The following is a 72,089-nucleotide window of genomic DNA, read 5'->3' as shown; positions in this document are numbered from 1 at the left end:
TCCAATATTCTTACCATTCCCCGCTTTAGGGGATCTTCCCAACCCAGGGATTGAACCTGTGTCTCTTACATCTACCTGCACTGGCGGACGGGTTCTTTACCACTAGCGCCACCTGAGAAGACTTGTCCTATACTTTTCTACTAAAAGGTATTTTTTTGTCACGAGTGAGGAGGTTGTATATACTGTTATAAATTATTTTGAAAATTTATAACATTACTACATACACAGTGCAGAAAAAAGCCATTCAAGAATATAAATATTAACATCTTCATTTATTATATTAATGATATAATTTTATTTCAGTTAATCATATATTTATTAATTTTAATCAATTAGCTACAATTGTTATATAATTAAAACTACTAATTAGTTCTGTGTTACTCTTCTAGACCAGTTATGTTGTGTACATACATATATACTAAAGCTATGCATCCAATTGTATGTGTGTATTCTATTTTATTAAATTAGATTGCACTAAGCAGTGCATTGCCATAAGCGCTCCAGAAATTCACAGTCTTAAAACAGTAGTTTGGTTTTCTTATTCAGATGACACGTCCAAGATGGGTTGGGAGAAGTCTCCCCTTTGTAGCCACAGAAACCCAAACTCATAGAGACAGTACCATGTGGGACCCTGCCATTCACAGTACCAGAAAGATAGAATTCTTAATGTCTCAAGCCAGCAATTAAATTCTTCTTCCAAGAAGTGACCCAAGTCACTTCCATTTACAACTCATTGTCTAGAGCTAGTCATCTGTTTCCACTTAACTGTGAAAGGCCAGGAACTGCAATCATACTGAGTCTAGAAGATGGAAATTAAGAAATATTTGAAGAGTTCTAGTGATGACCACTTTCCTTCATTTACTTTTTTGGTTCAAGAATATGCCATAAACATTCTCATTTTTTACACATGCATACTTACTTTTATCATTTAAGTTTTCTTAATCTATTAAATCACAGTTATGTAAATATAACATTAAAGGTAGTCACTTCTGTTATTCTTGTTGCATTTATTAAGGATGACCTATCTAAAAGAACTGTGTAATTCTGAAAGCTTAGAGACTTATTTAAAATAGACAAACAATTATTTGGTTGTTATGTTGAAGAGACCCCACCCTGAAATCTGGGAGGGAGAGTTTCTTCAAATTAAACTGACTTTGAATACCATTTTAAGAATATAGTGATACTAACAAACTAGATTCTCATTCAGATGCATATTAAGCTGTCAGCTTGATCAGGTGTTATCACTTAAGTATGGGTGGACAAATTCAGTCTGAGGTATTAAAGGGAAGATCTTCAACTTAGAAAACACAGAATTTATACACTAAGAATTCATCATTGTTTTATCTCCTAATGTAAAACTGTCAGTGAAGTATTTACAAATGGTTTACAGATTCATCTTGCTCATACATGAGTGATTTTAATGGATATACAAGTCGTCCCTTGTATTCAACAACTATTCATTGTATGCGTACTTTATTGCTTCATTTATGTCTGACTCTTTGTGACATGAACAAAGAGTCAGACATGCATGCTATGCACTGTAGCCCACCAGGTTCCTCCATCCATGGGATTCTTCAGGCAAGAATACTGGAGTGGGTTGCCCTGCCTTTCTCCAGGGAATCTTCCCAACCCTAAGGATCTAACCCTCATCTCCTACGTCTCTTGCATTGGCAGGTGGGTTCTTTTTACCAGTAGTGCCACATTGGTACCTACTATATGCTAGGCATTGCTCTAGTCACTGGGATACAGTGGCAAGTAAATAAAACATATACCCATTACTTTTACTTTTACCAAAGATACTAAACTTTGAAATACTTAGTAGTATTGTTCATCTTTTGGTGCAGCAACAGCAACCCCAGTACCATAGTTTCATATACCAATATGTGTTTATTTCTTATTTATGTCATTGGCTGCATGAAGTCTTTGATTCTGTTTAGATTTTTTGAGCTTCATATATTGGTTCTGGCTACTCTAGAACCCATGGTAATAGCAACTACTGATTATCTCATGATAAGAAATTCAACACAAGATCACATAACTACCTTTCAGGCTTTTGCCCAGGTGCAGCAGTAGTCACATCCACTCACATTTCTTTGACTAAAGCAAGTCACAGCAAACCTGAGATTGATGGGGCAGGTAATTTGCCTATGGGGAAGCGTGGGAGGGGTGCAGAAAGCAAAAAATTGTGAACAATTTAATTTGTTTATTATTTAATATAATTCACCAAGGTAGTAAACATTTTTCTAGTAGCCTCTGCTTTTTGTTCCATTTAGTGTCACTATTTTAGCACCAGTACACATTCACAAAAACATAGGAATTTATTTCCACAAATATTTCTCATTACTTTTTAAGAGATTTTAAAAAGTGAGGACACTGATAGTAAACAAAAGTATAGGACCAGATGAATTCACAAAGGAATTCTACCAAACATCAAAAGGAGAGTTGATATCTATCCTTCTCACACTATTTCCAAAATTATAGAGGATGGAACATCCTGATTTGATTCTTTGTGACTACCATTACCTTGATACCAAAACCAGGCAAAGATACTTCAAAAAGGAGAAAATTACATGCCAGTATCTCTGAGAATATAGAGGAAAAAATCCTCACCAAAATATTACCAAACCAAATTCAACAATATATAAAAAGAATCATATACCATGACCAAGTGGGATTTATTCCAGGAATGCAAGGATGGTTCAGTATCTGCAAATCAATCAATGTGATACACAACACTAACAAAAGGAAGGATAAAAATCACATGATCATTTCATAGGACATAGAAAAAGCATTTGACAGAATTCAGCATCTATTCATGATTAAAAAAAAAAAACTCATCAAAGTTGGTATACAGGGAACATGTCTCAACATCAAAAAGGCCTTTTATGACAAATGCATAGCTAACGTCTTACTCAAGAGTGGAAAATTATAAGCCTTTTATCTAAAATCAGGAAAAATATGAGGATGCCAACCCTCACTACTTCTCTTTAACATAGTACTGGAAGTCCCATCCATAGCAATCAGATTTCAAAAAAGAAATAAAATGAGTACAAAGTGTAAGGGAAGGATTATCACTGACAATGTATTTGTGTGTTTGTTGTTATTCAGTCACTAAATCGTGTCTGATTCTTTGCAACCCCAAGGACTACAACATGCCAGGTCCTCCTGTGCTTCACTATCTCCCAGAGTTTGCTCAAACTCTTGTCCATTGAGTTGGTGATGCTATCTAATAATCTCATCCTCTGCTGCCTGCTTCTCCTTTTGCCTTCAATCTTTCCCAGTATTAGAGTCTTCTCCAGTGAGTCACCTCTTCACTTCAGGAAGCCAAAGTATTAGAGCTTCAACTTCAGCATCAGTCCTTCAGTGAATATTCAGGGTTTATTTCCTTTAGGATTGACTGGCTGTATCTTCTTGCAGTCCATGGGACTCTTAAGAGTCTTATCCAGCACCACAAATAAAAAATATCAATTCTTTGCCACTCAGCTTTCTCTAACTCTCACATCTGTACATGACTATTGGAAAAACCTTAGCTTTGACTATGTGGACCTTTGTCGGCAAAGTGATGTCTGCTTTCTAATATGCCATCTAGGTTTGTCATAACTTTCCTTACAAGTAGGTGTCTTTTAATTTCATGGTTGCACTCACTGTCCATAGTGATATTGGAGTCCAAGAAAATAAATATTACTGCTTCCACTTTTTCCCCTTCTATTTGCATGAAGTGATGGGACCAGATCCCATGATCTTAGTTTTTTTGAATGTTGAGTTTCAAGCCAACTTTTTCACTCCCTATTTTACCCTCATTAAAAGGCTCTATAATTCCTCTTCACTTTCTGCCATCAGAGTGGTATCATGTGCATATCTGAGACTGTTGATATCTCTTCTGGCATTGTTGATTCCAACTTGTGATTTATCCAGCTCAACATTTCACATGATGTACTCTGCATAGAAGTTAAATAAGCAGCATGGTGATATACAGCCTTGTTGTAATCCTTTCCCAATTTTGAACAAATCAGTTGTTCCATGTAAGGTTCTAACTGTTTCTTCCTGAGCCACATACAGATTTCTTAAGATTCAGGTAAGGTTGTCTGGTATTCCTGTCTCTAAGAATTTTCCAGTTTGTTGTGATCCACATAGTCAAAGGCTTTAGCATGGTCGATGAAGCAGACGTAGGTGTTTTTCTGGAATTCCCTTGCTTTTTCTATGATCCCACAAATGTTGGCAATTTGATCTCCGCCTTTTCTAAACCCAGCTTTCACATCAGTTCACATACTGAAGCCTAGCTTGAAGGATTTTGAGCATAACCTGGCTAGCATATGAAATGTGCACAATTATACCATAGTTTGAACATTCATTGGCATTGCCCTTCTTTGGAATTGAAATGAAAACTAACCTTTTCCTATTGTAGATTTTATGGATGATGTGATTCTATGCATCATTTCCAATTGTATTCTGATTCCTTTTTCATAACTACAAATGTTTAACCTATAGTAAAATATTAAAACATATTTGGAGGCCAAATCTGAAGGGTTAGAAAATATGGACCATGTAGATCTCAGAATTTTCTCTCACAAGATTGAATTAGAAAATTCTACTGTCCTGTATTTTAAGAGTAATAGAATAGTGTGACTTGGTATATTTGCTTCTTTTGATGTGGTCACTATACAAATGGCTTTTTCTTTGTTTTGAAGGTAAGTCTGTCTGTATGAATCACTAACCAGATAATGAACACTCATAGGTAATTAAAATAATGCATTTCCTGAGTCATGCAAAGGTTTATTTTTCCGGTAAATGGAATTAATAAGTAATTTCCATGGCATCAGTGTATTAAGATCAGTAAATCCATACTTATTTTCTTAAAAGGACCGTGGTTCTCATTTTGTTAATTTATACCTATGTTTTCAAATAGCACATTTTAATGAAATTTTTATTTTACAGATATAATTAAAATGTTGAGTAATTTAAGTTAATAAACAGTAATTTAATTTAATAATTTTATTATTTAATTTAGTAATTAAGTTTAATTATTAATATTCATAAACATTAATACATGTTAAGTAATTTAATTTAATGAAACAGAGTAAAAATTCTGTTTCATTACATGAAAACTTAAGGCTTTAATAATATCTTGTGAGTGTTTACTGAAGTGTGAAGTTAGACCATATAGTTGTCAGGGTGAAATTTTCCAGCTGCATTTTTTCCTCCATTTCAAGATATTTTTCTCTTAATTCCCAAGAGAACTTGTTAGACAAAATGCACGTTTGTTGCTTGTTGCAAAAATAGCTCCACAGTGTCTAAGGATATACTCTTCAGCATTCTGGCTAATAAGTCATTATATGAAACATTTCTTTCTCAATAAAATAGATGTTCTTTTACTATGCAAATATGTACAGTTCTTATTGTATTAGAAGTATTTTACTTTATTTGTGGTTGACAAAAATGAATGTATTTAAGTGGTGTAAATGGGAGACTGTGATTTTAAAATTATTAGTGCTGTGAGGTTGATACAGTAAGGGCTATTGAGATCTGGAGGACAAGCTTCTAGACAGATATTTCTTAAATGTAGTTATCTAGTTCACTTAATTTTTCTGTGCTAAAGCTCAGTTTACAAAAATGGTAAACCCATGGTTCTCTTAAAAATATAAAGTGAACACATTAAAATTTTTATTTGATTCTCTAATTAGTGAGGGAACGAATAAGATATTAAAACCAGTTAGGAAAAAAAATTGAAGAACTGATTTATGTGTGATTTTGTCTGTGTGTTCATGCACATGCAGGAATGTAAAAATGAATGGAAAAATGCTAAGAAATGTAAAACTGGATAACATCATATAGGACAATAAAACAGCATTATGTTGATCTATTTTACAAGGCATAAACAATTGATTCTCTACTTGATGATATTCATTTGAATTTTAATGGATAATTTGAATTCCTGTCAGAATTCTTCAAGTTATCTTCTGCCACTAGAGAGCTATTATTATAAAATAACCCACTCAATAAAAACTCAGGCAAAGTTGTTCAGCTAATGCTGCTGCTGCTGCTAAGTCGCTTCAGTTGCGTTTGACTCTGTGCGACCCCAGAGACGGCAGCCCACCAGGCTCCCCTGTCCCTGGGATTCTCCAGGCGAGAACACCGGAGTGGGTTGCCATTTCCTCCTCCAATGCATGAAAATGAAAAGTGAAATTGAAGTCACTCAGTCGTGTCTGACTCTTCGCGACTCCATGGACTTCAGCCTACAAGGCTCCTCCGTCCATGGGATTTTCCAGGCATGAGTACTGGAGTGGGTTGCCATTGTTTTCTCCCTGTTAAGCTAATAGAATCAAATGATTCCCAGAGGGCATACTGGAAAATATGGAGCATATTACTTAAAGAGACCCAGTAATCTCTCACAAACTTCCAAGTTTTGGACAGTTTTTCCTGATATTTGTTATTTAACTGTACTTTGAAGGAACAAAGTCTGAATGACCTAGTTTTCTAGATTTGCTTCTTAAAGTTGAACTATAAAAATGGATGAGGGGACAATATTTTTTAAAAAGCCATTAAATCCATATTCAAATCTTTGGTCAATAGCAAGGAATTCTTAGTTAAATATCCCCATTATTTTAAGAATCATGTGATGCAATACAAATGCAACAGGATGCTTGATGGTCTTGATCAACCAAATTGTATTTCTGGTTTGAGGGGCTGTGTTCTGAATTCTTAACCCAGACACATTGGTTTTGCTGAGCAATTGCTAAGAATTAAGTTAAATGTATGTGTGCACATGTGTGGTGGGAAGGTAACGCTCATCTGGTGTAGAAAATGACACAGGTTTTATTGATACTGACCCTCAACTTTGGTCACTTTGTGTATTTTTCAATGTGATAGATTTCACAGCCAGTTTATTTCCATGTTTCTAATTACTAGACTAACAAAACTATTATTACTACAGTGTAATTTGTAGAATCTTCCCCTTCTGATGTACACCTTTCAGAAGATGGGAAGTGTGCAGTCCAAAGAAAAGAAAATCTATTAATTTTCAAGATTTATCACTTATCTTTGTTCAGTTTCTTAATATAGCTAAAAATGTCCATGTATCATTATAGCAGTCTTATCTGAGAGTAAGCAGTGCATTTACCTTTTACCTTAAAATTAGGCCTCTTATCTAGTGCAAAATTCTTTAGGATTTTGTGCATTAGTTTTTGCCTTTCTGTGCATCCACTTTATTTAAGAGCCCTTGTGTTAAAAGCACACTATTTGCTCCTCCATCTCTGAACAAAAATAAAATGAAGCATCGACAAAAAACCTGCCCTTATGTTTATCATTGCTTTTAGCTGCCTCTACATTGTCACTCTCTTCCATCCCTCTGGAATTTCTAGGTCAAGTAACATATAATTATTCTTCCCAAATCATCACCTCATGCCTACTCTTCAGCCAGCTGACACCTGGCTTGTATTTCTACTTGTATTCCTTATACTCTGGCTTGTATTTCTACTCAGAAAGTCTTGCAAAGTCCAGGGACTTTTCTAATTGCTAAATCCTATGACCTATTTTAGTTTGTTCTTAGACCTTTCTTCAATTTTTCTTGACCATGTCCTTCTTCCTTTCTTCCTTGATGTAATCTTGTCTTGGCTTCCAGAAAATTGTTCTACCTCATCATTAGCCACTCTCCTACTTCTGTACGCTTAGATTTCCTCTAAAATTTGACCCTCTCTCACTTTCCTTCACTTATTAGACTTTGACGTTCTCTGAGAGTTTATCCTTGATTCTCTGCCTTTTCTTCCTCTTCTCCTGGGGTGCTAACATTTGTTCTCAAGATTTCATGTACCATCTAGAGCAATTTACTTCCAACTTCATGTCTTCTGGACCTGATCTTTCTCCTGAGATCCTCTTCTGTATTTGTAACAGAATCTTTGCATTTCCAAAAAGTGTTTCTTAGGGAATTCAAGCTTGAAATGTCCAAAATAGAATTCACTTTCTTAATATTAGGTTCTTACTTTTATTTCCTGTCTTGGGTAATGACATTACTATTGACTTTAAATCTTTGCAGGAAAGACTGGTGTCATTCTTAACTTCTGCCTTTCCCTCATTTCCCAATGTAATAAATTCTAAAGTTTATTGATTAGTCCCCTTAACGTTTTCTCTATCGTAACTGTTCAAACTGCTATTTCTTGTGTTATCAATTAAAAAAATATCAAAATTTTCTAACAAATTCATCTTGAGCTCTATTCACTGCCTCATGTTTTGTATTCTGTGCTCCTATAACACTGAACTTTTCACAGTTCTTTGAGTTTTAGAACTCCAGTCCTTTTTCCAGTCTGTGCTCTTTCCATAGATTGTCTTCTTATATTTTCTCAGTATTGAAAGCTTATTCCTCAAGACAGGTTGAAATATCACTTGTTCTATAGACATTCTCTTGGCACTCCCAGGTAGATCAGGCATCTTCCTCTGAGCATGGTTGTGCTATAGGACTGTTTGATTTGTATATGTGCCTGGCTTCCCCACTGTGTGAGATTAACCAATGTGGCTTATTTATCCTTGTATTCTCAGCTCCTTTTGCATGTTTTAGCCCATACATTCTAACAAATGCCTTTTGACTAGGACTATGAAACACTGGCTTAGAGTGAAGATTTGCTGTTATTGAGGGATTGTGGAATAACTTCTCAGTGTATACTTCATCTCACTCTTACTCTTAGAATGGGTCACTAAGATATTTTCAAATGAATGAATGTGTGTTTGCCATGCAGGAGCATGAAACTAGTCAAAACTGACTCCTAAGGGTTTGTTCTCCTGCAGAAACGACAGAATTTTCTTTAGTGCCTGGGAACTTTATAAACATAAATAGTTTGAAAGCTTTAGGCCACATGTCCTTTGTGTTTCTGCATCAAGTTCCTCTTCGTGAACCAACACTTGTGTTTTGCTTTGTTTGCTACTTATTTTGAATTTCGAAAAAAAGCACAAATGGCACAGGGTTTCTAAATTTTAATTTTGACTCATCAAATGGTTTCATTAAAATTTTTTTGGCAAATATCATATACCTGAGGAAAGTGATTTTAATGACTTTTGACAAAAAGTATGCAGATGAGAAAGATGACTTGCTTCTCTGTGAAATTCTGATACATATACTGTAACAATTATAGCTTAAATGTTTTCTTGTGTCCAACATGATCACCTGGTCCACAGGAATGGTTGACCATTTGGCAAAACTGACTTCTCAGCAGGAGACATGATATTTAATAAAATAATCTTATGATCCAAGGTCAGTGAGCAATTGATGAGCTATGTGCAAGTTTAGATCTCTTTTTATCTTGTAGCTACACGTCAGTAACACATTTTTGTGACTTATAATTTTTCATGCAGGAAGATATTCCATGTGGCAACTTCAAAGACAACCTGCTGAGAAACCAAGAGAATATTTAATAATGTTCATGAGTGATGAGGCATGAATGATCAAATGAAGGTCTTCCTAGTTAGCTATTGATTATTCTATCATGGCAAGTAACTTCAAAACCATGCACAATCTTTTGAACATTACATTTATCTCCTAACATCTCTCTGTATCACTAGAAGAAAATTACTTTTCTTGACCTTCCATACCAGGTAAATATATTTTGTATTATTTATTGATCTTATAATATTCTAGGGAGGGTAAATAAGACTTCATAGGTTCAAATGAGTTATAACTGTAGGAAACTTAAAGATAACTTTATAATCTTCCTATATTTCATGCAGAAAAAAAATTCACTTCTCAAAGAAGGGACTTTTAGAACAGTATCAGAACTTAAAGTTTAAATTGAAAATGAAGTTTTATTTTATACTCTTTAACATCATAAGGGTAAGTGTGCCTTTTGGCAAATATACCTTGATATCTGGGAAACTAGTAAATGGTAGCTATATTTCACCTTATTTTACCAGTCCTCATGGTTACATCCATTTCCTAAATCACAAAAGAATTCTAAAAATTAGTTTTGAAACAGTTATGTTTGGAAAGCAAACATAATCTATAAATGCTCTATAGGTATAATAATCATCTTCGAAAAAGGCAGTAGCCATAAAGGCAATAAATAAAACAGTGAGTTTGAAATTAGAAGCAACAGCAAAAGCACATTCTGCTGCTGCTGCTGCTAAGTCGCTTCAGTCATGTCCGACTCTGTGTGACCCCTGAGATGGCAGCCCACCAGGCTCCCCCGTCCTTGGGATTCTCCAGGCAAGAACACTGGAGTGTGTTGCCATTTCCTTCTCTAATGCATGAAAGTGAAAAGTGAAAGTGAAGTCGCTCAGTAGTGTCCAACTCTTCTCGACCCCATAGACTGCAGCCCACGAGGCTCTTCCGCCCATGGGATTTTGCAGGCAAGAGTACTGGAGTGGGGTGCCATTGCCTTCTCCGAAAAGCACAATCTACTATCTTTCTAATCCTGGTGGGAAATCATTCCACTGACTGACTGTAGCTATTATATATACACTGAATGAAACGAATTTAAAATTATTTAATTTGATAAGGAAAATTTCTATATAAGCCCAAAATAATGAACATGTAATTAAAAATACATTACAAAAAGATGAGGATATTGCTGTTTCATTCATTCAGAAAACAAAGATCATGGCATCTGTTCCCATCACTTTATGGCAAATAGAAGGGGAAACAATGGAAACAGTGACAGACTTTATTTTTTGGGGCTCCAAAATCATTGCAGATGGTGATTGCAGCCATGAAGTTAAAAGGTGCTTACTCCTTGAAAGAAAAGCTATGACCAACCTAGACAGCATATTAAAAAGCAAAGACATTACTTTGTCAACAAATGTCTGTCTAGTGAAAGCTATGGTTTTTCCAGTAGTTATGTATGGATATGAGAGTTGAACCATAAAGAAACCTGAGTGCTGAAGAATTGATGCTTTTGAACTGTGGTGTTGGAGAAGACTCTTAAGAGTCCCTTGGACAGCAAGGAGATCCAACCAGTCCATCCTAAAGGAAATCAGTCCTGAATATTTATTGGAAGGACTACTGCTGAAACTGAAACTCCAGTACTTTGGCTACCTGATGCGAAGAACTGACTCATTTGAAAAGACCCTGATGCTGGGAAAGATTCAAAGAGGAAGGAGAAGGGGATGGCAGAAGATGAGATGCTTGGGTGGCACCGCTGCCTCAATGGACATGATTTTGAGTGAACTCCAGGAGTTGGTGATGACGGGTAAGGTGACGTGCTGCAGTCCATGGGGTGGCAAAGAGTCAGACACGACTGAGCGGCTGAACTGAACTGATTGCTGTTGTTCCTTGGTGTTCATTTTCCATGTGGGAAATCTGATGATAGCCTGGAGCCCTTTATCATTCTGCAAATTCTGGTCAATAAACATTTAATGCAATACTCTTACAAGTGTTTGATACCTTGTCTCCCACTACAGTTGCTTTGTTGAGTTCACAGATCTGTACTTATCTCTTTTCACATCATAAGGCAACAGAAGCAAAGGTTGCTTTAAAAGATAAAATGAGTTCATTTTCATAGTTCACATTTTAATTAATGTGTCTTTTTTATTGCTTCTTGGGTTTTAAAGAAAGAGCTGAGTGCTATAGTAGAAAATAAAGGGAACATCCCTTACAAGGCTGAGATTGTACAAGAGAACCCATATACATGTGTAAATGAATTGCTGTTATATTGGTTCAAAGGGCTTATGATTTATGATATACTCATTTATAAAATAATAAATCAGTATATAGAAGTTCTTGTATTTGCTTTGATTCATTGCAACAATGTATTTTTTTCACAGCACTTACAAAACACAACCTGGGTGAGAGGTATAATAATCAACATTTCTCTTTTTGTAGTACCTCTCTAAGATTTATCAATTTTAAAAAGTTAATAAAAATAACCTTTTCTTACATGTATGCAGTGCCCTTCTAAAAGCTTCATGATTCACCATTGTGTTCATTTCTATGGCAACCATGTAACTCAGGTTTCTCAAAACTAAATATTATAAAATAAAATAGAAAATCTAGATGAAGATTTGAATTTTTGCTTACCTGGGAAAATTACTTATGTCTGACGTGTTCCAGAGGTCAGAACACTAATGGAACTCTTTAAACCAAAGAGACAATTAATGTATGTTTTTAGCTTTCTCAAGAAAAATTATATCTATCTTTCAAAAAGCTAAGATTTGAGAAAAACAACAGTTTCTTGACCCTTCCCTAGCCTCTCCCTCCTCACCAATAGCTCTTTAGTCATGGGAAATATTTATAAATGTTTGTAGATTCAAGATACGTTCAGAATTTCTTAGTTCAAACAGATAAATGAAATTGGGAAATTAATGAATGTTTATTCATTCTACATATATTTGTTGAGTGCCTCTCATGTTCTGTTCTTGTAACTGAAGATGAAACAATGAACAGGAAAGATAGATTTTCTGTTTTCATTGTGGTTTTAGCAGGGAAGAGAAACAAATTTAAAAATCACAGTGATAAGACCTATAAAGAAAGTGGTACCAGGTGATCTGATTTGAAGAAAAAAGATGAGCATTTGATATTAAGAGAACATGGCATTTCAGAGATATTGAATATAAACTGCAGTAAAAATTTTCCTAGTGCTTCATGAATTGCTGGCACTATAAACAACACCCATAAGTCACAATAAACTGTCTCACCCCTGGGCAACCACTTACCTATTTTCTGTCTCTATAAATTTGTCTAATTTGAATTTTTGTAATGAGGTATAACTGGCATGTAACATTATATTAATTCCAAGTGTACAGCATAATAATTTGTTATTTGTATACATTATGAAATGATCACTATAGTAAGTATAGTTAACATTTATCATCATATGTAGTTTGTAGTTACAGAAATATTTTTCCTTGTGATCAACACTTTTAAGATTTACTCTCCTAACAGCTTTCAAATGTGCAGTGCATTATTATTAACTATTGACAACATGCTGTATGTTATAACCCTGTTATTTATTTTATAACTGTGAGTTTGTACTTTTTGACACTCTTTACTCGTATTACCTCCTCACCAACCCACCCCTTCCCCTGGAAACCATCTGCATTTAGCAACCATCAATATGTTCTCTGTATCTATGAGCAAGACTTTATTTTTCTGTCTGACATTTCACTCAGCATAATATTCTTCAGGTCCATCCTTTTCTTGCAAAAGCAAGATTTCCTTCTTTTATGGCTGAATAATATTTCATTTTATATATAATTAATATTTTATATCCCTTCATCCTTTGATGGTCACTCAGGTTGTTTCCATATCTTAACTATTATAAAAATGCTGAAGTGAATATGATGAGGGTATATAAATGTTTTTGACTTAGTGTTTTCATTTACTGCTGCTACACTTTAGTCGTGTCCGATTCTGTGCGACCCCATAGACGGCAGCCCACTAGGCTCCTCTGTCCCTGGGAGTCTCCAGGCAAGAACACTGGAGTGGGTTGCCATTTCCTTCTCCATTGCATGAAAGTGAAAAGTGAAAGTGAAGTCGCTCAGTCGTGTCCAACTCCTAGCGACCCCAAGGACTGCAGCCTACCAGGCTCCTCCGTCCATGGGATTTTCTAGGCAAAAGTACTGGAGTGGGGTGCCATTGCCTTTCATTTACTATGGATGAATACTCAGAAGTGAAGTTGCTGGATCATATGGAAATTCTATTTTTAGATTTATTCTTGAGGAACGGGCATACTGTTTTCCATAGTTAAGTTGAGTTCAGTCGCTCAGCCATGTCCGACTCTTTGCGACCCCATGAACCGCAGCACGCCAGGCCTCCCTGTCCATCACCCAAACTCATCTCATGTCCATTGAGTTGGTGATGCCATCCAACCATCTCATCTCCTGTCGTCCCCTTCTCTTCTTGCCCTCAATCTTTCCCAGCATCAGGGTCTTTTCAAATGAGTCATCTCTTCGTATCAGGTGGCCAAAGTATTGGAGTTTCACCAGGACTGATCTCCTTTGGGATGGACGGGTTGGATCTCCTTGCAATCCAAGGGACTCTCAAGACTCTTCTCCAACACCACAGTTCAAAAGCATCAATTCTTCAGCACTCAGCTTTCTTCACAGTCCAACTCTCACATCACATACATGACCACTGGAAAAACCATAGCCTTGACTAGATGGACCTTTGTTGACAAAGTAATGTCTCTGCTTTTTAATATGCTGTCTAGGTTGGTCGTAACTTTTCTTCCAAGGAGTAAGCGTCTTTTAATTTCATGGCTGTAGTCACCATCTGCAGTGATTTTGGAGCCCAAAAAAATAGTCAGCCACTGTTTCCACTGTTTGTCATGAAGTGATGGGACCAGATGCCGTGATCTTAGTTTTCTGAATGTTGAGCTTTAAGCCAACTTTTTCACCCTCCTCTTTCACTTTCATCAAGAGGCTCTTTAGTTCTTCTTCACATTTGCCATAAGGATGGTGTCATCTGCGTATCTGAGGTTATTGATATTTTTCCCGGCAATCTTGATTCCAGCTTGTGCTTCTTCCAGCCCAGCATTTCTCATGATGTACTCTGCATATAAGTTAAATAAGCAGGGTGACAATATACAACCTTGATGTACTCCTTTTCCTATTTGGAACCAGTCTGTTTTTCCATGTGCAGAAAGAATGAAGAGATGGAGCTGAAGCAAAAACAACGCCCAGTGTTGGATGGCACTGGTGATAGAAGCAAGGTCTGATGCTGTAAAGCGCAGTATTGCATAGGAACCTGGAATGTTAGGCCCATGAATCAAGCCAACTTGGAAGTGGTCAAACAGGAGATGGCAAGAGTGAACATCAGCATTCTAGGAATCAGTGAACTAAAATGGACTGGAATGGGTGAATTTAACTCAAATGACCATTATATGGAGTTGCCATCATAGTCAACAAAAGAGTCTGAAATGCAGTACTTGGACGCATCTCAAAAATGACAGGATGATCTCTGTTCATTTCCAAGGCAAACCATTCCATATCACGGTAATCCAAGTCTATGCCCTGGCCACTAATGCTGAAGAAGCTGAAGTTGAACAGTTCTATGAAGACCTACAAGACCTTTTAGAACTAACACCCAAAAAAGATGTCCTTTTCATCATAGGGGACTGGAATGCAAAAATAGGAAGTCAAGAAACACCTGGAGTAACAGGCAAATTTGGCCTTGGAGTACAGAATGAAGCAGGGCAAAGGCTAATAGAGTTTTGCCAAGAGAACGCACTGCTCATAGCAAACACCCTCTTCGATCAACACAAAAGAAGACTCTACACGTGGTCTCAACAGATGGTCAACACCAAATCAGACTGATTATATTCTTTGCAGCCAAAGATGGAGAAGCTCTATACAGTCAGCAAAAACAAGACCAGGAGCTGACTGTGACTCAGATCATGAACTCCTTATTGTCAAATTCAGACTTAAATTGAAAAAAGTGGGGGGAAACCACTATACCATTCAGGTATGACCTAAGTCAAATCCCTTATGATTATACAGTGGAGGTAAGAAAGAGATTTAAAGGACTAGATCTGATAGATAGTGTTCCTGATGAACTATGGACGGAGGTTTGTGACATTGTACAGGAGACAGGGATCCAGATCATCCCCCAAAAAAGGAAATGCAAAAAAGCAAACTGGCTGTCTGAGGAGGCCTTACAAATAGCTATGAAAAAAGAGAAGCAAAAAGCAAAGGAGAAAAGGAAAGATATACCCATTTGAATGCAGAATTCTGAAGAATAGCAAGGAGAGATAAGAAAGCATTCCTCAGTGATTAATGCAAAGAAACAGAGGAAAACAATAGAATGGGAAATACTAGAGATCTCTTCAGGAAAATTAGAGATACCAAGGGAACATTTCATGCAAAGATGGGCACAATAAAGGACAGAAATGATATGGACTTAACAGAAGCAGAAGATATTAAGAACAGGTGACAAGAATACAGAGAAGTGTACAAAAAAGATCTTCACAATCCAAATAGTCATGATGGTATGATCACTCACTTAGAACCAGACATCCTGGAATGTGAAGTTAAGTGGACCTTAGGAAGCATCACTATGTACAAAGCTAGTGGAGATGATGGAATTCCAGTTGAGCTATTTCAAATCCTAAAAGATGATGCTGTGAAAGTGCTGCATTCAATATGCCAGCAAATTTGGAAAACTCAGCAGTGGCCACAGGACTGGAAAAGGGCAGTTTTCATTCCAATCCCAAAGAAAGGCAATGCCAAAGAATGCTCAAACTACTGGCACAATTGCACTCATCTCACATGCTAGTAAAGTAATGCTCAAAATTCTCCAAGCCAGGCTTCACCAATACATGAACTGTGAACTTCCAGATGTTCAAGCTGGTTTTGGAAAAGGCAGAGAAACCAGAGATCAAATTGCTAACATCCGCTGGATCATAGAAAAGGCAAGTTAGTTCCAGAAAAATATCTATTTCTACTTTATTGACTATGCCAAAGTCTTTGACTGTGTGGCTCACAATAAACTGTGGAAAATTCTGAAAGAGATGGGAATACCAGACCACCTAACCTGCCTCTTTTCCACAGTGGATGTACCTATTTACATTCCCACCAAGAGTGCAGAAGTTTCCCTTTTCTCCACATCCTTGCCAATCCTTGTTATCTCTTATCTCTTTGATAGCCATTCTGATAGGTATGAGGTGATATCTTGTGGTTTGGCTTACATTTCCCTGTTGATTACTGATGCTGTGAACCTTTTTCATGAGAATTTAAATGATATTTTCAAAATGCTTTTCTCCAGTTTCCCTTAGGAGCAGATCTGGGTGGAATTTTTCCCTTTTATATTTGGTAGTGGGAATTAAGGTCACTATTTAAAATGATTATCTGGCCCAACATGGCTTACATACACATTAATGTGCTGAGGGATTTATGTACTTTATTTTCTAGGGTTTGGTCCTGAGGTTCTATTGATTTGGATGAATTCAACGAGATGAGAAAGCTTTAGTAGTAGCAGCATGTTTACTCAACTCTTTGGCTAATGATTTCAATATATGTTCTTCAAACTTCTTTACTCATTTTGATGTTCTATTTTGCATAACACTGACCAGATTTTCAGTCTGCTTGGGTTTCCCAATAATAATATGACCCTGGAATGCCTGTGGATAGCCATTTTTTATTGACATATACCTCTCCTGAAGGTATCATCATTCTGATGTTTCAGCATGATGATAAAAACAGTTGTTTGAAGGAGGTACCTAGACCTCTAAGTTTAGGATACACTGGTCTATATTCACTTCCCAGGTGGCTGCAGTGGTAAAGAATCTACCTGCTGCTACAGGAGACACAGGTTCAATTCATGGGTCAGGAAAATCCCCTGGAGAAGGAAATGGCAACTCACTCCACTATTCTTGCCTGGGAAATTCCTTGAACAGAGGAGCCTGGAGGGCTGCAGTCCCTGGGGTCACACAGACTCAGACAAGAGAGAGGACACACACACTTGCACTTGGGGGTAGCACTCAATGGCATCTTGTAGGCTGGGCATTTCTGAAAGATATCAACCATTATTTTGCTATTTTTGACCATCGGCTATTATCTGTCCCCAAATATGTTACCGGAATTTTCAAATATACAGAATAGTTGGAAGAATATTAAATGATCATATGTATAATTAAATCTAGAGTTAGTGATGATCGTTATTTGTTAAGGGCTTCCATGATAGCTTAGATGATAAAGAAGCCACCTGCAATGCAGAGACCCTGGTTTGATTCCTGGGTTGGGAAGATCAGCTGAGAAGGGATAGGCTACCCACTCCAATATTCTTAGGCTTCCCTTGTGACTCAGCTGGTAAAGGATCTGCCTGCAATGCAGGAAACCTGGATTTGATCCCTGGGTTGGGAAGATCCCCTGGAGAAGGGAAAACCTACCCACTCCAGTATTCTGGCCTAGAGAATTCCATGGACTGTTTAGTTACTGTGATGGTTAAACAAATGTTCTGACATATTTGCTTTGTATCTCTCACTTGCTGAATCTTTAAAAAGTAGGTTGAATATTAATAGTTATTTCTCTTTAAATTCTTTAGTATCTTCTAACATGTTACTAGATCCTTATCTTATATCTTATAAGATATCCTTATATCTTTATCCTTATATCTTATATCCTTATCCTTATAGCTTGTGCTGATACCTTTAGTATTTCTTTCAAAAAGAAAACTTCCATGTCCACATGCATTTCATTTTCTGAGAAAGTGGAATCCTTAGAGATTTTGTAGCAAATACAGCACTTTGGATCCTCAGGTGTAATTTGAAAGCTCTGATTTATTTGTTGTTGTTCAGTCACTAAATTGAGTCTATCTCTTTGCAACCCCATCAACTACAGCACACCAGGCTTCCCCGTCCTTATGATGTATGCACTTGTTGAAAATTTAAGATAGTAGTAAAGTACATATATATATGTATATGCAGGAAATATGTGTATACACATAATACATTATGTGTATGTGTGCGTATATGTGTATGAAATGCATGTCTATAGGATGTATATATTAATATGTCTGTAGGAATTAGGACAGTTTCCAAATAAACTCACACAACAATTGATAGACATGATTTAGATTTTTTTAAAGTATTCGATTAATGAAAAATTAAAATAATGAAATAAACTATTGTTTTTAACAGTGAACACATTTTAAATGTTAACCAATCATGTATTTTAACAATGAAGTTAATAAGTTAATTTAATTCAAGATACAGTGAAACTTTTATTAGTTTAGTTTGAAAATTACATTTTCCCCTAAGTGAATTCAAATGAGCTTCGTTGGCTGTTAAACCGTTAATTAAGCTTTTATTTGTATTTGGAGAATATTTGGCATCATTCAGGTAACCTTTCTGTAAATTATGTAGTTTCTGCATTTGTGCTTTTTCTGTTTTAGCTAATGAAGGCCAACATTCATGAACAGTGAATTTGAGAGTGACCTACTGTTTTTTCCTAATGAGTTAATATTTGATTTCTCAACATTAATTTTTCTTTAAGCCTCAGGTAATTATGGTTAATGGAAAAAATCATATTTTTTCTTTGTGGACCATAAAAACAATTCCTGTCACTGTCAGTGATATGACTGCTGCTTGCTTTCTGCAATCTGGATTTCGAAGACATGGTTCACTTTTATCTGTGGAGTGAGATGTGTGAAGTTGTAGATAATAAGTGCTTAAGATGGCTTTGAATAAAGATGCAAACATAGAAAGACATGAAACTTTATGATTTGTCCTTTAATTTTATAGTTTTTTTAATGGTCCTTTAACTAATAATTTTGATTTTACTATTTCCACAAAGGAAAGGTTGTTAACAATCTCAACAGGAAGAAAAAGTGACTAGGGAGACACAATTGCAGTATTTATTTTAGGAAATATCCCAAGGAACTTGTTATCCTGCTTTTATTAATTCTTTTTGAGCTGAGAATTACCTTGTTATCACTTTATTTTGTCAGTCAAGGAGTGGCTTTTGTAGAAATCATTCCCCGTCAGTGCCAGTTACCACCCGCATGCTGGTCATCCTCTCACCTTCTCCCTGTGATGCCTCAACGAGTGGTACCCGCACTAGGAGGAAGACTAACTCCATCGGTTAAACTGAATGTGCCTCAAGATTCTAGTTGTCTTTGCGTGTAATTCAGTAGGTGGCAGTCTTTTCATTCTGACTAAAGCTAGGATCTGTTTTTTGAACAGGTGCTCACATTACCTGGTCAATTAGTTGTTCGTCTGAAAGGGTCTTTTAAAAACGGTTTTATTCATTAGAACCATTGGGAATGTTTTGTATCAGAAAAGGATATGTCAGCTATGTTTGTGTATAGAAATGGAGCTTGCAGTGGGGTGGACTGGGGAATAGAAGATTTGGGATTCAGGGTCCTTGGGTAAGGATACCAAGGGATGGTGAAAGGAGGGAATGGAAAGAGGAAAGGATCTACATTTTCAGGCTTCCTCACACTCACATTGCCTGAAGCTGTACCTAAGAAGACCCGATCTGCTCATGTTTGGGAAGAATGATTTTTCTTTTAATTATCTGTTTGATGTGTAACCTTAAGAAGGAGCTGTCATACCTTCTAATCCTTAGTATACATTTAACAAGCAAAGTTTGCTCTTCAACTCAAATATTTATAAATGGTATTAAACTATACTATCTTCCTAAATCACATTTCTGGATTTGTATATTAATAAAGTAACAACTTAGTCTTCCATAGTTGTTGCAAAAGTATTGTAAAACGTTTTCTTGGATGTAATATTTTTTGTTGCTTAACTTTTAGTCACACACACACCCAGCTACCCAGACTCATCCAACCAACAATAAGAGTATAGCTAAAGCAATTGCCAACATCTGCTGGATCATTGAAAAAGCAAGAGAGTTCCAGAAAAACATCTATTTCTGCTTTATTGACTATGCCAAAGCCTTTGACTGTGTGGATCACAATAAACTGTGGAAAATTCTGAAAGAGATGGGAATACCAGACCACCTGACCTGCCTCTTGAGAAACCTATATGCAGGTCAGGAAGCAACAGTTAGAACTGGACATGGAACAACAGACTGGTTCCAAGTAGGAAAAGGAGTACATCAAGGCTGTATATTGTCACCCTGCTTATTTAACTTCAATGCAGAGTACATCATGAGAAATGCTGGGCTGGAGGAGGCATAACCTGGAATCAAGGTTTCTGGGAGAAATATCAATAACCTCAGATATGCAGATGACACCACCCTTATGGCAGAAGGTGAAGAGAAACTAAAAAGCCTCTTGATGAAAGTGAAAGTGGAGAGTGAAAAAGTTGGCTTAAAGCTCAACATTCAGAAAACTAAGATCATGGCATCTGGTCCCATCACTTCATGGGAAATGGGGAAACAGTGGAAACAATGGTTGACTTTATATTTCTGGGCTCCAAAATCACTGCAGATGGTGACTGCAGCCATGAAATTAAAAGACGCTTACTCCTTGGAAGGAAAGTTATGAGCAACCTAGACAGCATATTAAAAAGCAGAGATGTTACTTTGTCAACAAAGGTCCGTCTAGTCAAGGCTATGGTTTCTCCAGTGGTCATGTATGCATGTGAGAGTTGGACCATAAAGAAAGCTGAGTGGCGAAGAATTGATGCTTTTGAAGTGTGGTGTTGGAGAAGACTCTTGAGAGTCCCTTGGACTGCAAGGAGATCCAACCAGTCCATCCTAAAGGAGATCAGTCCTGGGTGTTCATTGGAAGGACTGATGTTGAAGCTGAAACTCCAGTACTTTGGCCACCTGATGTGAAGAGCTGACTCATTTGAAAAGACCCTGATGCTGGGAAAGATTGAGGGCAGGAGGAGAAGGGGACGACAGAGGATGAGATGGTTGGATGGCATCACCAACTCGATGGACATGGGTTTGGGTGGACTCTGGGAGTTGGTGATGGACAGGGAGGCCTGGCGTGCTGCAGTTCATGAGGTCACAAAGAGTCGGCTACGACTGAGCGACTGAACTGAACTGAGCTAAAGCCTGACTATGTAGTACATTGAAATGAAGTGATGTTTTTTGAGCACGGAAATGATTCTAGGTATTGTTTATGAATATTAGAACATCAAATAAAATAATTGAATATAAAATATTTTGAACTCTTGTGTTGTAGCTTACAGATTATGTTTCACATTCATGCTTTTGATAGAAAAGCTTTTGAAAAATATTAGAGAGAAATTCTCTAATGGAAAAAACAAAGGTTTTAAATTCCAACCATTTAAGCAGCTGGAAATATATATTTCCATCTGGACATCATAAGAATTATGACCAAATACCTGGCTGCAATCCAGTTATGTTGTCCATTCATCCATCCATTCATCCATGCACCCATCTGTCTGTCCAGTTATTCATCAACATTCATCTAAAGACTAGTAGGTACACAGAGTGATGAACATGACAGATATGACCCCAGTTTTTGACTATGGCTGATATTCTACTGGAAAAAAAAAAAAAAAACTACATGTAAATAAATAAAGCAGATATATTCCATGGTTTCAAAGTGATATATACCTGGATGTATATAGACATATATCTGAATGTATGGCTCACATCTATGTTGGTATTTTTGAAAGGGCAGTCAGGGAATTATCCTTGTGGAGAAAATAATAAAGGTGAGGTCCAGTTGTTGAAAAAGAGCTACTTTTTAATTTGAAAGGAATAGGTACATACATTATATATATATATATATATATATGTATGTATATTTATATATGAATAACTTCGTTGTACACCTGAAATTAATATAATATTGTTAATCACTATGATCCCAAATAAAATTAAAAAAAAAGTTTAAAGAGCCCCTTTTTTTAAAAATGGGAAAACATTCTAGGTAGATGAACATCATACGTAAAAATGTTGAGGCAGAAAAAAGCTACAAATCTGTCTATTCATTTGCTCAGCAAATATCTATTGCATGCTCTGATGTGCTGGACACCCCCATTCTGGGTGACTCTACGCTTTTCCAACAGCATTTCAATTGTGTCTTTTTCTAACAAAAGCAGATCTAAAGTGCACACTGTAGAATCATGCCACTCAAGTTCAGGTTCTGATTGCCAATTGTTACTTATATGAATTTGGAAAAGATACTGAATCTACCTGAGTCTCAGTTGCCCCTCTGTAAAATGAGGATACTAATAATCACTAACTCATAGCATATCCTATGGTTAAGTGAGTCAATTTTTATATAGACTATAGTTAGAATAGTTCCTAGCATATAAGTCCTCGGTAATTTTCAGGTACCCTTGTGTGACTATTTTGGTGACCCACTGATTTACTTTTAAAATGCCTATAAAGTTTCTGTGTACCAAATTACTTAGACACATGGTTTCAAGTCAGATTTGAAAGTAAGTATTTTCCTCTGAAAATAATCAGAACACTGGACTATGTTCAGGTCATTCTAAATTCTCCATGATTCCCCAAACAGCACCAGTAACATTCAGTTAAGTTCAGTCGCTCAGTCGTGTCCGACTCTTTGCAACCCCATGGGCTGCTGCACGCCAGTCTTCCCTGTCCATCACCAACTCCAGGAGTTTACACAAACTCAAGTCCATAGAGGTGGTGATGGCATCCAACCATCTCATCCTCTGCCATCCCCTTCTTTTGCCTTCAGTCTTTCCCAGCATCAGGGTCTTTACCAAGGAGTCAGTTTTTCACATCAGTTGGCCAAAGTATTGGAGCTTCAGCTTCACATCAGTCCTTCCAATGGATATTCAGGACTGATTTCCTTTAGGATGGACTGATTGAATCTCCTTGCAATATAAGGGACTCTCAAGAGTCTCTTCAACACCACAGTTCGAAAGCATCCATTCTTCAGCACTCAGCTTTCATTATAGTCCAACTCTCACATGCATATATGACTACTGGAAAATCCATAGCCTTGACTAGATGGACCTTTGCTGACAAAGTAATGTCTCTGCTTTTTAATATGCTGTCTAGGTTGGGCATAGCTTTTCTTCCAAGGAGCAAGCATCTTTTAATTTCATGGCTGCAGTCATCATCTGCAGTGATTTTGGAGCCCCCCAAAGTAAAGTCTGTCATTGTTTGTATTTCCCCATCTATTTGCCATAAAGTGATGGGACTGGATGCCATGATCTTAGTTTTCTGAATGTTGAGCTTTAAACCAGCTTTTTCACTCACCTCTTTCACTTTCATCAAGAGGCTCTTTAGTTCTTCCTCACTTTCTGCCATAAGGGTGGTGTCATCTGCATATCTGAAGTTATTGATATTTATCCCGGCAATCTTGGTTCCAGCTTGTGCTTCATCCAGCCTAGCATTTTGCATGATGTTTTCTGCATATAAGTTAAATAAGCAGGATGACAACATACAGCCTTGATATACTCCTTTTCCCTGTTTGGAACCAGCCTATTGTTCCATGGACAGGGAGGCCTGGTGTGCTGCAATTCATGGGGTCGCAAAGAGTCGGACACGACTGAGCGACTGAACTGAACTGAACTGATTGTTCCATGTCCAGTTCTAACTGTTGCTTCTTGACCTGCATACAGATTTCTCAGGAGACAAGCCATGTGGTCTGATATTCCCAACTCTTATAGAATTTTCCACAGTTTATTGTGATCCACACAGTCAAAGACTTTGGCATAGTCAATAAAGCAGAAGTGGATATTTCTCTTGAACTCTCTTGTGTTTTTGATGATCCAACGAATGTTGGCAATTTGATCTCTAGTTCCTCTGCCTTTTCTACCAGCTTGAACATCTGGAAGTTCATGGTTCACATACTGTTGAAGCCTGGCTTGGAGAATTTTGAGCATTACTTTACTAGCGTGTGAGATGGGTGCAATTGTGCAGTAGTTTGAGCATTCTTTGGCATTGCCTTTCTTTGGGATTAGAATGAAAATGGAACTTTTCCAGTCCTGTGGCCACTGCTGAGTTTTCCCAATTTGCTGGCATATTGAGTGCAGCACTTTCACAGCATCATCTTTTAGCATTTGAAATAACTCAACTAGAATTCCATCACCTCCACTAGCTTTTTTTGTAGTAATGCTTCTTAAGGCCCACTTGACTTCCCATTTAATGATGTCTGGCTCTAGGTGAGTGATCACACCATCGTGGTTATCTGGGTGTTGAAGATGTTTTTTGTATAGTTCTTCTGTGTATTCTTGCCTCTTCTTCTTAATATAAGGCTTCCCTGGTCAAGTCCATACCATTTTTGTCCTTTAATGTGCCTATCTTTGTATGAAATATTCCCTTGGTATCTCTAATTTTCTTGGAGAGATCTCTTGTCTTTCCCATTCTATTGTTTTCCTCTCTTTCTTTGTATTGATCACCATGGAGGGTTTCTTGTCATTCCTTGCTATTCTTTGGAACTCTGCATTCTAGTGAGTATATCTTTTCTTTTTCCTTTTGCTTTAACTTCTCTTCTTTTTTCAGCTATTTGCAAATAAGCTTACCCATATTTAAAAGCAATTTCTTTGTTCCTGAAAAATCAAACCACTTAAAAGCAGCTTTCTTTTCACCTTTCCTTACTTCAGTTAATTTTTTTGTGATGCTTCTGTAATTCAATTGCTGCTCACAGTGACACAGAGCTGAATATTTCTACTTTCTTTGACATTCAGGAATCATACCATACCTGCCTTACTTTTTTGGGGAAGTGAAATCATTGGATAATGACATAGACTTTTGCTGACACATAGAAAACATGTTAGCTATTGTTATTTTGTCTAAATGTAGTGGTTCCATATCCTTCTTTTTCTTATTTGTAATTTAAGTATTCCTATTTGTATTTGCTTTTTTTTTTTTTTTTGTGGGACCTGTTTGTTTGCTTTTTGATATTGTGACAAAATTTTGCGTATTTTTCTTAGTGACTTTCTTGTGCTTTTTCTTCTTCTTTGCCTTTGTTGCCGTTGTTTTCACACCTAAAACCATGTTTTGGAACATGGTAGAGAAGAATATTTTGAATGGATGAATGAATGAAACGTTTTGCATCTTACTTTAAATCCTCAATTCATTTGTGAGACCTCGCTATGCTACTCCTGCTAAGTTGCTGCAGTCGTGTCCAACTTTGTGCAACTCCATAGACGGCAGGCCACCAGGCTCCCCCGTCCCTGGGATTCTCCAGGCAAGAATACTTGAGTGAGTTGCCATTTCCTTCTCCAATACGTGCATGAATGCTAAGTTGTTTCAGTCGTGTCTGACTCTGTGCAACCCCATGGACAGCAGCCCACCAGGTTCCTCTGCCCACGGGATTCTCTAGGCAAGACTACTGGAGTGGGTTGCCATTTCCTTCTCTGAGACCTCTCTGTAGTCTTGTTAATTTGATTAGCTGCTTTTTCCTTTCAGGAATCATTTATCTAGTGCCCGGAATAGAGTTGGAATATGGTGTGTGGTCAATATTTGTTAAGGAATAAATAAATATGCCATGGCAGTTTTGAAATTTAGTTTTGAATGGTTTAGTTCAATTTATGAGCTGTACTTATAAGAGAAAATGCATAAAATATTTCAACTTCAGAATTTCTATTTATCTTAAACTGATGACTTTTGGACAGTAACAGAAAAAGAGTGTGTCTAGTGGAGATATGACCATTTATATAAATGTAAATATCATATGGTTTATAGTCCTCTTTGATGCTGATTTTTTTAAAAAGAAACCAGAGCTATATGTATTGGGTCATTTCAAAAATGCTATCCAGTGGGCTAGCTAGGCTTTTTCTTCTTTACAAATTATTTAATTCAGGGAAGTAAATTTATTAAATTTTAGTGAAACAAATATTTATGTGACTCTGGAGTCATATACTCCTCCTTTAAATTCTAGCTTTGACATTTACTAGCTGTATGACCTTGAGTAATTGGCTTAATTTCTTTGTATGTTGATTTCTTTTTTTATAAAATGGTAATGATATTAGCACAGTCTTATTGGTTTGCTATGTGAATTAAATGAATCAATGAATGTCATGCACTGAGAACAATGTTTGTATATATTTAGCAATACTCAAGAGTTTATCAAAAGGATTACTAGTATTTCTGTTAATAGTGTATGCTAAACACTATGGTAGGTTCTGAATTCAAGAGATGCTTAGGGCAAATATGCAGGACAGAGGGAACTCTGCTTAGTGCTCTGTGCTGACCTAACCAGGGAGACCCCCAAAAGAGGGGATACATGTATATGTATAGCTAATTCACTTTGCTGTACAGTAGAAACTAACACAATATTGTAAAGCAACTATATTTCAATAAAATTTTTTAAAAAATCTATGCAAGAAGCAGGAAGAAAGCTGTGCTCTGATTAGCAAAGGTTCCCATTCCAATCAGCTGACAAAGAGACATAATTTTTCTGTGATTCTGCTTTGTTTATATTAGGTGTGAAAACTAAAAAATGACAGTCCTGCTGAGCTTAGGGAGATATTTGTGATACCTGAAGTTCATATGTTCATATGTTGGCTTTCATATATGATAAAAAGAATTGAATATTAATGTTTATCTAAAATTCAGATTCCATTTTTTATTGGAATTCTACAATTCTTCAAAGCAATCTCAAATTTTTAGGTAAGTACAAATAACTTTTTGTCACTATAGCTTTTCAGAGATAGTGATCTGACCTAACATCTCCTGATTTAGTGTGTGTATACTGTATTTTTAATATATTATTTTAGAATTCTTCCTATGATATCTGTGGTTTTGAAATTTGTCTTTTATCCTTTTGAATCAACCAGAACATTGGCCTACATGCAGTAAATTCCCAATTGTCTTATATCGCCATGCTAAACTGCCAAAATTAGGAAATAGAGATAGATAACATCACCATCATTTAATCCTGTTCAAATTATACCAGTTGTCCTTATATCTTTTATAGAAAAATAATCAAATTCAGAAACTTTCATAAATTTTGTTGTTATGGATCTTTTTTTAATTTTTTTGGACTAGTGATTCTTTTCAAGTATACATGTTTCAATGCCATCTTTATTCTCCTGAATCTTGGAAGATTTTGTTTTACAATTTTGTTCTTGATATTCAAGACCTTGACCCATTTAAAGATGAGACTAGTTATTTTTTCAAAGTTCTTCAATTTGTGTTTATCTTTTGCTTACTCATGATTATATTAAAATCTGCCTTTTAGGAGGCATATGGTAGAAGTGATTGTCTTTCGCCCATGCATCCTGTCAAGTGGCACACAATTTTTATCTGTTGTGTTACTAATGGTGTTTGCTTTGATTACTTAATTAAGCTGATATCTACCATTCACTGTTTTCTCTTTTTGAAATTAATAAATATCTTGTGGGACCTTACTTTTTAACCATTACTTATCATATTATGGACTTATGGTTTCCTGTTTTTATCAGTGCTTTATGATTCATTGCCTTGACTGCTTGTTTTGATACTCAAGTTTACAAGAGCCCCTCCAAGCTGTTCTTTATGTCCCTTTGTGATCTCACCACTTCTTGAATACTTATTTGCTTTGCATATGTGCTGAGTTGCTTTGGTTATGTCTGATGCTTTGTAACCCCAGGGACTGCAGACCCCCAGGCTCCTCCATCCATGGGTTTCTCCAGGCAAGAATACTGGGGTGGCATTAGGCACCCCCCAGAATGTCTCTTGCTTATTCTGTTTTCCCTGCCTCAGCTCAGGAAACAGTCATTTTTACAGAGTCCTACTTCCTTTTGGTGAAAAATGATATTTGGTGAAGAGCTGGGCTTTACATATACTTATGGCTAGGGTATCATTTGTCCTAGACTATCTCTGTGAACAGTGCACACGTAGGTGTTCATACACTTTCATATTTATTTGTATTTCTATCTGTATATGTTGAAAACCATTTATACCATACTCCCAATTTCAATCTGCCACCACATGGGCCATAATAGAGTTCTCCTGTTGTATGTTTGCAACTCCATTTTCTGACAGGAAGACCAGGTTACATCATCTTTATTTACTCATTTGACCAATGCCCTCTCTACAGCCAACATTCTGTTGCCATTTCCACTCTTTTATGTGATGACACCCCTTCACTCTGCTTGGCTCCGGCTCCCAGGCCTAGATGCCTGCTCACACTATGGAGACACCCTTCTTCTCACCCTCTGTGGCCTCCTGCTGTGCTGGGCCACACCCTCCTGAGGAAGCTTTCCTTTCCTCTCCTCAAGCAGTGCCACCAGCTCCTGATTATGCCTTCCTCCACTTTGTGGGTGGCCTTCCCATCCCATGTGATCCTGTGTAGACTCCGTCACTCCACACCAGGTTGCCTCTCTTCAGATTTACCTTTCTTGTCCTGCACATACTCTGATGCTCTGCTTGTGTGTATTGTTAGTGGCTCAGTCATATCTGACTCTGTGTGACACCATGGACTGTAGCCCACAGGCTCCTCTGTCCACAGAATTTTCCAGGCAAAAATACTATAATGGGTTGCTATTCCCTTCTCCAGGCATCTTCCCCACCCAGGGATCAAACCTGGGTCTCCTGCATTGCAGGCAGTTTCTTTACCATCTGAAACACCAGGGAAGCCCTACTCCGCTTGGGGGTCCCCCATTTACAGCGACTTCTCAGGACCAACACATGTGTGAATGTGTGAATACCTGCTTTGCTTTGCTGTACTTAATGATGTAAGAATTAATTATTAAGGAAGCTAAGAAAATGGAAGAGAAGACAAGGCAAAGGATAGAAAGAGAAGGAAAATAACAAGCCAGATTATGTTTAGAAATAATAATAAAAACTAATGAGTCCTTTTAGAAGGATTAAAAAGAAACATTGCTCGTCGCTGCCAATAAAAGGTGAATTAATCTGTCTTCATTCTTAATAGCATTGATTGGTTTACTAGCATGCATATCCCCCATTCCCATACCCCTAATTCTCCATTCTCTGATGAATTTTGTGTTATCTAGCAAGAGAACTAGTTAGGCGAGTATTTTAGTATTCTGGTATGTCTTTTGGGGTCTCAGTATAGGGTGCATATAGCTTAGTATAGAAAAAGAAGACTTTAAATAGGAATCAGGAGATCAGGGTTGCCCCTGAACAGGCTGATAATTTGTGAGGCCTCATTGAAAACTAGGATTATATTAATAAGTAAGTGCACAATGTAGTAATTCAATAAATACTTATTGTATGACACTGAAATTGTTTATTCAATAAATACATTTTATTGCTTGTTTGATTCAATTTATGCAAATGTTCAGATAAGAAAGACCAAAGAAATAGAAAATAGATTAGTGGTTTTTAGGGCCCACCTTCAGGGAGGAGACAGAGGGAATAACTGCTAATGTGTATGGGGTTCCTTTTGAGGATGATGGTAATATTCTGAAATTAGATCATGGTAATAGTTATACAACTTTGTAAAATATACTAAAACCCCCAAATTGTGAACTTTAAAAGGGTGAAATTTTATGATATGTGAAGTATATTTCAGTAAATGTGTCATTTATTAATAACATGTCCTACTATATATATATATATACACATATAAAAGCATCTTTCATTAGAAATATGTGGGATGAACAATTATATGTTAGTTACTAAAAAAAAAAAAGCAAAAATGCCTGCAATTAGAATTGAGCCAGTTATAAGACTTATGCAATTTTGGAGAAGATATAACCAAAGGAAATGTAGTTCACATGGCCAGAAAGACCATCACAGTTGAGGAATATCACCATCAATTTTGATAGTGAACATCAGAAAGAGCCCAGGTATTGGACCCTGAAGACTTGATTGTGTTATATTGAGTGCTGAAATGCTAAGCGGCCTTAGAGACTGGGAAGCATGACATTGATATGGGAGAAAATTTAGGACTGTAAACATATTTTGAATAAAAAGCAATATAAAATGGATGAAAAATAGCATTTGTAATAGCCACAATTTAATTCTTCAAATATGTTAAGACACATAAAATGAAAATGTTAGGATTGGTATCCTTTAAAATGTTAATATGCTGATATCCTTTCTTTTTGGTGTAGTGAGATTATGCATAATTTAAAAAATATATGGGCCTTAAATATTTTCCAAGTGATAACGTAAATAGCTTTTATGCTTAGAGAGATAAAAGTAAATGTTTTTGGGGAAAATGGGATTCTGATAGTGTGATATGCATAATAAAAAAATGAAATATTAACTGCAATGCTTCATTTATCAACATGCATAGAAAGTAATCTTGTCATTTCTCTTTATAGATATTTAGTATTGTTGGCCTTCCTGCAAAATGCTAATAGCATAGTCACTAATTATTATGACAGTCCTATTTGAAAATAGCTAGTTTAGGTAGCCAGATGTATTCATGGATATTTTTATTCTCATTTTCCTTCTACCATCACAGACTTTCTTCTTGGATCATTTCCTTCTTTTTAAAGAATACTAATAGAAATTTATACAGTGAAGTTCTGTAAAACTGATCACATTTTTTGTTTATCCAAAACCGTTTTTATTTTACCCTTGTACTTGAAAGCTAAATTTGTGGGAAATAAAGTTTTAAGATGACTTCCCCACTCCTTCCCCTCCTCAGCTGTTTGGACATATGCCGTTGTATTCTTGTTTTCATTTTTGCTCCTTAACATTCTGCTGTTACTCTACTTCTGCTCCTGCTCAGTTAATCTTTTTTTTCTGCTTAAGTTTAATAGAATATGTTTTTTTGTGCTCTTTACTATCAGTAAGACTAATTTGGGGTTTCATTTAATTTATATTGCTCAGTATATAATTCACTTTTATGTCTTTCTTCAGTTCTAAAAAGTTGCTAGCCATTATTTTTCAACCTATCCTTCCCTCCACTCTCTATTCTTTCTTGATGGATTGTGTATGTTCGACCTTATTTTGTCCTATATAATCTCTTAACAAATCTTTCATATTTCCTACCTTGTCTCACAATGCTTTATTTTGATTGGTTTATTTTGATACATATTTTGTGCAATAATTTTCTCTAGTTGGTTTCTAGTCTATTCTTTGTCTGCTGATTGTTTTTGTTGTTTATTTGTTTCAATAATTATTTAAGTGATAGAAATTTCTTTTGAAATTTTTAGATATGACTGGCCATTCTTAATAATCTCCTATTGCTTGTTATTTGATTTTCTAAAATTTGTTTCCATATTTTTGATTATATATTTAGTTTCACAGTTCTAAAATCTTAAATACTGGGAGCATGTGGCTCTTTTATTTTTTGGTTTTGATGTCAATCTCATGCAAAGACTTGTTTTCTTGTACATTATTATTTATTTATTTATTTATTTTTTTGTACATTATTTTTTAATGTTAGGTTATATATTGAGTTTAATATGTGAGAATTCCAAGTGTCTAAATGAGGGGCAATTTTTATTTTCAGAGAGGATTTGTTCTTCTGTTTTTCAGGAACTTGTAATACCCTAGATCCACTGTAATTTTCTTAATGGGAGACTCTGGTTCTAGAACTTTGTCTTGTTGAAACTTAATGCTTGGTTTTCTTATATTTGTCCAGGAATTGGCATTGCCCCACACGGGATCTTGTATTATTTGTGGCTCTCAGGCATCAACATTCTCTTCCTCTCTTTTCCTCTTGATGTGGAAATGCCTTTACTTTTTTTCAAGAGTCTAGTTATATGTTAGATTCAAACCAATTCATGAAATCTCCTCCCTCAACAAATTGAGATCAGAAAGCCCCTCATACCTTCATGATGGGAGAAGCTTCTATTTACCTTCCATGTTAGTAATTAGAAATTTTGTATCTTAAATCTTCCTCTTTTTGTTTGAAATCTAGATTCTAAATCTATTGTGGTATATAGTTAGCTTTTCCAACTAGTCCTTATCTCATCCCATTCCCTTTTTACATATTTGAATTCAAGAAAGTTTTTTTAGATGAATATACTGCTGCTTAAAAGGATTTCTGTCATTTCCCATAAGTCAAATTTTGCAGGTATGATTACGAGTGGATCATGACTCCCTTTTTCTAACCATGCTCAATTAATTTGTTATACATGTTTTATTCTGCTGTGGTTTAAAAAAAAAAAAAAAAAACTGCTCTATTTTTCCCAGTTGATTTGTGAAGAAAATCAGTATTAAAGAAATGGAGTTCTAATACCTGAAACGTAGAATAAATGTGGGAAAGTGGAGATTAGCTGGAGTGCAATGATACTTTACTTAGATTTATTTAGGTGAGTGTGGTAATATTGATTTGAATTGGTGTCCTTAAGTATTATTTATGAGAAGAAAGCAAGTGCTGGAAAGGTTAAGATTAAATGATTAAGTTGATTATAATATCTCCAGCATATGGATAATTCCACTTTAGCTTGTGATGAAATTGCTCTGAAATGTTTAAAGCAAGATATCTGCTCAAAGTAATTTGCTTCCATCGCATCTTTCTCCTAGCTGTGAAAATACACATTAATCTCTGAGCATTTTGCTTTTCATCTAACGCTTTTATATGTTAAAAAACAAAAAACAGCATGCCTAGATTTCATCCTTGCCTTCAGCTATGACCTCCTAAGAGTGTATATCAATGCCATAGGAAGCCTCAATTCTCTTTGGAATGAAGGTAAAAATAGGTTTTCACATAAGAAAGAAAAAAGGTGGATAGGGTTTAGAAAGGAGACACAAAAATCATAACTGTTAAACTTGACTATCCAGTCCTAGAAACATCCTTTGAAGTGTGAAGGAGGTAGATTTTAGAGAAACAAATGGAAATTTTATTTCGTGAGGCAAATGGCTGATCCTCTGATTTTATTTGTACCCATTTCATCTCCTGTATTAGACTGGGAGATCTTGTGGGCAGGGGTCTGTTCCTTCACGTCTTATCATTCACATCTGCCAAAATACAAACACTGTCAGTAGAGCTGAGATGAAGTGAGATTGGTTTTTCCAGAAGGTTAACTGGGGGAAATGAAGAATTGAGAGCTTTTCCCCAAAAAAGTTATTTGCGGTATCTCTTTAGTAGAGGGCTAATATAAGCCAGGGACTGCTTTTGGGGAGTCCTATGCTGGTCAAACTTTGGGTAGTTACCTCTTGTCTATTAAAGTAAGCATCCTAGTTGGTCTGTTTGCTTCCAGTCGTAATCTGACACAATTCATTTTACACAGAGCAGCCAGAGCTGTAATATTTTAACAAGTGAAAGTGAAAGTCACTTAGTCATGTACGGTTCTTTGCAAACCAGTGGAATGTAGCCTACCAGGCTCCTCTGTCCATGGAATTCTCCAGGCAAGAATAATGACTGGAGTGGGTTGCCATTCCCTTCTCCAGGGGATCTTCCCAACCTAGGGATTGAACCTGGGTCTCCTGCATTGCAGGCAGATTCTTTAGTGTCTGAGCCACCAGGGAAGCCCAACGTATGTCAAATCATCCTGTTTCAAAATACTCCATTGCTTTCTCTTACCACAGTCTGCAGGGCCTTGCACTGTCCTCCCCGTGCAGTTACTGCTTGAGGCCACTCTGGCTCTCTTTCCAAAACAATATGCCCCAGCCACACAGGCTCCTCTCTGTTTTTTGTTTTTGCTGTTGTCTTAATTAATTAGTTTTTATTGGAGTATAATTGCTTTACAGTGTTGTGTTAGTCTCTGCTGTACAACAGCATGAATCAGTTATATGCATACATATATCCCTTCCTCTGGAGCCTCCCATTCACTTTCCATCCCGCCCCTCTAGGTCATCACAAAGCACTGAGATGAGTTCCTTGTACGATACGCAGCTTGCCACTAGCTATTTAGTTTACACATGATAGTGTATGTATGTCAAGTCCAGTCTCCCAAGCCATCCCACCCTCCTCTCCTGCTTTGTGTCCACAGGTCTTTTTTCTACATTTGTGTCTCTGTTTTTGCCCTGGTTCGTCTGTGCCATTTTTCTAGCTTCCACATATATGCGTTACTAAACAATACTTGTTTTTCTTTTTCTGACTAATTTCACTCTTCTAGTTCTATTCATCCTCTCTGTTCTTTGAACATTTTTTTGGATCTACTTTTCCTTCTTTCTGTCAAGCTCTCTCCTAGACTTTTTCACATGTTAATAAGAGAATATATGTTCATCTTTTAACTCCTTCAACTTCAGATCCAAATGTAATCTGAGGGAGACTTTTCCTATTCTAAAGTAGGCCTAACCCAGATTCTTTTAATCTATTATTTCTATCATAAATTAGCACATCACCCTGATTTATGTGCTGTGTAATTTGTCACAATTTTAGTATTCTTAGTCTTATTACATTTTACTTGTATTGACTTCTTTGTCTCTTGTTACTAGCCTAATGTTCATGAAAACAGAGGTTTTACTCTTTGGTTCTTTTGTGTATCTCCAGTACCTACTAAAGTTACCAGAATGTATAGATACTCATTAAATTTTGTGAAGGACTCAATAGATGAATAGTATATGTAACTCTTAACTTGATAACTTTAATGGCATAGGGAATTTCCCCTTGGTTACAATTATGTATGATGCCTTTTACCATCCTATTGGAGCAGCTATTTAGAAGAGATATGGATCCTCTTTATATAGTCTTGAAGTCAGGGGCAGATTGTGAAACTCACACATGACTAAATGGATGCAGTGAAATGATAATGCTAAGTAATGTGGAATTTAGGGCCTAAAGGACCTTTTTGCTATAGAATGTCATTGCCTCTAAGCGTTTTCAGAAAATAGAGGTAGGAAATATATGTGTGAATACCAACCTGTGTGTGTGTATATATACATATATATATATAATTTTATGTATTTTATATAAAATTATATAACTGCATTCACAGGTTGATATATATATGTGTATGTATGTATATATGTGTGTGTATATATATATATAAATATATAATTATGTATAATGCACTGTCCATCTGTATCAATGTTAAGCTAAACATGAATTTGTGCTAATGTTTCTGACATTTATCCAGTAGCACATGGATTACTCTAGTCTTCCTCCCTTCAGTACAGTTCAGTTCAGTTCAGTTCAATTCAGTTGCGTACGACTTTTCGTGACCCCATGAATCACAGCATGCCAGGCCTCCCTGTCCATCACCATCTCCTGGAGTTCACTCAGACTCATGTCCATCGAGTCAGTGATGCGATTCGGCCATCTCATCCTCTGTTGTCCCCTTCCCCTCCTGCCCCCAAATCCCTCCCAGCATCAGGGTCTTTTCCAGTGAGTCACCTGTTCGCATGAGGTGGCCAAAGTATTGGAGTTTCAGCCTCAGCATCAGTCCTTCCAATGAACCCTGGGACTTGTCTCCTTTAGGATGGACTGGATGGATCTCCTTGCAGTCCAAGGGACTCACAAGAGTCTTCTCCAACACCACAGTTCAAAAGCATCAATTCTTCAGCACTCAGCTTTCTTCACAGTCCAACTCTAACATCCATACATGACCACTGGAAAAACCATAGCCTTGACAAGATGGACCTTTGTTGGCAAAGTAATGTCTCTGCTTTTTAATATGCTATCCAGGTTGGTCATAACTTTCCTTCCAAGGAGTAAGCGTCTTTTAATTTCATGGCTGCAATCACCATCTGCAGTAATTTTGGAGCCCAGAAAAATAAAGTCAGCCACTGTTTCCACTGTTTCCCCATCTATTTCCCATGAAGTGATGGGACCAGATGTCATAATCTTAGTTTTCTGAATGTTGAGCTTTAAGCCAACCTTTTCACTCTCCTCTTTCACTTTCATCAAGAGGCTTTTTAGTTCCTCTTCACTTTCTGCCATAAGGGTGGTGTCATCTGCATATCTGAGGTTCTTGATATTTCTCCCAGCAATCTTGATTTCAGCTTGTACTTCTTCCAGCCCAGCATTTCTTATGCTGTACTCTGCATATAAGTTAAATAAGCAGAGTGACAATACACAACCTTGACGTACTCCTTTTCCTATTTGGAACCAGTCTGTTGTTCCATGTCCAGTTCTAACTGTTACTTCCTGACCTGCATATAGGTTCTCCCTTACTTATCTGTAATCTTTCACTCCAACAGTGAGAAACCTGGCTTCTACCATCTGATATCCATTTACTTATTTGTTCAATCCCAGTACATATATCCTGTGATTTTAGAATTATTAACCCATATCCCTATGGGAAACCACTTTAGCAACTACTGTGCATAAAGTGCTGACCTACAGTTCTTTTGGTCTTTAGAGTTATAGCCCAGCATCGTTTCCCATGTTACTCAGGGCAGCACTTTTCCTGCTACACAGTTAGATACTTTTGCCAGTGTCTGCATTGCATCTTGGGCTCTCAATCTCCTAGTTGATTGTTCTATTTATATATATTAAGGTTAATTTTTTTGTGTTGTAAGAATGTATGAATATTGATGAATATATAGCATCATGTATCTAACATTGCATTGCTATACAGAATAATTTCACAGACCTAAAAAATCTCCTTTCTTCATCTATTGAAATACCTGTCAAATACTGATCTTTTTCATCATCTGTATAGTTTTGCTTTTTCCAGAATGCCATACAAATGGAAATGTACAGAAGGTAGCCTTTTCAGATGGACTTGTTTCATTTAGCAGCATGTATGTGAGATTCATTATTGTCTTTGCATGGTTGATGAGCTCATTGCTTATTATTGCTGAGTAGCATTTCATTGTATGCACACATCAGGTTTGTCTATCCCTTCATCTTTTGAAGGACTTCTTGCTTGCTTTCTGTTTTTGATGATAATGAATAAAGCTGCTTAAACCTTCATTTGAAGGTTTTGTGTGGACATAAATTTCAACTCATTTGGTTAAGTCCTAAAACCTTGATTACTAGGGTATATGGCAATGATTTACTTAGGTTTGTAAGAAACTGTTAAGCTTCCAAAGTTAATATACCATTTGCTTTCCCACCAGCAATGAGTAATAGTTCCTATTACTCCATGTAATTGATATAGTTAGTGTTTTGGATTTTAGTCATTATAATAGGTGTGTAGTGATATCAAATTGTTTTACTTTGCATTTTCCTAATGAAAAAGGTTGCTGGATGCTTTTTTCTTATGCTTATTTACTATCTCTGCATCTTCTCTGGGGAGATGTCTGTTCAGAAATTTTGGCTATTTTTAAATTGTCTTGGCTATTTTAAAATGTGTTTTATTGTTGAGTTTTAAGATTTCTATGCATGTTTTAGAAAAAAGCCCTTTATCAGATATTTGATTTTCAAATATTTTCTCTCAGTTTGTGGCTTGTCTTTATAGTCTCTCAATAGTGTCTTTAACAGAACAGTGTTTAATTTTAATGAAGTCCAACTTATCAGATACTTTTCAGGAATTATGCCTTGGTGCTCTGCCTAAGAACTCATCACTAAACCTGAGGGCATACACATTTTCTCCTGATGGTTATTTTTCAGAATACAAATAATTTTTTTTTTTTACTGCAGGAAGCATCTGTGATAACTACAATTAATGATTTTTTAAAAAACTTGCAGCCAAATGTCTATATTTTATTAATAAGAAAGATGACTTTTAATTTTGTACAGAGATGGTTATGAAATACTGCTTACATAACATACAGAAATAAAGTCAAAGTCATTTAAAAGCATTTGTAAAATATTTCCAATTGCAGTGCTAGGCAGTTGAGGATTAATTTTCTTTAATTATTATTATACCTGTACAGATAATAGGTCCATTCATCCCCCTTCACATGTAGATAATTCCCGTTATTATTAAATGGAGTTTTCTGTGTAAGAAGAAAGGGAAACATTTAAACTTTAAAGGGAGAAACCAATACCAACTGCTCAGGAGGCCATGTTCTCTCAACCAGTAGATGTCATTCTTCCACTATTTTAATGTGACTTTCTAATCGCTACCTTTAGTTACCTGTCTTGATGACAGATTATGAAAACCAGTTTCATTTCAGTCTATATTTCTCTTGATCATTGTTCCAAGTTGGTATCTTTCCCCTTCCACAATAGGAATCATGACAGAGTGTGAAGTTGGGGTGGTTTGACAAAAGTGACTGTTGATAAGATTCTGTCTTTCAGTCATTTAGCCCTTGGTGTGGAATATTTATCTACTTATTCAGTTCACAGTAAAACAATGATTAACTTGAAATTGAGAGACATTCTGTTCTCATCTGTCTTTCAGAGTAAGGCATTCCATGATCTTTTTGGGGATAAAGATAAACAGGAAAATGTTACTTATAGTTTGTGTAAGGTTCAAACAGAGCAGTCAGGAAACACAGGGGCCATATTCGCTTTGCTCTTCAGATGCAGACATGGAGATGTCATCTCTTTCTTGAGGGGACAATCCCTTACCAAATCCCATCTAATTGCCCCTCCTTCATGCCTTCATTACACTTTTTAACTATATAGTGAAAGTGAAAGTGAAAGTGAAGTCGCTCAGTTGTGTCCGACTCTTTGCGACCCCATGGACTGTAGGACTTAATTATCCTGCACTAGTATCTATAAGTAGGCACACCACCCCTGTATTAACCCACATTAATTTAATTAGTAAATATTTATGGTATCTGATTGTTTCAAGCACATTTCAGGCAATGGAAACACTATGGTGTATGTCACAGTAATTGCCTGTAGGACAGTGAGGGACAGGAGAATCTGGATAAGAAAATAGCCAGTGGCTCTCCAAGATAAAAATGTTACCAAAGAACTAAAGAGAGACTATTATGGAAGCATAGGGAAAGAACATCTTTCAGTCTTGGGGAATCAAGATAGTTTTCCAGAAAATATACCTAAGCAGAATTCTTAAGTATTAATAAAAAATATGAAGGAGGATGCAGCTAGGGTGTGATAGCAAAAGACAAAACGTAATTTTAGGAAAAGTGCTTTTATTTTTTTCCACTGTTTTATTCCTGGTACTTAGAACCATAAATAGTGATTGTTGTTTTTGTTCAGTTGCTCAGTTGTGTCCAACTCTTTGTGACCTCATGGACTGCAGCACACCAGGCTTCCCTGTCCTTCACCATCTCCTGGAGCTTGCTCAAATTCTTGTCTAGTGAGTTCTTCACTGTTTTATTCCTTGTACTTAGAACCATGAATGTTCGGTTCAGTTCAGTTCAGTTGCTCAGTCGTGTCCGACTCTTTGTGACCCCATGAATCGCAGCACGCCAGGCCTCCCTGTCCATCACCAACTCCTGGAGTTCACCCAAACCCACGTCCATCGAGTCAGTGATGCCATCCAGCCATCTCATCCTCTGTTGTCCCCTTCTCCTCTTGCCCCCAATCCCTCCCAGCATCACAGTCTTTTCCAATGAGTCAACTCTTTGCATGAGGTGGCCAAAGTACTGGAGTTTCAGCCTCAGCATCATTCCTTCCAAAGAACACCCAGGACTGATCTCCTTTAAAATGGACTGGTTGGATCGCCTTGCAGTCCATGGGACTCTTAAGAGTTTTTATAATTGCATAAATGGGTAGGTAAATTTCAAGAACCCAAGATTGAAGAGACAATTCTCCTAGGGAGATTGATTGATTCAAAATGTTGGTGTAGAAGGATGTGTGCTCATCTTCTCTTGCAAAAACACCAAAATCTCAACTAGCTGTTGAATAACCATTGACAGGAGGACAGTGGAACCCACCAAATAAAGATACCCTATATTCAAGGACAAAGGAGAAGCTGAAACTGTATGATAGGAGGGACACAATCATGATAAAATCAAATCTCATAGCTGCCATTTGGGTAACCCACAAATTGGAGAACAATAATTCCAAAGAAGTTCTTACACTGTTCTGAAAATCTGAGTCCCACATCAACCTTCTCAGCCTGGGGATTGGCAAAGGGTTTAGGAATCCCCAGGAAATCTTATTTTGAAGGTTGGTGGGATTGGATTGTGGGACTTCTACAGAATTGGGGGAAATAGAGACTTCACTCTTAGAGAGCACAAAAAAACCATGTTCACACCAGGACCCAGGGGAAAGAAGCAGTAACCCAGGACACTGAGCCAGTGAGTGTTGGAGGGTCCCCTATGGAGGTGTGGGTTTGCAGTGGCTTGCCACATGGACCATGGCACTGGGAGCAGCAACAGTCCTGGGAGGTGCCCCTTGGAGTGAACCCTCTTGGAGGTCGCCATTAGCTCTACTCCAGGGCTGGGTTGCCTCAGGCCAAACAACTAACAGGGGAAACACAGCCCCACCCGTCATCAGACAATTGGATAAAGTTTTACTGGGCACAGCCCTGCCACCAGAGCAAGATCAGTTTTTCCCCACTGCTAGTCCCTCCCATTAAGAAGCTTGCACAAGCCTCTTACTCTCATTCACCAGAAGGCAGGCAGAAGAGGCAAGAAGAATTAAACAATCCAACTGCCTCCAGAAGGAAAATCACAATCACACAAAGCTAATCAAGATGAGAAGGCATAGGATTATGTCCCAGATGAAGGAACAAGATAAATCCCCAGAAAAACAAATAAATGAAATGGAGATAGGCAATCTTCCAGCAAAAGAATTTAGAATAATGATAGTGAAGATGATTCAGGATCTCTGAAAAAAAATGGAGAAGAAGCAATAAATGTTTTCCAAAGACCTAGAAGAACTAAAGAACAAACAGAGATGAACAATACACTTGAAGGAATCAGTAGCAGAGTAACAGAGGCAGAAGAACAGATAAGTGACCTGAAAGACAGAATGGTGGAAATCACTGCCACAAAACAGAATATGGAAAAGACTAAAATATCTTAAACATAGAACAGTTAATATACCTACTATTTTAAATAGCCTCATAGTCATATTAGCAAGAGAAGAGAAGGAAAAAAAAAACTCACTTTTTCCCAACTAGTGGTTTCTCTAAAAGACATAATCATTTCAATGTTATTCTCGATTAGCCATAATGGTATATATAGTTCTCATGTATATTTTTGAATTCTGGAAAATATGGAGGCTAAATACATGAACTTTGAAGTAAGATTATGCTTTTTAAATCTAAGTCATGTCATTTTAAAAGCTTTTAAGTCCCTAATAACTATTCACCCTATTTTCTCTATATGGCTTATGAAAAACAGGGAAAATGGTTATTTCACTTAAGTATGTATTTTCATAATTCTAGTGTTCATAAATGTCTTAACTTATCTATCAATTTGGCTAGGTATTCAACGCAGTGCAACCCATTTTGTGGTGTGTCTCCAATCAGCTATCAAAACATCTTAACTGCTAGTAAAATGTATTTCAATACTTAAGTTTACAGTCCTCAGATTTTTCTTAAGTTTAAAAGATTTGCACAGCTGTTGAAAAGTTGGGAAGAAAAGAGAAATTATTTCCTCAAGAAATGAAGTAAAGGGTTTGATATAGATATGTTTTGAGGTGTTTATGTAGTAGAAAGTTTTTAAAGTATTGAACTTTATTCTTTAAAAATAGTAAGATAAAACATCACAGTATATATTAGAATATTTGGTGACTTTAATTTTTTTTACAGCTCTTTCATAAGTGGCCCAATTAGAGAGACAATTTTGACCACCAGTTCTCATGCATTTCACCCCTTGATATGGGTTCCCCAAAGTCTTCTCCAGTATGTACATGTATATACATATTTGAGATTATTGTATAGATATTGGAGTATATTCAGTATTCAATTCCAATTGACAAAAAAATTTGAGCACAGTATCAGTAAAAATAATAAAAACAACAATAAAAATATCATGGCTATTAGGGCTCATTGAAATAATTTTAGTGTATTAAGGTTAATATGTTCATAATGATAATTAAAAGGAAAATATAGTATATTTTTTTATATACTTGAAAGTATAAAAGTTACATAGTGTTAGAAAGGTTCAATAGCATAATTTCTTATGGATGTACCAGTGGCTTTTTATAGCTGGCATTTATTCTTTGGCTGCTGGCATCTTTTTTGATACATTGACATTTGAACACTCCAGTTGTTAATTTTTTTTTCAAATTTATCTTCATGATTTGGATAAGTATATACACATACTTATACATATATTTGTAGAAAATATTATATTAATTAGATACTTGTCTTTATATTGCATCTAACAAAATTATTTTCTAACTGTATAAGCAGTGAAGAATGAACACAAGGGAGTTGTAAATTAAGACAAGTAGTCCTAGAAATCTGAGAGCTCTATTGTATGGCAAGGAATGATAAGTTCCTAACAATTATCAAGTAGAAAAATTTACACAGCCTGTCTCTGGATATTAAATTAGGCAAATTTCTCAAAAAAGATAGGTAACTAGTAGACTCAATTTCTTACTTCTTCAGAGATGAAACCTCTACATGGCCCTGCTAATTGCAATATTATATTGATAAGGGATGCATCAATTATTAAATAATTCTAATGGATCAGGTCAATATGGTAAACTGAAAGAACAATGGATTGAATCATGCGAGCTTTAAAAGGGGACTCTAAGAGTCCATCTTACCCTTACAATTGGATTTCACAGTCATTTTCCTGATGGATATCTCAAAGTAAGCCTATCTATTATTCTAGAATGACAAAAAACTAGTTTAAAAATGGTTCACAAATTTCTTAAACCTTTGGTGTTATTTTCAAAAAAAATTGTATAAGTGTCCCCTGGAGGAGGAAATAGCAAATCCCTACAGTATTCTTGCCTGGAAAATTCCTTGGACAGGTGAGCCTGGCAAGTTACAGTCCTTGGGGTTGCAAAGAGTTGCACACAGCTGAGCATAAGCATGCAACACCTAAGTGCAGGGTTAACTTGTATGATAGGTGTATTTATCTGGTTTGTCTACTTAACAAGGTTTGAAGCATCCAAAAAATGCAGGCAAGATAATGCCCATAAACTGTCACTCCTCATCCTCAAAACCATGAATGTGTTAACTTATATGGAAAAAGGGAGTTTTGTAGATGTGATTACAGACCTTGAGATTAGTTGAATATCCTGGATTATCTGGATGAGTTCAAACTAATCATGAGGCCTTAAACTCAGAGATCATTTTTCTGCTGTGGTAAAAGGGAGAGATGATTATGTAACAAGAGCCAGAAAGATTTAGTTTTACTGGTTCGGAAGATGCCCATGGGACAAGTAGTATGGGTGGCCTCTAAAAGCTGGAAATGGTAAGGAAACAGATTTTCCCTGATAGATTCCAGAAAGGAACATAATACTGCTGACACCTTGATTTTAACTCACTGAAGCGTGTGTCAGAGTTCTTTCTGCCAAAACTGTAAGAGGAGGAGAGAACAAGACGGCGGAGTAGGTGGATGTGGAATACATCTCTCTTCATGGATACATCAGGAATACACCTTCAGACACAGACATGCATGCAGAATACCAGCTGAGAGTGGACAGGACTACCTGACCAGTGGAAAAGAATATCTGGAACAACCCAAAACTCGGTAGGATGAAGGAACTAGGGGGGAAAACAGGAGTGTTAGTAGCACCAGACCTGTCCTCAGTGGGTGGGGGAACTGAAGCGGGGGTCCCATTCCCACATTGGGGCAATTGTATGAGTCAGAGGAGAAACGTTTAAGGCTGAGACTGAAATAGCTGATCTGTGGCAGCCGAAATGGACAGTCCTTGCTTCAGCCATACATACCCTGGACAGGAGCGTTGGTTCTGCAGAAGGCACAGCAGCTGGGAGCTGGAGTTAATGGGTTGTGAAGAAATCCCAGGGCCAGGGCTGCTGTTGACTTCAGAGAGACAGGTGGAGGGGATGTGAGGGAGGAGATTGTGGTGGGAAATGCCTGTGGAAGAAAACCGGGCAGCCTTGGAAGCAAGGCGATACTGCTGAGGGAGTGGAGCCATCACCATAGCTTCTCTCTCCCCACAGTCCAGCAACGGCAGCTGAACAATAGAGAGGCTGGCCCATCAAACACCTGGTGCACGGAACTACAGAGTAGGACCCCAGCCAGGGTGCCCATTTAAGTGCCTGACGCACCAATCTACAGAGTAGTACCCCAACTAGGGGGACCTCTCTCTGTGCCTGATGCTCCAAACAACAGAGAAGGGCCTCAGGCAAAGGAGCCCTCTAAGTGTCTGAACAGGGGGAGCTATGGAGAAAGACTAGCCAAAGGGGCCTTCTGATCGCCAGCTACAAAAGGCTAAAAAAAAAAAAGACTCTGATAGGGCCATAATTCCTGTGGTGGAGGTAGTCCGTGTCCCTGCACACTTGGCACCACCAGAGTCCCTGCAAGGCAACCAGCTTCGCCACCTTCACGCTCAACTCTCACTGGGGCAGAGCTACCACAGGCAAAAAAAAGTCTTGCAACCCACACAGGGTCACTTCTGTTGTGTCCGACTCCTTGCAACCCTGTAGACTGTGGCCTGCCAGATTGCTCCAGGCAAGAATTCTGGAGCATATTGGCCAATACTGGTTGCTGTACCCTTCTGGAGCTGGTACTTCCTGCTGTCCTAGCTGCCAACTCCCCTGAGTACCTGGTATTGCCAGAACCCCTGTGACCCAAGGAGCTGCACCACCTCCACACCTGGTCCTCACAGGGGCAAACCCATGTCCTCCAGGGCCGCCTCAGGAGCAAACCCCACTGGACGACCCACATGCAGGGGAGGAAATAAAACCACAGTTAAAACCCATGGGCAGTGTAGCTAAGGAAGAAGACCCAAAACCTTTCCACCAGCTGTACAAGCTGAAGATTAAATCCACATGATCAACTAGGCAGACTCTGTGTCTATGGAATATATAAAAGGTCATTGAGAGCTCCCACAAAAGAAAAATGCACGAGTTCTGATGGCTGTGGACACTGGAGGCAAGAACATACAGGAGAAGGGCCAGATTAGAATCTGAGCTGCCCCCACAGCAGGTCCAGAGACCAGCACAGTGTTGGAGGGCATCCTAGGGAGGTAAGGTGGACTCTGACTCCCAGTGAGGGAAAGGACTCTGGTAGCAGTGACTCAATAAAAATATTTATTATTCTTATTTTTTGACTTGTTCTGTAGAATCTTTTGGATTTTTTCTCCCATCCCCCCCCCCCTTTTTTTCTTTTGTAGTTGTCAATTTTATTGGCATTATGAGATCCAATTAAGCTTTTGAGCTTTTTTTTTTCTCAGTCACATTTTTTATTGTTGTTATAAACCTCTGCCTCTATGTTGGGCTTTTACAGTTCTGTGAAGTTTTCCTTTTATTTTTCTTTTCTCTTTAAAAAATGTTTTAAACCTATTATTTTTCTACATTTATTCTTTTGTTTGCTTTTCCTACTGTTCTTTTCCCCTTGCAGTTAATCTTTATATATATAAATCTTCTTCATTTACCTCTATTTAACTTTGCATATCTATCTTTCTTTCCTTTCCTCTCAACATATGTTTTAGTTTTGTTTTCATTGCTTAATTCCCCACATGGCACCTTGCTTTAGTCTTGTTTTCCAGTTTGTGCTTTAGTTAGTTTTGTTCTTAACTGGTAAATATAATTTTTTATTTCCTTTGTTCACTGGGTCAATCTACTCTACTGTATTTTTGTTGGACTGTTTTGACTTTGCTCATTGGTATATATGTATATTCCATTATTTTAATTATTATTTGCCTGATTTTGGAAATGTCATTTGGGGTTCATCTTTGGTTTCTCATTTTTGTATATTTGTTTTCATCTCACTTAATGCCATAACAAACCACTTGTAGAATCTTTGTTCCTGAACAGGGATCAAGCCCTGAGCCTTTGGAGTGGGAGCACTAACTCCAAGACCGTAGACTACCAGAGAACTAACTCTAGGGAGTATCAAATGGCGAGAACTCACACAAATGAAACCCCTTGAATACAAGACCTGGCATCACCCAACCACCAGTAGTACCCTGTGCAGGATGCCTCATCTAAACAACAAACAAAGCAAAAATAAAACCCAATCATCAGCAGACAGGATTGCCACCTCACTCAGCCTTGCCCATCAGAAGAAAAACAACCAAAAACTCAGCACAAATCTCACCCTATGTGAAGCTTACACAAACGACTGGACCAACCTTAGGAGGGCAGAAACCAAAAAGAATAAAGATTTCAACCTTCTTCAAGGAAAAAATTCAACTTTCCTTGAAGCCTGGGTAAAGGAGACCTTGAACACAGTATGTTAAAAAAATAATGAAAAGGCAAAGAAATACTACACAAGGGAAGGAACAAACTAGAAACACAGACGTCGAAATAAATGAAGAGGAAATAGGCAAAATACTTGAAAAAGAATTCAGAATAATGATAGAAAAGATGATCAAAAAACTTGAAAACAAAATGGAGAAAATCCAAGAATCAATTAACAAAGAACTTGAAGAATTAAAGAATAAATATTCAGAGACAAACAATTACTGAAATTAAAAATACTCTAGAAGGAATCAATAGCAGAATATATTAAGCAGAAGAACAAATCAGTGAGCTTGAAGATAAAATGGTGGAAATAACTTGTGAAGAGCAGAATAAAGTAAAAAGAATGAAAAGAACTGAGGATAGTCTCAGAGACCTCTGGGACAATATTAAATGCACCAAGATTCAAATTATAGAGGTCCCAGAAGAAGAAAAGAAAAAGAAACTGTATGAGAAATTTTTTGAAGAGATTATAGTTGAAAATTTCCCCAACATGGAAAAGGAAATAGTAGTCCAAGAGGCACAAAGAATCCCATACAGGATAAACCCAAGGAGAAACATGCCAAGACACATACTAATCAAACTGATGAAGACTAAACACAAAGAAAGTATATTAAAAGCAGCAAGGGAGAAGCAGCAAGTAACATACAAGGGAAATCCCATACGCTTAACAGCTGATCTTTCAGCAGAAACTCTGCAGGCCAGAAGGGAGTGGCAGGATATATTTAAAGTACTGAAAGGGAAAAATCTACAAGATTACTGTACCTGGCAAGCATTTCATTCAAAATTGATGGAGAAATATAAGGGAAAAGGAAATACACAATTTGCCAAATTCTCTCCTTCCTAGCTCTGTGATCATGAGAGTCTGTGTCAAGATGGTGCTCTCATCAGTTTGAGTTCTGGAAACTCTCCATCATGCAGAGGCCCCTTGCCAATATAGAGTGTGATCTATCCTAGCTTGATGGATAATCAGCTTCACTAACAGTTTGAAAAAACTTCTAGAAGTAAGCTTTATGTTTATAATTGTTATAAGGCATAATTACATCTTTGAACAAATCACTGCTGTGAAAAGAATAACATGCTGAGTGATTTGAATAATTCATGAACAGGCCACAGGACTTGCTGGGAGATGACATATTGATCAGATCACCAGGTTTGGGGTGAAAGAATGGAGTTGGTTTCACAAGTATAGCATTTAATGAATATTCTGTTTAGAATAGAAGGGGTTGAATGGAGAAGGGGTGGTTAGATTAATATCTATCTGATCTACTATCATCTTCTTCATTTACATCTAGTTCCTTCATAGCTCTATTTTCTTTGGATTTTATGAAATATACCAGTAGTCTTCAAATATTTTTTTTGCCTTGCATGAGAAAAATTGAATTGACTTTCAATTATGGTCAATGTGACAAAGTAACCCAAGTCAAAACTCTGAATTCTTAAATTAAAACTCATCAGTTTAGATGATTATGCTGTAATGATAAATATTGATTGTTCCCACTATTTCAAAAATTCTACAGTGTAGAAGAATCTCAGGAAATGACAGTGCCACATGAGCACAGAATACCTTCAAAAAACAGAGTTTATATTGGGCTGCTTACACAATTTCTAAACATTTCAAATATTCCAAAAACAAGTTCCTCACCACCTCCTAGTTTACACTACCTTTGAAAATTCCTGCCAGTTTGTGTATTTTAACTGTGAAAAATACTGTCCTAGAAATTAATTTTCTTATTTACTATAGTGGTGATTCAGAGAAGGCAATGGCACCCCACTCCAGTACTTTTGCCTGGAAAATCCCGTGGATGGAGGAGCCTGGTGGGCTGCAGTCCATGGGGTCGCTAGAGTCAGACACGACTGAGCGACTTCACTTTCACTTTTCACTTTCATACACTGGAGAAGGAAATGGCAATCCACTCTGGTGTTCTTGCCTGGAGAATCCCAGGGACGGGGAAGCCTGGTGGGCAGCCGTCTCTGGGGTCGCACAGAGTCGGACACGACTGAAGCGACTTAGCAGCAGCAGCATAGTGGTGACTATGGATTGCATGCTCGAACTTCACACATCTAGGGGAAAAGTCATATTTAAAAACCCAAGATTAATAGATTAATGGATAAATGTACTTTTTTCTTTTTTTTTACCTATTCCAGTCTAACTCTGAAATGATCTGTATTTGGTATTCACCTTTGAGGTGTTATAATAAGAGCTTCAGTGTGACTTTGAAACAAACAAAAGCCATCTAAACAAGTCGATTTTCTTGCGTTGGTTTTCACAGTAAACCAGAGAATTTATTTCCCTGCCAAGAATATTTTGTTTGGTTAGGCTTGCCAAAGGGAGAACCAAGTAAAACTCTTTTTTGAGTAGAGGAATGTTTAAAGAATGGAGAGGCTTCTTTAATAGCTAACCTTACATATAGATTTCATCTATTGCCTACACAGCCAACTGTTTGATTACCTTGCTTTTCTAATCCAAAGAGGCCAGTTTTGCACCAATGGCTTGGCTAATAGCGAATGTAGGCTAAATGTTCCTGAATTATAGCTACTATCCAAACTAGATTCTAAAATGCAGCTGGTAGGTTTAAATTTGACACTAGCCTTCTTACTAACAATTTGATCTTCACTTCTCCCTTGCTTAGCTACACTCCCTGTATTGTAGCTAAAACCCAGAATGGTATTGTCATACTTTGGCTTAAAACATTTTGATGGTCACTCACTGCACATGGATTAAAATTTTAGATCTTTCAGTCTTCTGTGTCCTGGTCTGTATCTACTCAGCCACTTGCTGCTGATATAATAATACCATATTATTGTGAATCATTTGCATACCCTGTGTAGGGTATTTGCTTATATTTACTCCTATCTGAAATGCCATCTCAGCCCTCCTTAATAGAACTCTATTCCCCAGTAACTCCTCCTGCTTGTGCCCCACTGCAGTCCACAGGCATGTACTCATTTCCAAGCACAGAGCCTGGATATGAAAAGTGCTCCATGAGAATTCCCTGAGAGTCCAGCTGTTAGGACTCAGTTCTTTCACTGCCAAAGGAGGGCATGGCTTTGATCCTTGGTTGAGGAACTGAGATCCTGCAAGCCCAGCACAAACTAAAAAAAATAAATAAATAGTGCTTAGTAAATATTTATTGAATTGAATGAAATAGATTTATCTTAAAACATTCTAGAAGAGTAAGTAAAACTCTGGACTTCAAGGAGTGATTTAGTCATTTCAAAAAGAAATGAAAGTCAAATCATCAAAACAGAAAATTAATAAGGAAACACAAGTCTTAAATGATACCTTAGATGAGATGGATCTTATTGATATCTTCAGGACATTCCATCCAAATGTAGAAGAAAATACCTTCTTTTCAAGTGCATATGGAACATTCTCCAGGTTAGACCACATGTTGGATTACAAATCAAACCTCAGTAAATTTAAGAAGATTGAAATCGCATCAAGTATCTTCTCTGACCACAACACTATGAGACTAGCTATCAGTTACAAGAAAAAAAAACTGTAAGAAACACAAACACACAGAGATTAAACAACACATTTATAAATGATCAACAGGTTACTGAAGAAATCAAAAGGGAAATAAAAAAATTCTAGAAACAAATGACAATGAAAACACAACTCAAAACCTATGGGATGCAGCAAAAGCAATTCTGAGGGAAGTTTACAGCAATACAATCCTACCTCAAGAAAGAAGAAAAACATTGAATAGACAACCTAAATTTACACCTAAAACAACTGGAAAAAGAATAAAATAAACCAAAATTAGCAGAAGGAAAGAAATCATAAAGATCCAAGCAGAAATAAATAAAAAAGAAATGAAAGAAACAATAGTTAAACATTAATAAAACTAAAAGCTGGTTCCACAGTTTATTGTGATCCACAAACCCTTAGCCAGACTCATCAAGAAAAAAAGAGAGAAGAATCAAATCAACAAAATTAGAAATGAAAAATAAGAGGTTACAACAGACAATGCAGAAATACAAAAGGCTATAGAAACTCTTATGAACAACTATACGGCAATAAAATGAATAATCTAGAAGAAATGGACAGATTCCTAGAAGAGTTCAATCTTCCAAGAATGAACCATGAAGAAATAGAAATTATGAACAGACCAATTACAAGCACTGAAGTTAAAGCTGTGATCAAAAATCTTCCAAAAAAATAAAAGCCCAGGACCAGATGGCTTCACAGCAGATTTCTATCAAACATTTGAGAAGAGCTAATGACTATCCTTCTAAAACTCATTCAGAAAATTGCAGAGGAAGAAACACTTCCAAACTCATTCTATGAGGCCACCATCACCCTGATACCAAAACCAGACAGAGACATCACAAAAAGAGAAAACTACAGGCCAATATCACTGATGAACATAGATGCCAAAATCCTGAACAAAATTTTAGCAAATAGAGTTCAGCAACACATCAAAAATCTCATACACCATGATCAACTTGGGTTTATCATGAATCCTTTGGATGCAAGGATTCTTCAATATACACAAATCAATCAGTGTGATACACCATATAAACAAATTGAAATATAAAAATCATATGATAATCTCAATATATGCAGAAAAAGCCTTTGACAAAATTAAGCACCCATTTATGATTAAAACGCTTCAAAATATGGGCTGAAGCTGTGATCATATATATATGCCATATATGATAAACCTACAGCAAACATTATTCTCAATGGTAAAAAACTGAAAGCATTCCCCCTAAGATCAGGAACAAGACAAGGGTGTCCACTTTCACCATTATTATTTCACATAGTTCTGGAAGTCCTAGCTACAGCAATCACAGAAGAAAAAGAAAAGGAATACAGATCGGAAAAGAAGAAGTAAATCTCTCACTGTTTGCAGATAGCATGATACTGTACATAGAAAACTCTAAAGATAGTATTAGAAAATTACAAAGCTAATCAGTGAATTTAGCAAAATTAATACACAAAACTCACTTGCATTTTTATATACTAACAATGAAAATCAGAAAGAAATTATGGAATCCATCCCATTCACCATTGCAACAAAAATAATTAAATATCTATGAATAAACTTACCTAAGGAGACAAAAGAACTGTACACATAAATTTATAAGACACTGATGAAAGAAATCAAAGATGACATAAACAGATAGAGAGGTATTCCATGTTCCTGGGTAGGAAGAATCAATATTGTGAAAATGACTATACTACCAAATGCATTCTTCAGATTTAATGTGATCCCTATCAAATTACCAAAGGCATTTTTCACAAAACTAGAACAAAAAATTTCATAATTCTTATGGAAACACAAAGGACCCTGAGTTGCCAAAGCAGTCTTGAGAGAGATGAATGAAGCTGGAGGAATCAACCTTCCTGACTTCAGATTATACTACAAAGATACAGTTATCAAGACAGTATGGCACTGGCACAAAAACAGACTGATGGAACAAGATAGGAAGCCCAGAAATCAACCCATGCACCTATGGGTACCTTATTTTTGACAAAGGAGGCAAGAATATACAATGGGGCAAAGACAGCCTCTTCAATAAATGGTGCAGGGAAAACTGGACAGCTGCCTGTAAAAGAATGAAATTAGAACACTTCCTAACACCATACACAAAGATAAACTCAAAATGTATTAAAGACCTAAATGTAAGACCAGAAACTATAAAACTCTTAGATGAAAACATAGGCAGAACACTGGATGACATAAATCAAAGCAAGATCCTTTATGACCCACCTCCTAGGTTAATGGAAATAAAAGCAAAAGTAAACTAGTGGGACCTGATTAGACTTTAAAGCTTTTGTACAGCAAAGGAAACAGCAAAGTGACAACCCACAAAATGGTAGAAAATAATAGCAAATTAAACAACTGACAAAGGATTAGTTTCTAAAACATACAAACAGCTCCTACAACTCAGTGCCAGAAAAACAAACAACCCAACCAAAAAATGTGGAAAAGACTTAAACAGACATTTCTCCAAAGAAGACATACAGATGGCTAACAAACACATGAAAAGATGCTCAACATCGCTCATTATTAGAGAAATGAAAATTAAAACTACAATGAGATATCACCTCACACCGGTCAGAATGGCCCTCCTCAAAAAGTCTACAAATAATAAATTATGGAGATAGTGTGGAGAAAAGGAAATGCTTTTGTATTCTTGGTGGGAATGTAAATTGATACAGCCGCTGTGGAAGACGGTATAGTGATTCCTTAAGAAACTAGGAATAAAACCACCATATGACCCAGCAATCTCACACCTAGGCATATCGCTTTAGAAACCAAAATTGAAAATGATACATGTATCCCATTGTTCATTGCAGCACAATTTACAATAGTTAGAACATGGAAGCAACCTAGATGTCCATCAACTGATGAATGGATAAAGAAGTGGTGGTACATATACACAATGGAATATTACTCAGCCATAGAAAGGAACGCGTTTGAGTCAGTTCTCATGAGGTATGTGAACCTAAAACCTATTATACAGAGTGAGGTGAGTCAGAAGGAGAAATATAAATATTGTATTCTAACACACATATATGGAATCTAGAAAAGAATTTATTTACAGGGCAGCAATGGAGAAACAGAGAACAGACTTATGGACATGTATGGAAAGAGTAACATGGAAACTTTCATTACCATATGTGAAACAGATAGCCAGTGGGAATTTGCCCTATGGTTCAGGAAACTCAAACAGGGCTCTGTATCAATCTAGAGGGGTGGGAGATGGGATGGAGGTTCAAAAGGGAGGGGATATATGTATACCTATGGCTGATTCATGTTGAGGTTTGACAGAAAACAGAAAAATTCTGTAAAGCAATTATCCTTCAATAAAAAATACATTTAAAAAAAAAAAAAGAAAAGCAAGAACAGCACTAATGAAGTTAGCCTCATGGATCTGACACTTATCCATATCCATTTTCTAACTATATCTGACTGGCTCTGTGTGTCTTTGAAAAAATGTTGTTGGTCAGGAATATTCTATTTTCTCTAATGCTCAAGTTTCTATTCTTATTTTAATCCTTGGTTTAAGTGTTATTCCTCTGGGAAATCTCACATTCTCTAGTTATCTTTTCACACTTTTTTCTTACCCTTGTAGATCACTGCATTAATAAGTCTAGTACTTATAATATTATATTGTAATTGCTTATTCTTCTGTCCATCTGTACTTTAATTCAGTGCTTCTTGAGGGAAAGGTTTTTCTTCTTTTTCTTCTATCCCCACACCCCCTTCTGCCCATTGATGAATACAATGCTAAAAATTGGATATCAGATAGCCATTTAGTTTTGTGTGGTGGTCTCAGTCATTGTCTCAGCACAGTGCTTTATGGGTGATAAGGAAGATAGAGATTTAGAGTTGATGAATTATCTCCAACTAGAGGGAAAGAGGAAAAGGCAATGGCAACCCGCTCCAGTACTCTTGCCTGGAAAATCCCATGGACAGAGGGGCCTGGTAGGCTGCAGTCCATGTGATCGCAAAGAGTCAGACACAACTGAGAGACTTCACTTTCAATTTTCACTTTCATACATTGGAGAAGGAAATGGCAACCCACTCCAGTGTTCTTGCCTGGAGAATCCCAGGGACGGGGGAGCCTGGTGGGCTGCCATCTATGGGGTTGCACAGAGTTGGACACGACTGAAGCGACTTAGCAGCAGCAGCAGCAGCAGAGGGAAAAAAGTCTCTTAGTATATAATGTCTGCAAGGACAGCAAGCATTGGATTCGCATACCAACTTCCACATGTGTTGTAGGGTCCACAGATATATTTTTAAACCTCGACTTCAAGGAATGATGCTAAAGCTGAACTCCAGTACTTTGGCCACCTCATGCGAAGAGTTGACTCATTGGAAAAGACTCTGATGATGGGAGGGATTGGGGGCAAGAGGAGAAGGGGACGACAGAGGATGAGATGGCTGGATGGCATCACTGACTCGATGGATGTGAGTCTGAGTGAACTCCAGGAGTTGGTGATGGACAGGGAGGCCTGGCGTGCTGCGATTCATGGGGTCGCAAAGAGTTGGACACGACTGAGTGACTGATCTGATCATCACTTAAGTGACCTTCAGTAAATGATTTGATATCTCATTTATTTCTCATCTGTAAGATGGGTTTTATTCATAAAGTTTAGTCTGCTGAAAGTCAAAAATCCAAATCCAACTCCATTGTCCAGAAAAGGAAAGTGATTGGTCATGTCAGTGAAATCCAAAGGTAGTTCTGGTTTTGGAGTCGTTTGGTGCAGAGAGTCAAAAGATGTTGTTGAGACAGTGTTTCTCTTTTCACCTCTTACCTTGGGTGTTCTCTGCTCAGCTTCATCTCACAGTTTCTCTGGACCAGGCAAGGAGACCTCTGCCAATCTTTACATATATCCCCACAGTAGGAATTATTGCTTAACAAAGGCCTAGGCAGTGATCTCATTGCATCTGTTACCTGTGGTCAGGCACATGACGGTATTCCCCATGGCCAGTCTAGAGTTTGTGCTCCATCCCTTTGGTAGAAGAAAGTAGAACAGCATGACTGAACATACCCAGAGGACACAGGATAGGAAGGATGCCCCACAAGAGCTATTGGAAAGGAGGGACCATGCTAGACTGACACTGTTACATTTTTTATCGTGACAGCTGTGTAAAGGTCATCTCTCAAAGAAGTGTAGCAATTAAACTTATGGAAAGTGTTTAGCCCAAAGTTTATCACATAGCACTCAAATAAAGATAACTGTCATCACATTAGTTAATTGAACCAACGACATTTTGTTACATACTTAATCCCATACCTGTTATTCATTTTCATTGAAAGGTTTCTAAAGGGAAAACAGATTGGAAGTTTGACTTCTAGACTTACCTAGGTAATGTATTTCTTTCAGAATACCTTTGTGCCATTCAGATTTGAGGGAATTAATCAACTTTATTTCTTTGAGAACATTAAAATAATAACAACAGTAGTAACAACAACAAAAATGTTAAATGTCTTTTCTTTGCACCTAGAAGCTTCCAGGTATTATTTTTTACCCCTATAGCAGTAAAAGAATGAAGCCTAGGAATTTTTTTTTTTTTTTTTTTGCATAAAACTCCTGTGGTCATGTATGGATATGAGAGTTGGACTGTGAAAAAGGCTGAGCACCGAAGAACTGATGCTTTTGAACTGTGGTGTTGGAGAAGACTCTTGAGAGTCCCTTGGACTGCAAGGAGATCCAACCAGTCCATTCTGAAGGAGATCAGCCCTGGGATTTCTTTGGAAGGAATGATGCTAAAGTTGAAACTCCAATACTTTGGCCACCTAATGCGAAGAGATGACTTGTTGGAAAAGACTCTGATGCTGGGAGGGATTGGGGGCAGGAGGAGAAGGGGACGACAGAGGATGAGATGGCTGGATGGCATCACTGACTCAATGGACGTGAGTCTGAGTGAACTCCAGGAGTTGGTGAGGGACAGGAAGGCCTGGCGTGCTGTGATTCATGGGGTTGCAAAGAGTCGGACACGACTGAGCAACTGAACTGAACTGAACTGAATCCTCATTATGAAACCCTACCATCTTTGAAGCATTCTCTCCTTGTGGTAGCATCACATAAATGTAATTCAATGTGGAAAGGTCTCCTTGTAGTATCTTCACATGAATGTAATTCCATATGGAAAGGTCATGTGGCTGCAAGTCAAGATGGCAGTCAGTTGTGTCCAAGCATTATGAGAACATGCTTCACCACAGAGTCTTGTCCCCTTGCTGGCTTTAATCAGTGCCCTAGAGATGAAGAATCTGAAAGACCTGTTGGCTTCAAATAATATGCAAATTCTAGGAGGAAGATGGAAATCTCAGAGCTGGTTTGGAAAGCCCAGGCCCTCTGCCCAGCAAAGAAACAATATATCAGTCAGAAAGAGTGTATTTTTAAAATGGATTCCTGCTTCCATCTGTGACTTTGAGCTTGATATTTGTCCTTCTAAAATAGGGCAACTTAACTGCTAGGGTTAGAAAAATAGATAATGCTTTTAAGTATGCACTCTGATCCTTCCTTGGAGGCCTTCAGAAAACTTTGGCTACCTCTTAAGTAACTCATGAATTAAACAAATAATTGCAATAATGTAGCATTTTTCCTTCATAAAGTTGGACAATGCATTTCAGAAATCCTATTACAGAGTTATTAATACCAAATTATCAGGAACTTCCTGCCAGGTCATTAAGACCTTTATCAGTTTTAATCAGTGTTTAATCCTTTGAATTGTGTTACAAATCACAGAACAGCTGTTTGAATTCTGTTCTTCTTTCAACTTTCTTTTCCCCATGTGCTACAATGCCTGCCCCATCCTTAGAAGAGAAACAGAGAAGATGAGAGTAATAGTTAGAAATTAGACTATATTATAAATGTATCAAAAGGACAGTGAGCCCCTTGGGAGACCATGAAGATAGTGGATGCTTTCCTACTATGCATGAAATGGATCAACTTTATCTATATATTGAAAAAGGACCTTCAGGGGCCAGAGGACTTTGAGATATCTGGATTACACTACAAATATTTATTTATTTTTTATAACTGAGGTATCTATATAAATGGTATTTCATTCCCACTCACTTTGATGGCTCCCTTAATGATTTCCAGGCAACTATTATTTGCATCACTAAAGGATGTGGTGCTATTGCTACAATTTCCTGCAACCTGGGCTTCCTCTGTAGATTTGAGCCCTGTGATTCAGTGTTAGCAGGGGTTATGTTACAGGCCCATCTGAGAGAATATGATTATTTCAAAGTCCTACACCATATAAGCATGCTTCAGTGATTGTTGTTGTTGTTCAGTCACCCAGTTGTGTCCAACTCTTTGCGACCCAATGAACTGCAACACGCCACACTGTCGACACCTCACCATCTCCTGAAGTTTGCCCAAGTTCATGTCCATTGCATCGGTGGACTTTTCCAGTGAGCCAGCTGTTTGCATCAGATGACCAAAATACTGAAGTTTCAGCTTCAGCATTAGTCCTTCCAATGAGTATTCAGGGTTGATTCCCCTTAAGATTGACTGATTTGATCTCCTTGCTGTCCAAGGTACTCTCAGGAGTCTTCTCCAGCACCACAGTTTGAAGGCATCAATTTTTCAGCACTTTGCTTTCTTTATGGTCCAGCTGTCACAACCATGTGTGACCCCTGGGAAGACCATAGCTTTGACTATAGGGACCATTGTTGGCAGAATAATGTCTCTGTTTTTCAACACACTGAGTTTGTCATAGCTTTCCTGCCAGGAAGCAAATGTGTTCTGATTTCATGACTGCAGTCACTAACTGCAGTGATTTTAGAGCCCAAGAAGAGGAAATCTGTTACTACTTCCACCTTTCCCTGTTCTATATGCCATGAAGTAATGGGGCTGGATGCCATGATCTTAGTTTTTTAATATTTAATTTTAAGCCAGCTCTCTCACTCTCCTCCACCCTCGTAAGAGACTCTTTAGTTCCTCTTCTTGACCCTTATTTTAACCTTACAAAGAATCACAGCTGGAGGGAGGAAAATCAACCCAAGCAACCCTGTCTTTTGCCTCTTCTCAGACATATTTCTTACATTGTCTTTTTTCCAATTGTGGTTTCTGCTGTTCGGTTTGATATTCTGATAAATACAGACTCAAGAAGGAGCAGAACTGCAGGGCTGCTTCTTTGATGCATATTAAAGTCACTTCTGTGAAAAAGAGCTAGAAAGTGCTGAGATACCAGAAAATAGGAATTCATAATACACAGCTTACTAAGTCAGCCAACCCTATATCTTTATGGTAAGCTATTGATCACTTGGTTTTAGAGGAACCATGCTGAAATCTGTGACTCGGTTTGTGGCATTGACTAAAAACAGTGCTCTGCAAGACACTGAACAGTGGTTGTTCCAACTGCCGTTTCCCCCTATATTTTAAACTGCAAAAACATGACCAGACCTAGTTTGCATTTTTGCCTTGGAACTGCCGTTTTTGATTCGAGTGACTCAACACAAGTCATTGAAGCTGAATGTGTCATGTCATGCAGTAAAAATTAAAATATACCTTATTGTTTTATGGGAACATGCAGTTCCACAAAAAGAAAAAAAAACTGTGGTTAAAAAGATCAATTTATGATTTCAACAATGAGATGCTTATTTAGTGGGTAGAACATGTTAGTTCAGGGATCAGTAAAAAGATAAGCAGGTGGTACTATTAGGTCTTTACCATATTTTGATGGTCTCAGTGCACAAGAAATTAAAGAGGTTTTTATTAATATTGTCCTACTTTTAGTATAATGGCAATACCCTCACAGTGATGGTATCTATAAAGCCCCCTTTAATTAGAAACCTGGTCAAGGGGATTTGATGCCCTTGGTGACAAATCCTTACCAGCTTCCACAACTTTAATCTCCAGCTTCAAACTAGAGATACTGAAGAGTCATTTCATTTTCTGACTTTAAATACATAGATTTAATTTTCACTTTTTCTCCCTCCCTGTTTTCCTGAAGGTGTTTTCCATAGGCCATGCAGTCTGGGGTGATGTTGTAGTAACCTATAAAAAGACATAGATGTGAATTAGGGAGATTGAATAGAAACATGATGGATATTTATTTAGCTGGAATTTGGATAAAAAGATAAGAAGAAGTCAAAGCTGGCTACAAAATTTTGAGCCAAAGTCCAGTATTTTTTCCAGAATAGAAGTATCTGTCAGGCAAAGGACTTAAAATGAGTTACAGGGGAAGATAATGAACTTGGTTTTGGATATGTTACAGCAACCTCTAAAATTAAAACACATGGCTAATAATAATAATAGCTTATTTACCCACTTTATTTGGCCACCTGATAAAAATAGCCAACTCATTGGGAAAAATCCCAATGCTGGGAAAGATTAAAGGCAATAGGAGAAGGGGGTGGCAGAGGATGAGATGGTTAGATAGCATCATTAGCTCAATGAACATGAATTTCAGCAAACTCTGGGAGATAATGGAGGATAGAGGAGGCTGGTGGGCTACATTCCATGGGGTCACAAAGAGTTGGACTTGACTTAGCAACTGAACAATAACAATACCTATTTAACATTATTTGTACCATAAACTCTACTAAGTTCTATTTATATATTAATGATTAAAATTTTTATGAGTAGATTGTGTTAACTCCTTTTAGAGAATAGGAAACTGAGAATAAGAAATGTTAACTGACTCTCCCAAGATCATACAACTGCTGCTGCTGCTGCTGCTAAGTTGCTTCAGTCATGTCCGACTCGGTGCAACCTCATAGACGGCAGCCCATCAGGCTCCCTCGTCCCTGGGATTCTCCAGGCAAGAACACTGGAGTGGGTTGCCATTTCCTTCTCCAATGCATGAAAGTGAAAAGTGAAAGTGAAGTCGCTGAGTTGTGTCTGACTCTTAGAGACCCCATGGACTGCAACCAACAGGCTCCTCCATCCATGGGATTTTCCAGGCAAGAGTACTGGAGTGGGGTGCCATTGCCTTCTCCAGATCATACAACTAGAAATATTCAAAACCTTAGTTTAAATCAGGTCTAATTACCCTGTTACATACTGTTTCAGTGAAATAGAACAACATAAAATAGCATAACTATTGACCATTGATCCAAGATTGAATTTTCAGTTCTCCTGTAGAATGTTATTCCAACATTTTGATTCTATTTTTAAATTTGTTTTTTTTTTTTTTCCTGATATATTTACATGAAATTTGAATTAGTGGTTCTTGGAACCTGAACTCGTAATATTCTGCCTTTGAAATTCTGTTGTCAGTCAAGCTGAATTTACTTGACTCTTGTTGAGTTGAGATGAAGATTACTAGGTGATTATCAAAACCCTTTGTCCTCTGCATCAGTAGAAACATCATATGAGGGCTACCCAGCAGGGACTATGCTTCCCAGCTCTTTTGGCATCTATACAGGACCATGCACCCAGTTTCCATTAAAGTGAGTAGAATTGCTGTGTGCCTCTTCTGCGTTATGGACTTTAAAATAAACAGGTGTAGGTCTTTATCTCTTTCGTCTACTGCGTTCCTGGCACTAGCCAGGTTCTGAAGATGTCAGAATGGAAGAACTATGCACTCCAGGTCACTGTGCAGAGAAGAGTCACCTGCTTTGCTCTAAGAAAGAAATAAACAACTACTGTGTCTGAGACATCGGAGTTTTGGACAGGTTTTTTTTTTTTTTTTTTAGAATATTTTTGTCTAACAGTGGTAACATTTCTATTATCAATAAAATTGGTTCTATTTTATAACAATAGTGAAATATAGTTTTATGTTATCTTCTGTAAGACACCTGGATGCTCTTTCAGGCTACCTGACATCTTACATTATTTTGAGTGTGGATTTAGGTTTGGGTTGTGAACTGTGGCTTGCATCCTCAAGTCAGACTTCTTTCTCCTTCAAAGTGCAGAAGAAAGTTTGATTGTGCTTGTTTATCATATATTATATGATTATCAATATTGTGTCCACAGTATAATGCATGAGTGTTTATTGAAGTCTTGACATATGTTAAATCACTGAGCCTGAGATAGGCTTTTTAGTGGATCCATCTGAAGGAAAAAAGCAAAAGACACTTTTTTTTTAAACAAATGTCACCAAGTATTATATAAGCTATTTTTTCACAACCAGATAATTTTGTTCTCTTTGAATTCCTATTGGTCTTTGAAATTTAATTTTTCATATTCGTAAAAGTTATCTTACTGCTACAGATGCCTCTGAGAGAGAAGCTTATGGTCGGGCAAATCAAGAAAAGAATTCTACGTGAAGACCTGTGTTAAGGAGTCTGTCACATAAAGAAGTCTGTGAATAATATTCAGTTTTTTCAGTAATACTTTGTGTACATCAGAAGGGCAGTCTCTGATTCAGCCATTTCGAATATATGTTTTCTTTTTAACCTTTTTTTTTTAAATTAGAGGATGATTACTGTACAGTATTGTGATTTTTTGGCCATACATTAACATAAATTGGCCAAAGATATACGTATGTCCCTTCCCTCTTGAACCGCCCCACCCCCTACCACCTCCCTCCCCATCCTACCCCTCTAGGTAAAATACATGTTTAAGAGAAGTTATTTTCATGCAAATCCTCCAGAGAAAACTTTAAATTCAGCTTTGAGTTTCATCATCTCTTCGTTTTCATTGTTGTTCAGCTAGTTACACTCCCCAGTACTGGCTGTGTGTCTAGGGTCTTCAGTGATTGCCGTCCTCACGTAGCACCAGAGAGGAGCTTTTGAAGACCAAGTTGTGAAAGCTTAAAAAATTAATCTACTGAAAGACTGGACCAAAAGCCTTTTGCTAGAGAACAACTTTCACTTTAAAAACCAATTACTAAGCCCTCAGAGCAGAACGGAAGGAAAAAGCAGAGCAGGTGAAAAGGACAGTTGTATAAGGAAACCCAGTTCCTTTCCCTGAGCCTCTGAAGGTTTTCTCATACATTTCTCTGCCACTTCTGGGAAAGGCAGGCTCTCCATTGGACCATAACCTGGAAAGATTCTACCTGTGTTTTGCATCAGTATGGTTTATGATTTTATTCTTTGTATAAGAGTATTGTTTTTATGTTCACTATTGTTAGATCAGGTTGGGTTCAAATTCCAGCCTCAAGGTTTTCTCGCTCTATGGTCTTGAGTCTCAGTTGACTCACCTGTAAATTATAGGTAATAATATTTATTAGTTATTATGATAAATAAATGAGTTATTGCACATAACATGCTCCACTCAATTTTTTTTTTTAACCTTTGTAATTGGTCAGTAAATATCAGGTCTCCCTGTGTTCTTGCTGGTGGTTATCGATGGTAAAAGTATACCTTTGTGAATCCCGTCTTCCCTTCTGATTAATGCCCTCTTCTCCTTTAGATGTTGTAATGCATTTAATCTGGTTTTGTATCATGGATAGCATGTTTCTGTCATGTTTTTCCCTGATATATTCAGTTCAGGATCAGTTAGCTGGGGGATCCTACTTCCTCTCATGTCCTGGCTGATTGGAAGGGGGCATTGCTATAATACACACTTGATTGAAAACACTGCTGCTGCTGCTAAGTCGCTTCAGTAGTGTCCGACTCTGTGCGACCCCATAGACGGCAGCCCACTAGGCTCCTCTGTCCCTGGGATTCTCCAGGCAAGAATACTGGAGTGGGTTGCCATTTCCTTCTCCAATGCATGAAATGGTAGCAATTGCATACTTTTTTTTTCTTCCAATTTTACAGCTGTTATCACTGTAAAAGGAGCAAGGAAAGTTCAGTTAAATAAAAATCCTGATGAATATTTTGTGAGGTAGTTACAGCTTACACATTATAGAGTAAATATAATAGTGTTATTGTCCAGGACCTGGTGTGAACCCAAAAGCAGATTGTCTGGATTTGAATCCTGCCTCTGACCATTCATAGTTGTGTGCCCTCTTCAGATCACTTCTGCTTGTGAGTTCATATTTTCATCTATGACATGGGCATAATAATAATATCTACCTCTTTGGAATGTCGTTAGGATGAAATTATTTAATGTATATAAAATGCTTAGGATAGTACATGGTTCATAATAAAGTTTTTGTGTTTTGGTTGTTGTTTTGTTACTGTTGTTGTTATTACGATTGTGTTTGTAGATTTCACTGCTACATAGTTTGATGAGGAATTAGCTACAGTGCTTTATATAGAGTCATTTGCTTGTAGTATAAATTTTGAATAATGTGTGTTTCACATGGCATTGTTGTTGTTTAGTCTCTAAGCTGTGTCTCTTTTGTGACCCCATGAACTGTAGTCCACCAGGCTCCTCTATCCATGGTATTTCCCAGGCAAGAATACTGGAGTGGGTTGCCATTTCTTTCTTTAGGGGATCCTCACAACTCAAGATCAAAGTCACATCTCCTGCATTGGCAGGTGGGTTCTTTCCACTGAGCCACCTGAGAAATCCTCAGAAAGACATTTAAAATTTTTAAAGGCATAGAGAATAGCGAAATCAATGATCTCTTCTTAAAATATATAACTCTTGAGGGGCTTCCCTGGTGGTCCAGTATAAGGTTAAGACTTTGCCTTCCCATCCAGGGAGTGTGGGTTTGATCCCTGGTTGAGGAGCTAGAATCCCACATGCTTCATGGCCAAAAAACCAAAACATAAAACAGAAGCAATATTGTAATAAATTCATTAAAGACTTAAAAATACATATATCACTCTCCTTAGAGCAAGTTAGAGAGGATTGGTCAGACTTACTGGGAAACTGTTGTCATAACTCTGAGCATGAGAAAAAAGTAGTATGTGCTAGGTTAGAATTGATGAATATGACAAAAGTGGATAGAATGATAGATTTTTTAAGTGGAAAATTTACATAGTTGTGTGATTAGGTGGAGATGGAGGTCAAAGGAAATGGAGATTTCAAGAATTACTTCTAGGTTTCTCAGTAGCATAACAAGATGCGTCAAGGGTCTGTGACTGTATAGAGAGATGGAGAAGGATAGATTTAGAGATGACATGGTCATAAGTTTTATTTGGACATGTAGAGTATGAGGTGCTCTAGAATCTGCAAAAGGAAATGTCAAATGATCAGTTGGACACAGTGGGTTTGTCTCTGAGGAGAGGCCTGAGTGGAGGGAAAATTCTGAGCTCTCACCATATACATGGCTGTTAAAGCCACAGGGTCTCTGAGGCATAGAATATTGAGCAAAAAGAAAAAATGAATTAGAAATCTGCCTTGAGAAACACTACCATTTTATGGCCAGATAGTGGAGAAGAGAGGGAGGGAGGGAGGAGAAAAGTGGGGAGAGAGGAAAAGAGAGGGAGAGATTTCCCAGAAGGGAAGGAAAATTGGGAGATTGTTAAGCACAAGCCAAAGAAAGAGATGGAAACCAGTTTGAGGTGGAGTAAGGAATAAAAAGAAAGTGAATAAAAGACCTAAGAATGGGTATCTCTCCAATACATTTGGATTATGAAGGGGAGAAGAGAGGCTGCACGGGGTTGAGGCAAACATGAGAACCAGGTGAAGTTTTTAATTAATTAGTATTCTTAAAAAGGGGTCGCTTCTGAATTTGAAGCCAATGGAAATAATCTATTTAAAAGAGAGAGCTTAAAGACTCTGGAAAGATGACTATACAGATGATTTTGTAAGATTTTCAAAAAATGTCAGGGATGAGAACAAGAAATAGGTACAGAGAAGAATAACTCCAGGGCAGTTGTTATTGGCCAAGAGTGACTTTATGTGTAACCTCCTCTTCCACCACCCCGGGGCATTTGGGAAATTCTGGATATATCTTTTATTGTCTCACCTGGCAAAGCAGTGCTATTGGCATCTAGTAGGCTGAGGGCAGGGATGGTGTTCAACACTCTACAATGTACAAGACAGGCCCCACAGAAAAGAACTATTCAGTTCAAAATGTCAGTATGTTGATGATGAATAACCATGTTTAGAAGAAGAGAGATTCAATGTAAGGAAAGAACAGAGGGATAGAATGGAGTAAGAAGTGGGTATGTTTTTATATCTAATATTAATCATATAGTGACTACTCAATAGATATTAGCCATGGTTAATTAAACTAAATCTCTATTAATGTCTACTTTCTAGTAACATCCAAATAATGGGCATTAAAAAAAAAAGGAATTAGCAGGATTCATTAGAGAAGTAATTCTCTAATGAACATTAGAGTTAAATGTATTATGGTTGCTCTTGACCCCCACATTGAATTCTACTTCCTTTAGATTTTATAAAATTTTATAGACAATATCTGTGACTAAGACAATTCAATTAAGAAAAATATTTGATTAATTTTTCTTAAATATTGCTCATAAAAACTGAGGTCTAAGAAGACTTAACCACCAGTTCTAAGCATTTACTAGCTATATGATTCTAAGTACAGTTAGACTTAACCACTGTAGACTTTTTCTTCTTTACCTATGACATGTGAATAAGAAAATTCTTATCATCAGTGGCTGTAAGCATCAGTGACTATTGTTGGCAGAGCACCCATTATAGGACTGAAATAGCAAATTTTAGTGATTGATGCTCCTGATATTACTACTACTGATAAGGATTTAATTTAGTTCAACTCTTTTGCAAACCCATGGGCTGTAGGCCACCAGGCTCCTCTGTGCATGGAATTTCCCAGGCAAGAATATTGGAGCACGTTGCCATTTCCTTCTCCAGGGGATCTTCCTGACCCAGACGTGGAATTGAACCCACATCTCCTGCATTGGCAGGTGGCTTCTTTACCACTGAGCCACCTGGGAAACTCCAGTGGAGTTTATTTTATTCACCTTACTCCCATTTGATAATATCTCTCTTTCGTTTTGAAGAATCAGCTTCAGATTGCATAGGGGTATGCAGTTTTGTTGGGATTACCAAGTAAAGCATCATGCCTTCTCTGGACATAATGTCCCAAATAAGACCAATCAGATACTTTCCTCTGAGAATTCAAGTAATTTCCTTGATTCCTATCTTTCTTTGAATCTGGCTCACTAGTATTAAATTTAAATTTGTGTGATACATAACAACTGTTTAGCTTAATATCTGTAGTTATTCAATGTTGATGTCTATTGATTACAACCAAAACAATCTTAACTTACACAGGCAGCATTAATACTGGAAGCTCGATTAATAGTGGAGGTCTTGGGACTAGGGCATAAATGAATAACTATAGTTGTTTAGCAACTACGGGTTGGTAAGAAGAACTGTATATCATTCTTATATTCTAGATGATATGTATATATCATCTATTATATTCTATGTATTTGTATGTCTTTAACAAATTCTAGTGTGTTGTTTTATTTCCATTACTCCATGAATATCTTATTCACTTCTTCACAAATCTTTTCCATTTTTCTGAGACTCTTTAGCTTGGATCAGACTGTTATTCAATCAAACAAGATACATTTTTGTTGAATGAACACATTTATTCCTAATTCTTTGAGTATGCAGTTGCCAAAAAGGAAGTCAGTCCAAATCATTCATACAAACAGATTGGGCTGTATTCTCTCATCTTTCATCATTGTGTTCAAGGTAGAGCTATACTTCTATTTTAAGAATGAAAAACAAGTTTCCAGAAGAGATAACTTGTTACTGAAGAATTCCTATATAATTGGAAGGCTTCGAGGCAAATAATAATTGTAATTTGAACAGAAGGGATTGGAGCCACTTCAATAATGATACTCATTAGATTTTTTTGTTTCTCTTCTCTGGACTATATAGGAGCAACAATTGCTTATGTCCTGATGGACATAACCAATGTAAACATGGTGATTATTCCTGGCATGATGTCATCCTTGCTGATCATCAGATTGAAGACTCCTTTTGCTTGCCTTGTCTCATCTAAGCAAAACTAAATCTTTCCTAAAGTGTAATGACATATGGTTAACCTGTGTGGGGAAAAAAAAGTGGAATGACAGTCTATTTGCAAATAGACAGTCTAGAAAGCAAAAAATTAATTATTCTTTGGTTGGTCCTGACAAACTTTCTTTTATTAATAGCAAACTATGAAGATCCATGGCAGGCTAACTGCAGAGGGTATTATAAAATGGTCTATCATTCTCTCCAAGGAAATATCTATGCAAATGTAGCAGAACTAGATATGAATAAAGAACATGGTAGGCTCAGTTTTTATTATTAGTTAAGTCCACCTCTGAGAATAGAAAATTTTGGTGCTTTGTAACTTATAAAGGAAGATTACTTTCCCACCAAAACCTCAATATGTTTATAAGTTTTTTTTCCACTGTATTTTACTTCATGTAATAGTCTTTTGTTAATAGGAAAAAGCAAAAAGAACAGAGACATCAATGCACAATTCAACACAATTTTTATATACATGAATAGATGTTAAAGGCCAGAATGATAGGCTCTGAATATTGGAAATAGAATCAGTTATATAATGTAAAAGTCATACAACAAAAAGACAGAACAATTAGAATCTAGATCTAGCTTTGCCACAACTTTCTATAACATCTTTAATTCACTTATTTAACACAACATCCACAGCAATTTTCTATCTATGAAATAAGATAGCTGATCATTAGGCCTGGAGTTTCACCTAGTTGGTTTGAGTCGGATCCAGTACAGAGAAGTTTGTTCCATCATCATCATTTTTATAAGTTGAATCTGATGCAGCTTGTCTGAGGATAGTCTGTAATACTCCACAGGCTCTATCACTCTCTGATGTCTTACATTTCTATTACCTGCCTGGCCCTTGAAGACAGTTAATTTTGTGTTCCTTTTAGGAGATGTTCCCTGAGGATAGTTATGTTCTCATAATCTTATGATTCCACATAGGTTTGAAATGAGCTAGCTAACTCTGCTCGAGCTTATTTAACAGTGAAAAGTGAAAGTGTTACTCACTGGTGTCTGACTTTTTTGAGACCCCATGAACCCCACAAGTCTCCTCTGTCTATGGGATTCTCCAGGCCAGAATATTGGAGTGGGTAGCCGTTCCCTTCTCCAGGTGTTCTTCCTGATCCCAGGACCGAAGCTGGGCCTCCTGCATTGCAGGCAAATTCTTTACCATCTGAGCCACCAGGGAATACTCCCTTATTTAACATAAGTGAATGACAAGAAGATTGGAGGCGGGGGTTATACATTTAATTTTTTTAAATTTTTTTAATTTTTTATTTATTTATTTTTTAAAATTTTATTTTATTTTTAAACTTTACATAATCGTATTAGTTTTGCCAAATATATGGGCTTCCCTGTTGGTTCAGCGGTAAAGAATCTGCCTGTAATTCAGGAGACCCTAGTTTGATTCTTGGGTCAGGAAGATTCCCTGGAGAAGGGTTAGGCTACCCGCTCCAGTATTCTTGGGCTTCCCTGGTGACTTAGATGGTAAAGAATCTGTCTGCAATGCAGGAGAACTGGGTTTGATCCCTGGGTTGGGAAAATTCCCCTGGAGGAGGGGATTCTCCAGTATTCTTGCCTGGAGAATCCCCATGGACAGAGGAGCCTGGTGGCCTACAGTCCATGGATCACAAAGAGTTGGACATGACTGAGCAACTAAGCATAGCACAGCATACATACACACACACACACACACACACACACACACACACACATGTACACACGAGGTTTTCAGCCTAGCCCATGGGAAATTATGCATTCTGAAAACTTATCTAAATTTAATGTCATCAGGTTCAGTCTGAATGAGCTGCCGCCGCCAAGTCGCTTCAGTTGTGTCCGACTCTGTGCGATCCCATAGACGGCAGCCCACCGGGCTCCCCCGTCTCCGGGATTCTCCAGGCAAGAACACTGGAGTGGGTTGCTATTTCCTTCTCCAGTGCATGAAATTGAAAAGTAAAAGTGAAGTCACTTAGTTGTGTCTGACTCTTCACGACCCCATGGACTGCAGCCCACCAGGATCCTCCATCCATGGGATTTGCCAGGCAAGAGTACTGGAGTGGGGTGCCATTGAATGAGCTAGAGAGTTTTAAATTAAAAAAAGACCTTCAAGTTATTGGGCCATAACTTATTTCATGAAACAGATTTTCTTTTTGTAACACATCTAAATATTGTTTTCCTAGTAGTAACTGTAAATAAAATCAATTTTTCTCCTTTAAGGTTTTTTCCGAGTTTTTATAAAGTTTATTTCAAAACAAGAGCAATTTATTCTTCTGTTAACAGAAATGATGAATAAGTTGCATATTCATGTTGAAAGTATGTTTTTAATCATGCATTTGACAGTACCATCTAACTCATAAGCATTCACAGTATAAATGGTGAATAAGAACTAATTGCTTTTTTCCCCTTCTTTTTACAATGCAGAACCAGCATCTTCAGAGCATATTAGTGTATTACTCAATGATATTTCATTGGAAGAACGCATTTCCACAAGATGACAATGTCTCTCGTTTGCATAATATTGTTAATTTCAAAATTACCATCAGAGCCACATTTTTTTATTATCAGCAAACAAACATTTATTAGGCATGTACTGTTTGCAGATTACCAAATACACTGCTCCAAATGGATAAGGCATGTGATAGTGATGGTGTCCCATGGGTGTTAGAACTATAGCTGGGAAAGCCAGTGCAAAAGTGAAAACAATGAACACATGGCAGAGAATTCACACAAAATGCTGTAGGTATTGTTGCTTCTCTAAATACTGCTTACATTTTCTCTCATGAACAAAGGAGCCAGTCTTCACTCTGCCATATGAATGTGTCCATGGATGTTCTGCTTTGACTAACCTTTCTGACTCAGCCATGGAAAAAGGAGATTTTGGCTTATTTTTTACATTATCTTCTGTTGGAATGTATCTCATTCTGCTGCCCCTGCCCATGACCAGGGAAATGCCATATGCCACTGGCATGTGGTTTCAAAGGAGAGGTTTCATAGAGGGAGACTCTATGGAAAGGGGTGTCTTGTGGGCAGTGGCGAGATCTGTATAAATGTTGGGACTCTTCCCTCACAGAGTGAGAGGCTATTAACACTAGATCTAGCAAAACTGCCATAGCATAATAGAGCTTTCCAGGTGGTTCAGTGATGAAGAATCCACCTGCCAATGCAGGAGACACAAGAGATATGGGTTTGATTCCTGGACTGGGAAGATCCCCTGAAGGGGGAAATGGTTAACCATTCCAGTACTCTTGCCTGGAGAATCCTATGGACAGAGGAGCCTGGTAGGCTACTGTCCATGGGGTCACAAAAGTTGGGCATGACTGAGCATGCAAGCACACACGCCAACTTTGGTAACCTGGCTCATGTCCCAAACTGTTGCTTGTGCCTTGTCTCTGAATTCCTGGCAAACCCCTCCAGCCCCTCTGCCTCTTTTCCTTTCCCACTTGTCATATGTATGGGAAAGTGCAAAGTCCTATAGATCTTCTGCCTCAAAGCTTCCATCCATCTTCTTTTTCTTTGTATTATTGTTTTATTAAAAAATATCATTCAAAAGGGAAAAAGAGGGTCACCATCAGCTCCTTTCTGTCCAATTGCTGTATATGATGAGTGTATTGGGCATGTATTTACCTTGGCCAGCATTCTTTCTTCTTGTAATTGATCCCACTTTCCCTCCTTCTGCTAATTCCAGGAGGCTAGCTACCAACTTTACCGACTGGTACAAAAGGTGGACCCAAAGGCCCAGGACAGCCAATGAGAATCCTCCATCCCCCAGCGGAGGTGACTGGTTCAGGCGTGGGATCAAGCCAGGCCAGCTAGAACCCTTGGACTTGACAATTATGTGAGTAAATACATTTCCCTTTTTTTTCTTAAGACAGTCTGTGATTCTTCCACTTGCAGATGAAAAAAAAATTCAGACAAATACGATAATTAGTAAGGAATTACAGCACTGAGTTTTCTTTCTTTTCTCTACCAATTCTTTCCTTCTCTTCCTATTGTTCTTTTCCACCCCTCCCCATCCAACTGCTTAAGGATAGTGGAATTCACCTTCTTAATAATTATACAGTATTTCTATCAGGACAACACTGTTGACGTTCTATTTCTAACTTTTAATTGTCCAAATCACAACCCCAGCCCTGCATACAAAGGTGTAGCATTTTCCGTCTCTTCTCAACGCACTGATGTACTGACAATAATTCTGTTTTTCCTTTCTGGTTAGCTCTCAAATGCCGAACTGAAAATAATTTCATGCGGTAGGAAAGAGCACTGGATATGTTCACAATTTTAAAATAATTAGTTGGAAGAGACTTTAGAGCATATCTAGTACTGTCTTCTGTATAGCACACTGACAGTTGATTGATTACCTAGCCTATGCTTGAACCCATCTAGTGACAGAAAGTTCATTACATTGCAGCTTTGTCTTTTCATTTATGGACAGCTCTAATTGCTAGGCACATTTCAACTCAGAATTCTTTTTCTAATGTAATTGACAACGCTTCTGAAACTTTACTTGTTCTGGGTAATCATCCCTGATTGTTTCAAAGTTTGTTCTTATGACAATGTTTCCAAATACTTTACTTAACCCTTCTTAGGCAGCGTTCTAAGTTCTGAGCAATGTCCACTTGATGTGACAGTACAGAGTAGAGTACCCTGTCTGTCCCTTAAGCTAGACAACAGTTCTGTTTTTGTAGTCTTGGTTTTCATTAGCTTTTAGCAACCAGTGAATTGAAATGTCCATTCATAGGTGATTGCAATCTTATTTTAACAATATAATTTTAAGTATATTTTTTCATATCCTATATTTGGACAGCTGATTTATTTTGAACAATTGACATTTGGAACTTAGATGCCAGGCTGTACATTCACCTACCATCTCATTCTAACCTTACAATGATCTTGGAAGATAGGAAGGAACTATATTAGTTTCATTTTTATTAATAAAAACAATGTCTTAGAAAGAACCTTGCCTAAACTCAAATAGCAAGTTAGTATTAAAGCTAAGTACCAGAACTTATGCATTATTGATGTGGTGAGAGAATGTCCAGCATTGACTAATGACTTAAAAATGTGTTTATGTGTTAACCTCTATTGGTAACACATAGTTGAGAAAAGTAAAACTGCTGATATTTAAGCCATTTTACTCTTTTTACTTCATTCCCATCAGAGATTTCTTCATGTTCCTATGTACCCCCTAAATTATTAGTAAGTCTCCTCTGTCCAGTTACACAAATCAGTCATGTAACAAAAACATCTGCATCTTGCTTTATCCTATAGAGTTATGGGCACTGCATTTTAGATCCACATGGTTCTTCCCAAATTTGCAGCTATAGCACGTGCTTGTCTTACTAAACTGAACATTTGCTCAGTTTGAATCTCCATTTCAACTGTTTGTATCCAGTGTTTAAATGAGAATTCTCTGGTAACCAAGCTGGGAATTACTGCATGCACGTTTTAGCTTTTACTTAAGAGGCACAATTAGAAGAGGAAAAAATTGTTTCAGTGACTTAAGAGTAGCCCCTCCTTTTTTCCTGCAAGATTCCCTATATGTTTTATTTGTCTCTTCTGCAGATATTTCTGTATTATATGATATATTCCTTTGAGGTGAAATAGAGCATCTGTTTATTAGTCTCAGAGCAATAGTGCAGTCACTCTTTTAAGGACACAAAATAGCTGGGAAATGCTTACCTGAAAATATATTTTTTTCC

The sequence above is a fragment of the Bos indicus genome, chromosome 7, assembly GCF_029378745.1.
Source record: "Bos indicus isolate NIAB-ARS_2022 breed Sahiwal x Tharparkar chromosome 7, NIAB-ARS_B.indTharparkar_mat_pri_1.0, whole genome shotgun sequence".
Taxonomy (NCBI): Eukaryota; Metazoa; Chordata; class Mammalia; order Artiodactyla; family Bovidae; genus Bos; species Bos indicus.
Note: the sequence above shows the minus strand (reverse complement) of the source record.